At 54.8% G+C, this 69,333-nt stretch overlaps 2 protein-coding genes across 3 annotated transcripts; one reads left to right on the top strand and one right to left on the bottom strand.

Annotated features, from left to right (window-relative positions):
- Positions 1-12,543: 12,543 nt before the first annotated feature.
- SV2A (synaptic vesicle glycoprotein 2A) lies at positions 12,544-57,134 on the top strand. 2 transcript variants are annotated; one of them, XM_054010306.1, is made up of 13 exons: positions 12,544-14,636; positions 29,721-29,901; positions 32,212-32,363; positions 35,105-35,238; positions 36,035-36,124; positions 37,559-37,669; positions 38,949-39,037; positions 44,066-44,230; positions 44,909-45,042; positions 46,900-47,103; positions 48,192-48,351; positions 51,398-51,577; positions 54,509-57,134. In XM_054010306.1, the coding sequence occupies exons 1-13, from the start codon at positions 14,048-14,050 to the stop codon at positions 54,669-54,671; spliced, it is 2,352 nt and encodes a 783-aa protein (XP_053866281.1). In that variant the 5' UTR covers positions 12,544-14,047; the 3' UTR covers positions 54,672-57,134. The 2 variants fall into 2 exon arrangements, with proteins under 2 accessions (XP_053866281.1, XP_053866282.1); XM_054010307.1 differs by lacking the exon at positions 54,509-57,134 and having other exon boundaries at positions 51,398-51,655.
- A 6,282-nt stretch (positions 57,135-63,416) lies between these two features.
- Positions 63,417-65,104, bottom strand: BOLA1 (bolA family member 1). Its single transcript, XM_054011215.1, has 2 exons — positions 65,020-65,104; positions 63,417-64,384 (listed from the first exon to the last, which is right to left on the bottom strand). Exon 2 carries the CDS (start codon positions 64,357-64,359, stop codon positions 63,925-63,927), a length of 435 nt encoding a protein of 144 aa, XP_053867190.1. The 5' UTR covers positions 64,360-64,384; positions 65,020-65,104; the 3' UTR covers positions 63,417-63,924.
- Positions 65,105-69,333: the final 4,229 nt, after the last annotated feature.

Genomic DNA, 69,333 nt, shown 5'->3' with positions numbered 1-69,333 from the left:
TGGGGTTAATAGCACAGCTGTAACTCACAGGAGTGTAGTGAGGATAAATTAATCAAAGATTGTGAGGTGCTCAGATACCACGGTAATGGGAGACAGGTGTGTGTGGCTATTCAAAGGCCCCACTCCTTGCTCAGCTCTTTCGGTGAGGTTGGTCAGAGTTTGGTTGGTGGAAGTTTGTACAGAGGCTGGCGGAAGCATCCTTTGTCTGCCATTGGCTCGGGGCGTTCGTTGTTGTTTGATAATCTTGGCGGGAGAGGCGTGTGACCCACTGAGTAGGACACCGCCCAGTGGCTCAGCAAACCTGGGTGCTAGTCCCAGCTCTGGCACTGATCAGCTGGGTGACCTTGGGCAAGTCCCCTTCCCCTCTTGTCAATGTGCAGCATCCGGCACAATGAGACCCTGATCTTGGAGTGGAGTGGGTGGGAGGGGCATGCTTTGAGTGCTACCATAATACAAGCAAATATATGTATTTGAAGGAAACTTGATGACTGTTTTATAAATCTACCTAAACAAGGTGTGACTGCTTAGAAAGATCCTCCAAGTACATGGCTCTTAAAAGGATTTTGAGTAAAGAGTGTTTCTTTTAAGCCTGTACAAAGGAGTCAGCCTGGACAGAGGGCGAGGGAAGGTTCTAGGCAGGAGCGGAGTAAGAGATACATGGGAGCTACAGGGATGATACAGTTTTACTTATTAAAGTTCCTTGTTCGGTGTTGCAAGAAAGCGCATCTCCCTCTGATGCTTTGTCACCTGAGGCTCAGGATCCAAATAAGATAATTTAAAGAGCTGGCTACTGCCTGCACCACTGCCCTCCCCTGAACATAATTGGAACGGCTTAGCTGTGTGTCATAGGCCCTATACTGCATACAACTAATGGTGATTCTCCTTTAGCTCAAGTGGCAAGGTCTTACACATTTGGCACAGGAGGATCTGAGTTCTATCTTTGCTGTTTCTGTGAAGTCCTGAACAGTATCATGGCAGTAACAGTGAAGTCCTCTGTAACTACAGGTTTGTTACAATATTATTTCACTTGACTCTTTGTTGTAAACTTTCCCCCACTTAAAAAACCAACCAACCAAAAAAAAAAAAAAAACAACCCAAACCCAACCCACTTCCTGCTCTCCAAGGGCAATGAAACGCCATAACAAAGAAACATTGGTGGCTGATTGAAAGGTAAGCCCCACTAACGCACTGGAAGTTGGAAGGTTGTCTCATTGTTGCAGACAGCAGTTGATCTTCCAAGCCCACTGTGCACTCTGCATTACTCAGGGTTTGTCTATGCGGTGGGACCTCCAGTGGCAGAGATACGGTGCCGTAATCCCCATAGTGTCGACTATCCTGTAGCAGCTGAAGGGTTTTTTTCCATCTCTGTAGGAACTGCCCCTCCCCCAGCGGTGGTACCGAGGTCAACGGAAGTATTATTCCATTGCAGCTGCATCTATGCCAGTGGTTAGGTTGGTGTAGCTACAGCACTCAGGTGTGCATTTTTTAGCACCATAGAGCGATGTAGCTATGTCAATCTAAATGTTTAGTGTGGACCAGGCCTTAGGCTGTGGCTGTGTGCAGCTCATGAACAGAGGAAGGATAATCCTGCGGTTAGGATGCTAACCTAGGATCTGCAGGACTTAGCTTCAATTCCCTGCTCCGCTACAGACTCTCTGAGTGACCTTGGGCAAGTCCATTAGTCTTCTCGTGCCTCAGTTCCCCGTCCCACCTCACTGGGGCATGGAGAGGATAAATAACTCCAAGGCTGAGCCACTCGAATCCCCCAGTGACGGGGGCCAGATAATCTAGATAGTTTAACTCTGCTGTATTGAGATGTGAAATTCAAATGGCTAACATCAAGGATTTGGGTTTGTTTTGGGTTTTTTTCTCCCCCAAAAGCCTTTGATTCCTGTTTGAAAAGGCACATTTAAATGCAGTGTGCTGTGTCTCTGCGGGTGTGATGGGGGCAAAAAATTGCAATCGATGACGGCGAGCATCTCGGAGCAAAAGAGAAAAAAAAAGTATCTTTCTGCTGCCGCCAAGCCTTTCAGCAAAGCTGTGCCGGAGCATTTATCAGCTGAAACTGACTAATAATACACCATTAGTCAGTCTCACCTCCTTCAGTGCATTTCAGTGAAGCAGGTTAAACTGAAATCTCGTCCCTGACGCAGGCAACCTGATCTTGCAGAAGATTCCCACATGCCTGGGTAACCGGCTGGGGGAGGCATTCTCTTTTTTTTTTCTGGTTCATTAAAAAAAAAAAAAAATCCCTCCTCCTCTTCTGTTTTGTTTTCTATAGCAGCCAGTCCTGCCACCACCCTTCCCTGGGCTGCTACAATGGACTCTCCCAATGTTCAGTGTGTGTGTAGAAGGCTGCGATGCTAATGCTCATTCTGGTACCCATGAGCTATTTTCTTCCTGTATCCCTGCTGGAGCATCCTTCATAATATCACGCGAGACAGATCCTTAAAGGAGGGCTGTGGCAGATCGGAGTATAGACCAGGTAAGGAGGAAAACAAATGTCTTTGTAAAAACAAGATGCTTTAATTAGTGTAATTGGATTCATAGTTGTTGATGTAGAAAGGTTTTTTGGGGGTATTTTCCCCCTCCCCCTTTGGTGTGGCCATTTTGTCCTGAAAAACCTTGCCTCTAGGTTTTGTCTGTCTTTTTATTTGTGTATGAGTGTTAATAGCGTCCGGTCATCTCACTTGCCCTGTTTATTCCAGATATCCTGCAGCTTGGAATCTATGCAGATAGATCTTTTGTAGGTTGGGTGATGGGCATCTCATGGGAGGGATGGTTCTTTATACCGATGAAACCAACGCGTCTTGAACAGGGGAAGAAATCTGCACCGGGTTTGGGAGAGGGTGTATGTGTTGGAAAATGACCTTGGGGACTGTAGATTTAAAAACTCTCATTATCTATTGTCGCCATGTTTCTTGTTGCGCCTATGAGGAGGTCTCTAAAAGAACGGGGGTTTCAAATGAAGCAAAATCACTTGTTAACCCAAGCCCCAACCCTTTTCAATCCAACCAAACAAATCATCTCTGGCACATTTGGGTTTTATAAGTGTGTGTTTAACTAAACCACTATTTTAAACCCAGAAGTACTGTATTGATCAACAGCTCTGATCAAAGAATTAGCAAAAGGAAATGGATTCAAAAATAAATAACCTTGGCTGGAAACTGCTGACCGTGTTTATTTGCTGAGATGCTCAACTTAAATCTTGGTACAGATTTTAAATAGCAGCAATGCATTTATACGCGTAGGAGGGTATTTTGGGGGATTCCAACTTTGATGATGAAATGTCTGCTTGTAGATGCTCTTCAAATCAAAACTAGCTCTGGGTTTAAACAGTTTCAATCCTTGATAAACTGCCTTCATACAGCTGCTAAGATTCTCGCTTTAGAAACCATCCTTTCTACCATGGAGGGAGAGCCTATGACCTTGTTCCGATAGATCTAATTACATCTGTATTTCCCCTTCTCGAGTCCCTAAGCATATAGCTACGTCGCAGTAAATATAACTGCCTTGACATGGCTTTATTGAATATCGAAAGGCACAAAGAGACTGATGAGGAGACCTGAGCTGGTGTTGGCTGGATGAGAATGACCTTGTCTTAAAGAAGCGGGTCACATTGTTTTCTTCAAGGATGCTTATTTGTTTATTTAAAACTTAGCATTTTTCATCCCTTCTCATGTTATTTGATCCTGCATAAAGGAACTTGGATGGGGTTGTTCAGAGAGGGGAATGGGCGTAGGAGGTCATTTGCGTTGGTTAAAAGTACATCGTGTCGTTCATTCAGAAATCAGCTGTCGCCAGCTCCTACGTTTTTAATAGCTCTTTTGAGTCGGTGTGTGTGAACGTGATCTACCTGGGGTGGGCATGGCTACATAGGATGTGTGTGGATGTGACTGGGGCTCGCACACAGAGAATGCAGAGTTAGCAGTATCTATTTTAGACTCCCCAGTTTGCATTTAAATCATGCCCTCTCTCTCTCTCTCTCTCTCTCACACACACACACACACACACACACACACACACACACACACACACAATATCTCTCAGAAGATGCATTATCACAGCTGTCTGCTTCTTAAGTGCCTGATCCACACCCACACTGGTCCCGCTCTGCAAAATTCCACTGGCCTAGGGCAAGTAACAATTCCTCCCCGGCCCTTTAGATGAGTGAATGACCTTTGGTTTCTCCGTCCTCCTTGGAAGGGCGGGCGAGTAGATTGCATGGCTGGACATGCAGGTGATGTTGCAAGGCTGTGCTGCTTGTGCCCACATCCAGGGCTAATTTTAGAAGGGCTAATTTTAACTTGAAATCATATTTCCCCCCCGACACACAGTCAGGTCTGTTTCATCCTGCTTGTCTTACACTTTTATTCATGCATTTTTTTTCTCTCCCCTTTCCTCTCACCCCATCTCTCTCTCTCTCTCTCTCTCACACACACACACTGCTCTCAGGCATGTTTGTGCTGCCAAAGCTTAAAAATAGACTTGCTGGGGGAAGTGGCTGGCTGGCTGGGGGAAGTGGCTGGCTGGTTGAGGGATGGGTTCCTGAATGTATGTTCCCGATTCCCTCCTGAGATCTCACCTTCAAACACATCCCGCGTCCCCCCACTCCGCCCCGAGGATCTCTGCTTTCTGAGCTGGGGCTGGAATGACCTGCCTTTGCACCACAGCTGGTACCCAGGCTAAATCCCGGAAACGACTGCAGATCCATGAATGTCGGTGGAGCTGCCCCCGTTCATGCCAAGCGGCCCAGGCTGGTTTGATCATCTGGCCTGGCTCCCGTTGGCATTAGCAAGAGGTAGGCATGTGTATTGGGCTGGAGTGTTGGATCACTGCTGTGACAGAGGTTTGGTCAGGCCCTGAAGGGAAAGGAGAGTGGGGCAGTGGTCAGAACAGGGTCCTGGGAGTCAGGACTCCTGGGTCCTCTCTCTAGCTTTGCCATGATGCTGGACAAGTTGCACCCTTCTGTGCCTCAGTTTCCCCTTCTGTCAAATGTGGATAGGGACCCCACCCTCACATTTCTGTAGCATGTCCTCTCCCACTGCCACCGGGTCCTTGCTATCACTCTGGTCCCGGCTTTGTCACTGGGGGTGATCTAAGCCTTTCCTTGGCTGCAGGGGGGCTCCTCCATTTGTACTTGTCTCCCAGTCAGACACATCTCTGCCTAGCAACCCTCTGTAGGGGACATTCTGCACCCCTCGTTTTCCAGCAGCCTCTGCCAGCCGGCCCTGCAGATCCAGTTACAGGCCCGCTCAGTTGTAGGAGGCAAGCAGGCCTGCCTGTGAGACCTGGGGGAGGAGCTCTGTTTAGTCCTGTTCTCTGCAGCCCCTCACTAGCCTGACCTGCCTGCACTGCCCCAAGGGGCATATGGGGAGCATCATTTGCAATGAATGAGCTGAAGCATGTGAAGATCTGGGCATTTGCTCCTCTTCCAACCTGCCCCGCACCCGCCTTCCAGCCATTCGAGGCGCAAACGCTCCAGTCTCTCTAGCTGCCAGCCTGGATTCTGCTGATTATTCATTGCTCCTTCAAACCTTTCTGGAAAGATCTCCCTGAAAGTGACCGTGAATTAGTACCTCACACACCCGGCCACTGGCATATCTGTCATCTCCGCAGGGGTTTCAGCACAGCAGGGCAGGATCCGGTTTTCCCACCCCGCAAACATTTTTGGAGAGGTGGATAAAAAGGTCCCCTTCTGAATCGGGATGAAAAGTCCATCCTGAAAACTTGCGCAAACTGACAGCTTGCAAAAAAAAAATCTGGCTTGGGTCAGCTGAAACGTTTCATTTTGGTTTTGACCATTTTTAACCCCCTCTAATTCGCTTTCATTTCAAGACAAAAAAGTTGGTTGTCCAGAAAACTGGAATTTTTCATTTAGAAAAGGTTTAACCCCCCCCCCCCACCTCTCCCACCCGCACACACAGACAATTGTTTGAGTTGTAAATTCATCCAAACTGACCCTTTCCAAACCCAACCTTTTCCGCAGGATAAACTGGCATTTTGCTCACAACAACAACAACAACAAAAAAAACGTTTCATGGAAAAAATCCCAACCTGCTCCAGTGTTCTTGGGCCTGGCAATGGAGTGGGTGCCCGGCTGCATTTCAGAGCCCGGGTCAGGGTCGAGGCCTGGGTCACCAGGCAGGATGCTCTGCTACAAGAACCAGAAGGTGCTGCTACCCCTTTAGTAAAGGCTCTTTGCCAACACAGCTTCCCCACTGCCTGTCTTACCCACCTGGTAAATGGCCTGTATTTTTATTGCCAACCAGGGCAAAAGGCAGGAGGGCCAGAAGCCGGGCTGGGATGCTTTTGGGAGGGATAGCTCAGTGGTTTGAGCATTGGCCTGCTAAACCCAGGGTTGTGAGTTCAATCCTTGAGGGGGCCACTTGGGGATCTGGGGCAAAATCAGTACTTGGTCCTGCTAGTGAAGGCAGGGGGCTGGACTCGATGAGCTTTCAAGATACCATAAGGCCACAGACTCTCTGTCCGGTAGGACTAGGCAAGTCCCCTAAAGCAGCTGTTGGCCGCGCAATGCGGAAAAGCCCAGTATGTGAAGGGTTAATGCAGCCGCAGGGTTCGGATTAGCTCTGTGACAAGCAGCCCTTCTTGTAAGCCCAGGGACTCAATAACTCCAAGGTGGCAAAAGCACCATTAAGTCGTTCTGTGATCTGCGTTTGCACCAGCCCCTCCGCTGGGGCTGAGCGGCCATGGCAAAATGCCAGGCTTCCTCTGCTCCGGCCGGTCTCCTGCTCCGGCCTCCTTCTCCCGGAGACTTGGGTTTGTAACTGGGGAGCAGTTTACGAGTTTGTTGGCCTTTGTTCCCCTCCTTGTGGATGTCTGTTTCCTGCCCCTAATTGGCAGCTTCCTTTAGGACAGGGGTTCTCAAACTGGGGGTCGGGATGGGGTCGCAAGGTTATTACATGGGGGGGGGTCGCGAGCTGTCAGCCTCCACCCCAAACCCCGCTTTGCCTCCAGCATTTATAATGGTGTTATTCATTAAAACCACTTTTTAATATATTGAAGGGGGGGGGTCGCACTCAGAGGCATGCTATGTGAAAGGGGTCACCAGTACAAAAGTTTGAGAATCACTGCTTTAGGAAAAGTGGTGGAGTGGCGGGGCAGGCCCTGCAGGGCAAGTATTGGGGTGAACTGGCACAGCTGGGTGGGTGGACAGGCCTGCAGGTTGGGATTGAGGGGAGCGGCAGAGCTGGTTATAGGGGGAGCCCAGGGCGGGGGTAGCTGGTGGGAGCCAGGGGCCAGGACCACAGTGCCTTAGCAGAGATGGGTGTGTGGGGAGCCCCACGGTGGGGATAGCAGCGGGGATGGCAAGTTAAGATTGAGGGGGCAGCAATAGAGCTGGGGAGCAGGAGGGGGCCCAGAGCTGGCCTAGCTGAGGGTTTATGGGTTAGGATTGGAGGGGGGGGGGGAGTCCATGTTGGGATTGAGGAGCATTGCAGGCCTCTGCTACTGGGGAGAGGCCCCTGTGATCCCCAGTATCCTTTAAGAAGCGTAGGAAATGAATACCCAGAAACGTGCTTTTAAATGAGGTTCAGCTTGTGAAACAAAGCCAGGCCGGCCTCTTCTCTCCCCCCCCCCCCCCCGCCCCACTCTGTGCCAGGCTGCAGCTGGGCCTGCAACCCTGCAGAGCGCTTCCTGCCATGCCGGGAGCTGCTGCAAAGCCGGGCCCAGCTGGGTGCACGTGGGGAGAGCTAAAGACAATCCCCCATGCCGCGTGAGTGAGATCAGTGTCCCCCCGGAGTAGCGCTCTGAGCTGCAGATGTCCTGCCTCGCAAAGATGGTTGCCACCACCCATCCTGCCTGCCTGTGTGTGGGTCCGGCGGGGCTGTTCTCCCCCCCCCCGCAGAGCCCAGATCTGGCCCCCCGCGGAGGAACGGACCAGAACTGAGCCGAGCCCTGGGGGAAGCTCCCTGCTAGGGAGAGCTGTTTGGCTGTGAATTCGCGCCACCAGGCAGGTGGCCCGGCCTCCGGGGTAGCGGTGCATGAGTCAGTGGGGAACACAAGCATTGCCAGACTGGCTCCGACCCCAGATCCGCCTGGCCCAGTGTCCAACAGAGGAAGGGGTAAATACCCCGCAGTACCAGAGGTGGGATAATCTACCCTCCCAGCCCATGGGTCTCACCCTCATCTTGAATAGGTAGCAGTGGGCTCCAGCCCTGAAGCACGGGTCTCACGACACGTCTGTGCAGCACCCAATAGGGCACTGATCTCAGGTGGCGGGGACCTCCAGGTGCTGCCGGAACACCCCTGATAATCCTCCTCTCTCTCGACAGTATCTAGGGCACTTGCAGCTTGTATGAAAGATGTTCCTCCAGGGGAGTTTGGGGGCAGGGGCTGGTTCTGGTTGGCCTGGCGCTCAGTCTCGGAGACAGGGGCCCTCTCTGTGTTACTGGCTTTTTGGCCAGTGGTATAGGTGTGTGGGGCGGGCTGCGCGCTGGCCAGGGCTTGGGAAGATGATCCCCTGCGCAGGGAGCTTTCCTAGAACCAGAGGGTTGGTAGGGCCTGCAAGGATTTGAAGACCGGTACCACGTCCCCCTCCTTCATCTCCTCTTTTCCAAACGAAACATACCCAGTTCCTTCAGCCTTTGCTCCTATGGTGCTGGCATTCCATCCCTTGGACCACCTTGCTCGCTCGCCTCGGGATCCTTCCCAGTTTCTCTACATCCTTTCTGTACAGCGATGACCAGAATTGGACGCAGCCCTCCAGGACTTTCTCTGGTGACCTCTAGGGCTGAGCAGGCTGCCCCCCTTCCCCACAGCGCCCCCTTCGTGGTGACGAGAGAGGGCGGCCGCGCATCCTTCAGGGCGCTGAAGGTGTCCCCTAGCAACCAGGCTGGGACCAAGGAGCCGCTGGGACCAATGACCCACTGCTCCCTCGCCAGCCATGGTCTCGTGCCAGCGACAAGCGGCCGCCTGGCGCTGCAGGGACGCGCAGCGAGAGCCAGGCTCATGGTGTAAATAGACACTGGGTGGGGTGGAAAACTGCCCCGCGGAGAAGGGACGTGGCTTGGCCAAGGTCAAACAGCAGGCCAGTGGCAGAGCTGCGGATGCAGCCCAGGACTGCTGAATCCAACGTGCTGCCCGCTAGGGTATCCTTCCTTCCCCATTAGCCATCCCTGCTGTCCGTAGCTGGGTCCTTCCCCCACCAGCTGTCCCCTCCTCTCCCTAGGGTGCTCTGTTGATGCTGCCTGCACAGCTTTCCCCCTCCTGTAGACATCCTGCTCTGAGGTGACGGCTCTCCAGCGGCAGTTTACTGGCCTGGACAGCACCCAAGCCCCACTCTGCCAGGCCTCTGGGCTGGCGTGACGCTGCGGGGGAGCGGGGGGCCGGCTGCCGAGCCCCTGCTTGGAGTCTACAAGCAGGAAACGGGTCACCTCACAAAATCCCTGAAGCTCTTGCCCAGAAGCCATTGACAGCCTTGTTATCTGGTGCTCATCAGGGCTTATCTCCCCGCCGTGGCCAGGTCCCCGATCCCAATCGCGCGTCGGCCTCCCTTGTCGCCGTTTTCCCTCCGATGTAATCCTTGAAGGACAGCAGGGAGTGCGGCCGGCCTGGCGGCTAAAGCCCGGGCTCGAGAGGCGGGAAATCCGGGTTCAAGAAAAGGTTCTGCCCCTGCCTGCCTGCGTGACGCGGGGCAAGTTTCTTCATCTCGGCTCCCTCTCTGTACGATTCCTCCTCTGCTCTGTGCGTGGGAGGCAGCAGAGCTGTGACTAGAACCCAGGAGTCCGGGGTCCCTGGACCCCGCTATTTCAGTCGTGGGCAAGGTGCGGTGAATGGGTCATTTTCCTCTGGAGGTGTTTCAGAATGCGCCAGCCTCAGCTTGCTAGGGGTTTCCTGCAGGGGGGCACGTGTTGCAAATTGATTTGCATTCACCTCTTGGCCCTTCATGAGCTATCCCAACCCCCTTCCCCTAGGGCTGCTGGGAAAGGAGGGTCTTCAGACCAGCCTAGAAATGAGTAAGTTTTGCTCTCTGACGGATCATTTATAATCGGCGTATTAAAGTATACAGTGGCGGGTTTATTTCCCACTAGCTTCGGCCGGCACAGAGTTGTTGGCATCTCTTTATTATGGCCAATTGGTCTGTGATTTGTGTGTAATAGGGTCTTTGCGCCTCGCTGGGATGCTACAGTCCTTTGCCTAAGCAAAATCCGCTTCTTAGTACAATGCAGGGAATCTTCTTCAAGAGGCATCTGCTGGTCTCAGGAGAATGTCCCGAAGCATCCCCCAAATGTATTGGCCAAGATTCTCACAAGCAGGTAGGGTGGGCTTGAGAGTCAGAGACTTGTGCGCCTAAGTCACCTCTTCAAAGGAAATCAATGGGAATGAGGCGTCTAAAGACCGTTGAGGATCCGGGCCCTGGTTGTTTTTTTGTAAATCCCATCCTTAAATCCTTATTGAAGTTGCTAAATAAGTCTCCTGGTTTTTCAAGTATGGAGCCAGCCAGCAGCTCCGATCTGAGGTCAAATGGGGGCTCTTGGGTCCTCAGCACTTCTTAAAATCGGGATCCTTATTTAGAGACTTAACTGGAGATCTGAGAGCCCAATTTTAGCCACCTCTTTTTGAAAAGTCTGCTCCCCCTTAATTAGAAGGCTCAGCCCTGTGAAGCTCTGTCTCGTGACCCCGGGAATGGCTGCTTAAGGGCAATTTCACTGTAACATATTGATACGAGCCAGGGATATTGTTTGGGGGTAACCTTGTTTATTTATTTACAAAAAAAAAAAATGTCCTCAGAGTCCTGGTTGCCTGAACACGGGAGCAACAAACAGCAGGCAATTTCCTTGTTCAGAAATTCCCATGTCTGCCACTCCAGCGAGCACTGTGCCCGAGCAGCTCTCTCTCTCACTGCTTCCTCCCAGGATCATGCTCACAACTGCTTCTCCTGTCTCTCTGCCTCCAACACACAGGACCTTCAAAACTGATAGCTTAGCCCTTGCATTTGCAGCTAGGGAATGCTCCCCTTTGCTCCCAAGCCCGCTCAGCTCAGCTCTGACCTGCCTTGGGCAATCCCTCCATTGTTTGCAGCTGTCTCGACTACATAAAGGGGCTTAATTGCTCCTTCCATTGATTCTGAAAGGGAGTGCTTGGAACAGCCATTGACTAGGTCTGTGATTGTCTTTGCCAAAGAGTCAGCTGATGGCACCTTTGAGAATAACTATATATAAATACGGAGATCTCTCATCTGAATATCAACCTGTCTGAACCGTACTTGGCTTGGGAGAGTTTGGGCATGACCAGAGCTAGATACGGGATTCTTATATATACAATATTAATAATCTATTTCCATGTTACCACAGGTCATCCCCAGCTATGGCTTGGCTTTCCCAAGCTAAGCATGGTTGGGCTACACTGATCTTTGGATGGTAGATCTCCAAGCAGGACCCTGGTGGCACAGGCAGTGACACTGGTGAGTCAGTAGGGGGCGCTCTTCCTTTTCGTATGGAGTCAGTGGTTCAGCAGGGTGCTAGGGTGCTAAGGTGCTGTGCAGCTGGAATGCAGTGGGAGACCAAGGTCCTGAGCTGTTGTGGGTGGTCAAAGACCTGGTGATACATTCGTGTTTATGAAGCTGACTTTTGGGGCCGGGATGCCAGGGCCTTTTGCATTCTGCTGTCCTACATCTCCACTTGCAGTGGGGATCACATAGCATTCTTCAATTGCTTTCTCAAACGTGTGCTGTGCGGCTGTTAAACGGCCCCTGCGTCCCACCCCAGGGGCGGCTGCATTTCCACAGCAGATGGTTTAGAGGCCAAGGCCATTTCATAGCGAAGCAATGGGGCTGAGTTAGTATTGGCCGAGCTCCTCCAGTAACTTGAGACAACTAAGGGGGGCCTTGTTTTCAGAGGACGGGACTCAGCACTGTCTGGAAATCAGTCTCTTCCATGGTGTCATAAACTGGACCTCCAAAATGACTAATGACTTGGAATCCTGGCTTGGAGAACATGGGGATCTCTTTTAAGTTATTTATCTGTAATACAGTAACACCTAGGAGTCCCAGCCATGGGCCAGGACCCCATGGTGCTAGGCGCTGTACATGTTCATTGCTATTAGGTGTATTATAGTAGCACCTAAAGCCCCAGTCCTGGATCAGGTCCCTGTTATGTTCAGGCATACGCACAGAGAAGTTAGATAAAAACCATGAATACTCTTGCTGGAAGGTTGCCCTGGAACATGACTTTATTACATAAACTCCAGAATGGTAACACCCAAGGACCCAAAACCAGTGAGAGACAAAGCAGGCTGCTCCCTAAAGTGGAGCGGCACAACTCACCTCACCTTATTCTAAGCTGGCTCCCTGCAGCGCTGACTGTGATTGGACACTCCTGGCTGAGCCCTCTAGCTTGCAAGCAGGACTGGGAAACTGCAAATTCAAGTGATAGTCTGTGATTTTAACAGTTTCAATCTTCCCATGGCGTTAGGCTCTGTAAGGTGGGAAACTGAGGCATGAGTCCAACTAATTTAGGCTTAATCAATTTTTGCCTTTATTTATACATTTTCAGACAATTGTCACTTATGTTTATGCCAGACAGTAAAGAGATAAAAGGGAATAGGTGGGGACCCAAGTTCTGGGAAGCTCTCCTACCCTTCCTGATGGTTGTCTCACACTCTGGCCTCCGGGCTCCTCCTTCAGTCTCATTCCTTCAGTTTCCGGTCTGGAATTTCTCCGATTTGGGCCCTCGTTCACTTGGTTCTTCCACATTTCCACGTTAGAGTCGTTCGCTTTCCTGCAGCCATCGTTATTTAACATCACACATACCCAGTTCTCCATCGATCCACGTTTTCATGATTTGCTTTTCCATCCTCCCGTCTATGCTGTTTGTAGCAGTGTGGCTGCTTACTGTGCCCGGGGGGTAGTTTGAAAGGGTTTTACCCTGCCCTCCTTAGCCCCCTCTTGCAGACCCCGGAAGTACTCCACATCGCCTAGGCTTGACTGGCCAATAAAGTTCACGCAAACCTCAGAGTCCTTAACTGCAAAATAATCCAAAACAGTCTTCAAGGAAGCCCCCAGTCATGAGTGCCACTTGCTTCCGTCAGCTCTCTCTGGCTGGAGCCCAGCCCTTTGGCCCTAATTCCAAGTTTGTGTGCGTGCGTTCCTTCCTTTCCTTTCTCTCTCTCAACCAGATACACCTCTGCATCTTCCTCCTGCCTTTTATATTAGACCACCTGGTTCCCCTCAGGTGGGCGCCATCCTGTAATCAGGATTGGTTTAGCCCCAAGCTCTCCAGCCTATGGGCAAGGCACCCTGTTAGTTATCAAACTAACGCACCGTCCTCCTTCTTTGCCATTCAGCAATTGGCCTCGTGTTTTGGTATCATCGTCCGCTCCGCATGGGTCATCCTCAGTTATTTGTTGTCACCTTGATTTTAGCTACTGCTTCTCACTGAGGTGCCAACGGGAGAGCTCTCGCCCGTCAGCTTAGAGCATCTCCTCAAAGTGCTACCCTGCCCTGTCAGCATATTTTAAGCTTTTCCAAATGTGGGTTTTCAGGGGACCTTTGCCAACATCTAGCATCCTGCTTGGCAAACCATTGAAAAGCCTTGTCTGTAATTTTGCCTGTTGCGTTTTGGAGGTACTTCATTTGGCGTTAGGGCCTAGATACTGAATTGTTCCCCAGCCACGCGGTACGTACAGCAGGCTCCTCCACCGGGAAGTGGCTTTTGAGAGAGGGAGCATGGATGCCCTTTCCTACCTGATAATGCCCCCCTCTGTGTTTGTTCCCCCTCCCAGGACCGTCTCCATCTGCTGCCGCTCAAGGGAGACTCGCCCAATCGACCCGCCTGGCCACTCCGGCGTCTCAAGCCTGGATTAAGCGAATGGGTCGCGGTTCAGTGCCCTCGATCGGCCGCCGTTGGAAAGCTTGTGTGCGTGCCGAAGATTCCCACCGCTGCCCCCTGGCCTGAGGAGACGGGGAGGGGCCCTGCGTGCTCATCCAGGAAGACCCGCCCTCCCCGCCCCCATCAAAGGCGGTTCCCATCCTCTTCTTCCTCACGCCAGTGAGATCTGAAGGCGGGGCGTCAGCAAGGGCAGAGCCATGGATGAGGGGTTCAGGGACCGCACGGCCTTCATCCGGGGGGCGAAGGACATTGCCAAGGAGGTGAAGAAGCATGCCACTAAGAAGGTGGGCAAGGGCGTGGACCGCGTGCAGGACGAATACACCAAGCGCTCCTACTCCCGTTTCGAGGAGGACGACGACGAGGAGGATTACCAGCCCCAGGACGGCTACTACCGTGGCGAGTCGGCCAACGACGAGGAAGGGGCCTCCAGCGATGCCACCGAAGGGCACGACGAGGACGACGAGATCTACGAGGGCGAGTACCAGGGCATCCCCCGCAATGACTCCCTGAAGGCCGGGGACCAGCTGGCCGACAACCAGCAGGTGGTGAGCGAGTTCAGAGACTTCGAGGACCTGGAAGGGGACAAGAAGAAGGACAAGGAGGAGCTGGCCCAGCAGTACGAGCTAATCCTGCAGGAGTGCGGCCACGGGCGCTTCCAGTGGACGCTGTACTTTGTGCTGGGGCTGGCCCTCATGGCCGACGGCGTGGAGGTCTTCGTGGTGGGCTTTGTCCTCCCCAGCGCCGAGAAGGACATGTGCTTGTCAGACTCCAACAAAGGCATGCTGGGTAAGTCCTTGGGATGCCAGGAGGGAAGGGGGTGGGACGCTGACCCTCGAAGGGGAAAGAGGCATTCTGGGGGATGGTGTTCCCGGAGGGAGCCTAGCAACCATAGGCCCGAAGCAGTGCATGCTGGGAAGGGGGGTAGGGAGATATGGGCACTCCCTTTGGCTCGGGGTGGAGTGAGGTCCTCGTGAGCTGAAAGTTCGTTTGGCAACCCCACCCCTCTTGGTGTCCTGCTCCCAAATGCACGTGGGAGTGCTCTGCTGTGGGTGACAGTCATTTTGAGTGCCTAGCACTCTCATGGTTAGCGCATTGCCGGGTTCAAGCCTTTTTTGGGGAGGGGGGAACCCCCCTTGCTACAAAGCCTTTCAGTTGGGTCCGTCCACCCCCACTCCACCTGCAAGGCTCAGGATTTAGTGTGCAGAGAGCCCCCTCCCTGCCCCCAAGCTCCTATGAGATTAGAGTAATTGGTGTGTGCGGTGGGATAGCGGATGGGGTTTTGCAGAAACCCTGAGTTGCACTCCTGCCAAGGCCACAGTAAAAGGGGGAGGACACTGGCCCTGAGTGGGAGTTCAGATTCTGGTCTCCCAGCTGGTGTGACGCAGCTCCGTACCATGCTGGTGGGAGCAAAAGTAGTAAAAGTGGCTCCCAGCCCCAGGCAGACCCCTGTTGGTTTAGGAGCACAGGTTGAACCCACCCTGGGTTGTACCATTGCAGGGGGCACACGGGGCGTGGCCGGAATGGGATCCGGGCCCCAATCAGCCAGGCGTGTCTGCGATTTTGTTTTTCTTTTGGCCCATGGCTGCAGGCCACCTTTGAAAGCTGGGAGAGGGTTAGTCAGCTTTCGCTCCCACTCCCCTAGCACATGGCAACTGGGGTTTCTGCCCTGGCTGTGCTGTGTGAACAGAGGGTAGTCTTGCTCCACAGGGAGTCGGGCAATTTGCTTTCCCAGTGGGTGCACTCTGCCCTCCTCCCGCCCCTCCAATGGGGGTTTTTGGTTTTGGCTCATGTTATTTCTGCAGCAGCTCCTGTGTGCGTGCCTGAGGCATGCCACTGCTCCCTGGTGGATGGAATCGGATCTCCCAAGCTCTGTGTCATAGCCCCTGTACTGCTAACAGCTGATGGGGATTCTAAAGCAGCAGGGACCTGGCTTTTCGGGGTGGGAGGTTGAGTTCTATCTGCCCTGCGCCGTATTGAAATCCATCAAGTCCTTGGTAGTCCTGGATTTGGTTTGTCAGGGCTCTTCACCTCTTTGTAGGAGAATCTCAAAGTGTCTTACAGGTCAGACCCCATGATCCATCCCCTAAGGCTGGTCAATATCCTCCCCCTGGGAAGCAGCGAAGTGAAATGACTTGGGTCTTGCACACAGTTAGTCAGAGAGCTGGGAATAGGACCTAGGGGTCCTGACTCCCACAGGCTGCTGCTCTAACCACTAGACCTCGCCCTCCTCCCAAAACCGGGATTGGAACCCAGGAGTCCGGACTCTCAGCCCCTCCCCCGGCTTTGAGACGTGCACGCTCTGTCCTGAGTCCGTTGCGTGTCCCTGACTGTCTGGTCCCGGTGGCTAAAGGCCAGCAGCTCTCGGGGGTCTCCTCCCAACCCCTGCACAGCCATGAAGACGGGCTCTCGGGAACTAGCCAGCTGGCGCCTGGCTCTCTCCTGAGTGGGTCCCTGCGGCTTTGATTCCTGCTGAGTCAGTGCCGGCGTCCGCGTGACGGGAGCCCGGTGGGAAAGGCCGCTGCACCTGGGAGACGCAGGCCCAAGGAAGCTTGGGGCAGGGGGGGGCGGCCTGGGACCAATATTGGTAGCTTGTGGATTTGATCCAGCTTGGGACAAACCGGAACCCACCCCCCCGCCAGCTACTGTGTCTGCTGCTTAAGCTGGGAGAGCCTCCATGACCCATGTGCCTTCCTCACCATGAACGTCCCAGACAGAGCCAACGGTGGGCCTGGGGAGCCCTGAGGGGTGGGGGGTACCTGTGCCCTGTGCCGCATCTCTGGCTAACTAGAGCATTGGAGTCTGGAGGGGCTTTCGGTCCAGAGCTGAATCCACTGCAAGATCCTCGGCTACCAGGCCCCGGCTCCAAGACCAGAGTGCACGGGCCAGGGAGGATGCGCTGGCCTCCCCTTGGAGGCAGTGCCCCCTAGCGGGTAGAGACAGTGTGCCCCAGCTGTGTGGGGGAAGGGGGTGCAGCTCCTGAGTCCCCCCACCCCGAGAGGCTGTTTCAGGGGACGCCCCTCCCTCTCAGCTGGGTATGGCAGCATCCTCGCCTGGACCAGGCCTTCGCGTTTGGGTTGCACGGAAGTGGCTAGCGGCTCTTCTGGGCCGTTGCTTTTTTCTTCAGCCCAGACTGAGATCCCAGATCTCCCTCCGTGTCCATCCCTTTGGAGGGGGTGAGCGGGCTCCGTCCCCGGTTAGCACAGCCACCCTTGCTGCAGTCAGAGCTGCACCCGGGTTGCCACCTCCTCTGGGGGATGGGGTGTTGCCTTCCCACCGCAGGCAGGCAGGGATCCGCTCCGGGCAGCGCGGCTGTAACCTAGGAGCTAGGAGAGGAAGCCCCGTGACCCCTAGGGAAGGGTTCTGCGTAGGTCCCTGGGGGACTAAGGCTGTGCCGTGCCAGTGGCTGATGCTATCCCTCCAGAATGTCAAATGCCGAGTCAATGAACTGAGCCTCCCCAGGAAATGGGCCTGCAGCGTTATCCCTGCTTTACACATGGGGAAACCGAGGCAGATACTGGGGCGGTGACTTGCCCTAGGTCACCCAGCAAATTGGTGAAGGAGCTGGGAGTAGAAGCCAGGAATCCTGACACCCAGTCCTCTGCGGTAACCACTTGCCCCTACTCCCCTCCGAGAGCTTGGAACAGAACCCCAGAGCCAACTGTCTACGGCGAAGGAGCAGTGGGAACTGTGCGGGCAGGGCCCTGTCTGACCCTAATCACCATAGTGTATCAGTACCTGAGTCATGAAAGGACTGGGCCTCCCAACCCCCTGTGAGCTAGGGCAGTGCTGTTAAGCCCCACAGTTACAGGTGGGGAAACTGAGGCACAGAGCAGCAAGTGACTTGCCCAAGGTCACGCAGCAAGTTCCTGGCAGAGCCGGGACTTGAATGCGGGTCTCCTGAGCCCCCGGCTGGTGCTCTAACCAGTAGGCAAGCTGTCCCCTTGAGCTGCCCGATATGCTGTCCTTTGCTGCCTCCCAGCTTCCTATGCTGGCCCTGGCTGGCTTGGGAGGCGGGGGGCAGCCTGGGGTGGGGGATCCTGTTCCATACAGGCCCGGTCAGTAGCCGCCTCTCCCTAGTGAGTGGCAGAGCACTGGCCGCGGGAGGAAGCGCTGTTGGGTGGGGGGTGATGGCCGGGGTGTAGTCAGACAGCAGAGCTTTAAATAAAGTGCTGCTTCCCCTCCAGAGTGTTACAGCCAGCGAAGCAGAGCGTGGGCTGGAGCCCGGGGTGCGCTGGGCGAGGGAGTTCTCTTTCCTTCAAGTCTAGGTTCAATAACTGGGGAAGGATTCATCCCTCTCGCTTCCTATGAGAGCGGGCTGCGAGAGGGAGCGTGGTCTAGTGGGGAGAGCAGGAAGGGACCAGGAACCCCAGGACTCTGGGTTCTAGTCTCTGCTCTGGGCGGGCAGTGGTGTCTAGTGGTTAGAGTCAGGGGGCCTAGTGGTAGAGTGAGGGGCTTGGGTGCCCCATAGTCTCTCCCAACCTGCAGCCCCCTGCTATCCCAGCCCCGGGCTTCCCCCAGCTCTGCCCGTGCCTTTCCATCCCAACCCATGTAGGAGAAATCCCAGGTGGACTGTGAGGTGCGCCCATATTGATATCCTGATGCCCCAGCCTTGTCCTGCGAGGGATGAGAGTGGACGTCAGTCTTTATGGCCGGTTTTTCGTTTTTCTTTTCTGGTGCCCGTAGCTGGGATTTGTAGCCAGGTCTCTGGAGGCTGCGGCCCTCACCCAGGGCACCTGTCGGCTCCTGCCCCCTCTTTCATTTTTAAGTTCTGTTTGACTCCAGTAGTCGAGCCAGGCCAATGACCAGGCGAGTAGCTGGTGAGATGAGGCGCTGCTCTGTGGAGCGTCAGGAGGACTCTTGTAAATCAAACTGCAGTTAGAACCTGGGTCTGGATGGTAGGATTGCCGGCTTGTATTCTGCAAGGGGAATGGGATCTAGGGGGGAGAGCAGGGTTATTTGGGGAGTCAGGACTCCTGGGTTCTGTTCCTGGCTGCGCTATTTCTCCTAAAAGATCGGCTCTCGGAATGATTTTGGAGCAGCTCCCAGGCTTGTGATACGGGAGATCAGAGTAGAGGGGGAAACTGAGGCACAGAGAGGCCAAGCTCTGTAGGATTTGCTCAGTGGTTGGGACGTAGACCAGACCTCTCGTGTCCCCCAACAGGCCTGTAGCCCAGGTGGGATTCGCACCCGGATTGCTTGAATTGCAGGCGAATGATTTCTCCATCAGGCCACACTGCTTTCCTCACCTGACTCTGTCTCCCGGATGGATAATTGTGAGGCTAATGACAGCGAAGGGCTCAGGCAAGCGCCTCGCTTGGTAGAAGCCAGCCGGAAATGGGGGGCGGGGGGCTGGATTTGTAGTCAGGGGTGGCTCGTGCTCTGAAATCCCTTTGGAGGCTGCGGCGGGCGAGAGCTCCCGGCCAGCAGTGACAGTCGGTGACTCACCCCCTGCATCGTCCTCCTCCTCCCTCTGCCGTCCTCAAACACCGGCATAATTTAGCCAATGTGAATGGCCCCCCAGCTTATCTCCCTGCACCACTGACAGCCCCTCCAGACCTCGGCACTGCCGCAAAGGGCTTAGTGGGAATTAATTCCATATGAAAGCAAGCAGGAGGAAATCTTGCCTGAGCGGCTGCAGAGAAGAGGAGTGAAGGGGTGGGGCTGCTATAATTGGGGAGGGGGGGGCAGGAGTCTGGGAACCCGGGGAAGGCCCAGAGCAGCCTGGATTTCAAGCGAGTTTTGTGCTAGAGGAAGGCACCGGATTGACGCCCCCAGCACGCGGCGATTTGAGCAGGTGCAGGCCGCACTGCGGCAAAGCTCGCTCTCCCGCCCACCTCCAGCACTGCCCGTCACAGCCCTGAGCGGGAGCTACCCCCCCTTGAAAGAGCCGTGGAGATGGGGAAGGGAGTCCCCCCTCCCACTTGTGGGGCGCTCAGTCTCCACGACCCTTTCAATCCTTGGCCTGTCTGCGGAGTCCGTCCGCCCAGGGGCTGTGAGCGGGGCACCTCCCTGTCCTGCTAGGAACTAGACTGAGCCCCAGCAAACTCGTCGCATGCAGGCGTCGCCAGACGACAGCCACGCCCGGGCCTGAGCGTGAAAAGCACCTTCGCCCCATCCCCCTGGCCCAGCCCCCAGGAGCTGCTTGGTCGCTGCTTGGTGTGGCCCTCTGGAGATCTCCAGCTGCGAGAGCTGTTGTTGGCCCCGTGCATAGGGCAGGGCAGGAGTGCGCGTGCATGGGGATGCGTGCAAGACGAGACACGGGCAGGGGGTGGGGTGTGCAGGATGAGCACAGGTGGAGGGATAAGCAGGGGGAGGGCGTGTGTGCGTGTGCCAGGGGCCTCGTGTGTGCAGGGGAAACATGCGTGTGTCTGTGTGGAACCACGAGGCAGCGCCCAGCTGTGCGGGAGGCTGGTTCCCGTTCGCGTTTGCTTAGCGGCCGGCCCGGCCCCTTGCGTTGCCCCTTCCAGCGCTTTAGGGAGATAGTCACTTGCACTGACGGGATCTGGGCTGTGGAGCGGTTCGTCGGGGAAGCTCCTCGTCCTGCCCTGTGCTCCCCATCCCCAGAGGACTCCGGCCCTTTCAGTGAACTCCCACTGGCGGGGCCCGGCATGAACTCTGGAAGCAGTTGCCAGGAATGTCTAGCTGCTAATTCAGTGCTTGGATTTGCTTGGGCCTCTCTCCGTGGTCCCCCTCCCAGAGCTGGGAATAGAACCCAGGAGTCCTGACTCCCAGCCCCCCTGCTTTAGCCACTAGACCCAACTCCCCTCCCACCACTGGACTAAAAAACCCAGGAGTCCTGACTCCCAGCCCCCCTGCTTTAGCCACTAGACCCAACTCCCCTCCCACCACTGGACTAAAAAACCCAGGAGTTCTGACTCCCAGCCCCCCTGCTTTAGCCCCTCCCAGAGCTGGGAATAGAACCCAGGAGTCCAGTTTACCCCCTGCCTCTCGGTGTAGCTCACCCCAGGACTAATAACTACAGTTCCCTCCCCACCCATGGTTCCCAGGACACGTGTTCTGAATTGGCTGATGACAGCCCCGGTCCTGGCCCGTGCCTGGCTGTCTGCGGATCTTGAGGACTAATTCCTTAGGCTTCAGAGTCTCTCCCTTTGATAAGCCACCGTCTGTAACCCTGAGTCTGCCAGTCACTGGCATGTCCCCTCATCAGCTCCTCTCTCCCCCAGCACCCTTAGCAGCAGCCGGAGCATTTCCTTCCCGTGCTTCGCACTGCGCTGCACATCTCATTACGGGGGAGGCTGGCTTTATTCTCTGCCTCCCTCGCTGGCCCTGCAGGCTTCCCGGAAAAGGCCCATCTCTCATGCCCCCCCAGTCCAGCCACCTTTCCGAAGCATGTGCCTTGTGCTCGGATGAAAGGGCCTGTGGCAGGGGCGCGGTCAGGACTCTGCCTGTCTTCTGAGCATGGGGGGAGGCGGGGAGCTGTTTCTGCAAAGGGTCAGATCAACTCCACTTCCACCATCGCTCTTGGAGCCGGTGCGCAGGGGGATATAGGGCTCTGGCTGAACATGCTCGGGGGGCGCTGCAAACACTCTGCTCGGAAACGTTTTCCCTGTGTGTCTCCCTCCTCTCCTCGCTTTACTTGATGTACCCCAGTAGTCTGCAGGAACGGTTACCCCGTAGCCCCAAGTGCGGCCGAGGTGGCTGGGGGCTCTTACTGGAGAACAGTGTAGTGTTTGTCTTTAGGGAGGCTGTGCCCAAAAAGAACCATGAGTGGTTTGTTCCTCCCCCGCCATGGCTGAGCCCCCAATTCTGGTGGGCTTTGGGGCGCACCTCTGTCGGTGTCGAAGAGCTCCTCCGTGCCAGCTGCAGGGCAGAGCGGTGTTGGGATGTCACGCTGCGGCGCTTGACAGTGCCGAATTCAAACGTAAACGTGACCGATAAAGCCATTGGGTTTGTTACCATGCTGCGCTTCCGGGGCGCGGAGGACAGGGCCTCCTGCAGACCAGCGATCTTTCTTGTAAGCCCCGCAGAGCTGGCTGGGTCTGTGCCTGGGTCCCACCTGGGGCCGTGCTCTTGGCAGCTGTTGTGAGCTCAGCCGGATTAAGTGGCATCGGAATCTGGTTGGGAGACTTCCAACGGGGCGACTTGACCCTGGTGCCCTTCCCTTTGAAGCCACGGCCTGGGCAAGGTGGTGCCAGGGGCCCTATGGTCACACGAGGCTTTACCCCAGTGCAAGTAGGAGAGCCAGGACTCTGAACAGCTGCCGTGCACTTAAAGGCTCCAAGCATTGGAAGGGAAGGTTCAGAGGAAACGGAGCTGGAGAGAGGGGAGCCCCCTGCAATACACAGCAGGAATCCAGGATGGGTGGGAGTTTGGAGCTGGGTTGGTGGAGGAGCCAGGGGGCGAGAAGGACGAATCAGCCCTTGGCTGCTCCTGGTTCGGATCCTCCAGGAGGCGCGAGGCGGCTGTTGGAAACCAGAGTGGGGGCTTGCGTCCCCTGCCAGTGCTCAGTGCAGCACGCAGGGCGATGGGGATCCAGCGGCAGGTCAAACTACTGAGCACGGGTGCTGCGAAGGACTGAGCCCCGGGGGAACCTGTGACGCGAGGGGGCAGTCAGGGGGCACCTTGCACCTTGGGCGGGGCGTGTGGCCGCGTTGCAAGCTTATTGGAGGCTATGCAGGGCAATGCAGCTGGGTTTCCCTGGCATGAAGGGGGAGATGGGCCTCACGCGCCCGGCTCTGGTTGGCATGTGGATTCTGCTGTGGGAGCTGGGCCCCATCAGCCTGGGGACTTCCAGGTGGATCTGGCCGCTGGGTGCGATACGCTGCTTCCAATCAGCAGGTGGGGTGGGGGGAGGACAGACCCCAGGGCCGGTGGTGGAGGAGCCAGATGGGGTATAAGCGGGATGCAGCAACGGGGAGTGGAGAGAAGCCATTTCTGGATCCCTGGTGCTGGAGGGAAAGGGTGGCTGAGAGGGGACAGTCCCCGTGTCCCATTCCCGTCCCCTGTGCCAGCCGTTTGATTATTTACCATTGTGGTAGCATCTAGCAGCCACAAGCATGGATCCCTATTGTGTGGGGTGCTGTACGGGCCGTGGGCTGGGACCCCCCTCCAGTGCGGGGTGCTGTACGGGCCATGGGCTGGGACCCCCCTCCAGTGCAGGGTGCTGTACGGGCCATGGGCTGGGACCCCCCTCCAGTGCACGGTGCTGTACGGGCTGTGGCCTGCACATCCCCCCACCCCCCCGTGCAGGGTGCTGTACGGGCCATGGGCTGGGACACTCCACTCCCCCGACTTCCGGGGCACTGTACAGGCACATAACCAAGAGCTGGGCCCTACCCCAAAGAGCTACCAATCTAAGATGGGAGATTTGCTCCTGGGGCGCAGACCCGAGACCTGGCAGCATGGGCACTGAAGGCTGCTCCCGAAGGAAACAAATCATGCCCGGGCGGACGAGCACAACCTCTTCCTTTAGGGTTGAATTGAGGGGCAATCTCTGCTCTCCCTGTGTGTCCCCCCCAGCCCTGGATTCAATGGGATGGAGCCTGGGTGGAGGACAGTTTCTGGCTGGATTAAGTGGGAGGAGACTGGACAACCTGCTGGAAAATGCCCCCTACGGGAACAATCCTGCACCAGCCTCGAGGTTCCGCCAGGTCGTTCCATCTCAAACGTCTCTGGCCCTGATTCGCAGGGTACGCCTGTGCTGCCGTCATGGGGTGTGGTCTGCGCCAGCTTCCCTCTAGCCAGCCTGAGTATCCATCGCTGTGCAACCACAGCAGCGTGGCCTTCAGTTCCAGCCCGCCCCTGTACCCTGGCTCCCTCCTCGGAGGGCTAGCCTAGGCTGCAGCCTGCTGGTGCAGCTTCACTGCTAGTGGTACCCGAGCCAGCTAGATCAAAGCTCCCGCCTCTGCTGTGTGGACGTACCGCTAGTCACACTCCGGCAGCACAAAGGGGGTGGAAACAGCCCTCTGAGAATCCTACCCCCATGCAAAGGCCTTCCCAGCTGGTGCAGAGCTGGCATACGGGCCTTGCACCCGCCCTGTTCCCAGCCCCCGGCGTGGGGGTGGATTAGGGGCGTGGCTAGAGAGCACTGCACTATGGGGAGCCTTTTGATTCCTATGGGAAACAGAATGTGAGTTAGAGCAGCCCCGAGGCTGCTGTAATTTACACCAGGGTTGGACAGAATGACCCCAGAATATGTGGGGTGGGTAAAGGGGCTTAGGAGCTCTCTTACCTCCCTGCCCCAAGTGTAGGAAGGGCAGGACCATTAATCAGGCACCCTGGTTCCAAAGCCGTATGGCTCCTGCCAGCTGTAGGCTCGATCGCTTGAGGAATGGGGTTCTTCCTGGCTCCATTTGGAAATGTAGATGCCCCCTTGCCACATGTTCCTCCTTCCCTGAATCCCCCCCCAATCTCTCCAGAAGAAAATGGTTGTGGCTTTTTGCTCTTCCATGAGGCCTGTCACCTTGTATCACGCTGACGCATGGCCCTGTGACTGCAGCTCAAATCGAAATGAAAGGCAGGATAAAAATAGTTGCTTCTCCTCTGCGTGTGCTCTGCCTCCCGGCAGTCCGCTGCTTTGCTGTGGTGGCAGGCTTCCCACCCCGCCAATAAGCCAGTTCTTCCGGCCCAGGAGCCCATCTGGACTTTGTCTCTTAGTTTTGCTAGTCAGGGCTGGTTTATGATTTCTCATTGGGCAATTTCTCCCCTGTGTTTTAAGTGGATTCAGCACTGGCGAAAGGGCTGGTTTGACCGCCCCGCAGACCAGCGCCTCCTATGCACGCAACTAGGATAGGCGTCGGGGTGAGCTTCCCCTAAATACGGCCCGTCGCGGTCATGCCCCAACCCTGCCCTGCAGGATTCACTTTCTGGGCCTGTGCAGTCCCGGTGGGGACCCAGTCTTCCAGCTGGAGCCACCAGCAGCTGCGTGGACTGGAGAAGGATCAAGGCATCACAGACCCTGTTTCAAGGCGCGATCTTTAGGGCAGGGCATGGGCGCCTGTGCTGAAGTTGGCAGGCTTTGTACAGGTTTCCCATTGATTCTCACGAGCAGGATTAGTGTGGCGGGACGTGGGGTGTGGACAGCTCAAGCTTGTACTTATCCCGCTGGTGTTTGCAGACATCGAGAGCGCCTGCATGATGTCCCGGCACCGGTTTGGTCCGACGAGCAGCAACCTCATTCTTCCCATGAATACACTGGTGTAAAACGGGAGTCGGGAGGGGGGTGCAGGAGTCTTTCCCTCATCGCTCTGTTGACTGGTCCTGCAATCCAATCCTTGAGCCCAGACAGACCCTTCCTCGGACCTGCCTGCGTGGATCGATTGCAGGGTTGGGGCCATAGCTTTGGGTTCCCTTTTGGGATGAAAGCCCCTCTGGAAACGTCAGGGAGTCCAGACTGGGTCAGTTCTGTTGGACGTGTCGATTTTCAGGCGAGAAGGGACCGTTCTGATCATCTCGTCTGCCCTCCGGCACAGCCCAGCCTGGAGAACCTCCCCTGGCGATTCCTGCATGGAACCCGTAACTTCTGGTTGAGCTCGGATGTGTCTCTGAGAAAGAGGTGGCCAATCTGGAAGGATGTTGGGAGCTCGGAAAGGGTTCAGAGAAGAGCCACAAAGGTGATTAAAGGATTAGAAAACCTGCTGGAAGCTAAAGCTAGACTGGAAATAAGGTGTAAGTTTTTAACAGGCAGAGTAATTAACTCACCCAGGGTTGCGGTGGATTCTCCATCACGGGCAATTTTAAAATCCAGATGGGATGTTTTTCTACAAGACCTGCTCTAGGAATTATTTTGAAGCAATTCTCTGGCCTGGGTTATCCAGGAGGTCAGGTTAGATGATCAACAATGGTCCCTTCTGGCCTTACATCTATGAATGTAAAGACTCAAGTGATCGAGAATCCCCTATGTCCCTAGGTGCGGTATTCCCGGGGTTCAGACCCCCTCACTGTTGCAAAATGTGTACCTTATTTCTAGTCTGAATTTATCTAGCTTCAGGCCATGTCTACACTATGGGGACTATCCTGGCACAGCTACGGTGCCCTACTATGTTGGCATAACCCCACAGAGTAGACCCAGCCTGAAGCAATGAAAGGGGTTTTTCCATTGGTGTAGGAACACCACCTCCTTGACCAATGGCAGCTAAGTCAATGGAAGAATGCATCCGTTGCTCTAGCTGCATCTACACTGGGGATTAGCAGATTTATTTGGGCATAAGTTTTTTACCCATGACAACTTATGCCCAAATAAATCTGTTAGTCTTTAAGGTGCCACCGGACTCCTCGTTGTTTTTGTGGATACAGACTAACACGGCTACCCCCGATACTGGGGATTAGGTCAATATAGCTACAGTGGTGTGATTCTCTTGCTGAGACGCAGGTTTTCCAGGCCTCAGATCATTCTTGTAGCTCTCTTCTGAACCCTTTCCAATTTGCCAACAGCCTTGTTGAAGTGCAGACCCCAGGACTGGATCCGGCATCCAGCAGCTCCGTGCAAAGCACTGATCTGCAGGGTCTGAAACTGAAAAGAGTGAATGACAATTCTTCAGATTATTTTTTGGAATGAAACGATTCGTTTAACTCATTTTGGGTTGGTTTTCGGTTCTTTCACCTTTTTTTTTTAAAACTAACATTGAAGTAAAATTTGAAATGGAAAATGGTTTTGAATTGAAAAATTGAAAAGTTTTGCTTAAAAAAATGTGGAAATGAAACATTTCAAAATTTGAGCGGGGGGGTTGGGGGGGGCAGGGTTGATTGAAACAATTTAACGAATTTGATACAAATTCGCAAAATGTTTTGGTCAACAAAAAATCTGCATTTTTTTTCATCCTGAAACGATTTCAGATGGAAAATGTTGCCCAGGGCTAGTATCCGTTGACGGTCTCACCAAGGCCTTATACAACGGTGATAACACATCTCTGCTTTTGCTGAGTGTTCTCCACCTTATCCATCCAAGGACTGCATTTCCCCGCCTGCCACCAGCCTTGAGTTTTTCCTGTTTCGTGGGTGGGTTTATGACTATAGCCCGGAATTCAGACATTGTAAAGTTGTTACACCAGCTTGAGTGATTTATTGCTAATATTAGTCCAGTGTTACCTCATTGTTTTGCCTCCAGCTGGTGTATCTTGCCTTATACTTAGAGTGCGAGCTCCTTGGGGGCAGGGACTGGCTCTTTGTTCTGGGTTTGTACAGCACCTTGCACCTGAGGGGCCTGGCCCACGGCTGGGGCTCACGGGCGCAGCCATGATACAAGACAATTAACGCTGACTGTCCCGCGGGGCTTGGAGAGTCCATTTTGCGGCTGGAAAATTGGTTTTGCCCTTGTGCCCTTTGGTCAGGGAATTGACTTGGCGAAAGTCACCCAGCGGGTCAGCAGCAGAGCTAGGAATAGGACGCAGGCCAGCGCCCTCCCCAGGAGCCCACGCAGGCTCCGTAGTTGCCTTCAGCCAGCTGTCTGGGCACTGCGTTGGTGATAGGTGGCTCGTTCTACAGGAGTAGCCAGTGCTTAATTTGGGCCAGGGCCGGCACCTCTGGGCTTGGCAGTTCCTAGCCCCGGCGCCTCTGGGCCCAGGGTCGGTGCTTCCATTTAGGTGACCTAGGCGGTCGCCTAGGGCAACAGGATTTGGGGGGGCGGCATTTTGCCGCCCTTGGCGTCAATTCTGCGGCGGGGGGCCCTTCCGCGCTCCGGGTCTTCGGCGGCAATTCTGCGGCGGGTCCTTCACTCGCTCCGGGACCCGCCGCCGAAGTGCCTCGAGGACCGGGAGCGCGGAAGGACCCCCCGCCTAGGGTGACCAGATGTTCCAATTTTATAGGGACAGTCCCGATTTTGGGATCTTTTTCTTATATAGGCTCCTGTTACCCCCCACCCCCTGTCCCGATTTTTCACACTTGCTGTCTGGTCATCCTACCCCCGCCTAAGGACGGCAAAAACCCTGGCGCTGCTCCTGTCTGGGCCTGCTGCATCAGTTAGGAATGTAAAAAAAATGGCTTGATTTTCATTATAAGTTAAGGCCTGGGAGCAGATGCCTGGCCCCGGTGGGGGTGTGAGTGATTCCAGGCCGTGAGAACTGAGGGGCACGTCACTGGCGGGAGAATCTGGTCTCTGGCTGGCCACGGGCAGCGACCGGGCAAGCGGCAGCCATGAGCGATTGCCATGTGTCCGCCTTGGAGAGCCGTCCCCTGGATTGAACGGGCAGGATTTGGCGAGAACTCCCCTACCATGGTGCAGCCGCGGCATCTCCTGAAAGTGACGTGAAGGGCACGGGGGCCGGGAGAGCCCGCCAGCCTCCAGGGAGGAGTGACTCAGCATGTCTTCTGTGTGTGTGTGTGTGGGGGGGGGGGTTCGTCCTTGTCTCAGACCGCTCACGGGGAGAGGAGCTGGGCACGACGCAGATGAGGGTCTGGCCTGCGTAGGCGGGAGGATGTTTCTCTCCCCCGGGCTAGGCTGACAAGCCCGGGCGGCTGCGGGGGCCGAGTTAGCCCTTTTGGCTTTAGCTGCCTGGTGGGCCGTGAAATCCCCGGGACAAGGGATCAGGATTGTGCTAATCACGCAGGTCGACAGCTGCCGTCGCCGGGGTGCGAACGTGCCGCTTTGGAGCCCCCCCCCACCCACGCTCTGCCACGTCAGGATCGGAGGCTGGGGGTGAAGGGATTCGTTTCCCCTCCGTACTGATGCGATCGGTGGCTCAGAGCTGCACTGCGACACAACTGGCCCCCCCCTGCGCCCCCATCTCCCCCTGTGCTCACCCTACGTTGCAACATTACAGGGACACCCCACTGCACCCCTGTGCTCTGCCCCCTAACTCAACCCTGCAGCATCCCAGGAACCTGCCCACATCTCCATCTGCGCTCAACCCCGTCCCCCCTGCTCATCTCAGCCCTGAAGTGTGACATTGTGTCCTCTGCTCCTCCACTGCCCCTTGGGCCCAGCCCCCCCAGCTCAGTTCTGCAGCATGAAACAGTCCCCTCTGCACCCCCTGTTTCCCCCTGTGCTCTGCCCCCCAGCTCAGCTGTACCCCATAGCACATTTCCCCATTTCCCCCTTCCCATCCCCCGCCATGCCCTGCTCCCAGCTACGGCTGCCCGCCTGGCTGACAGTGCCCCGTGCGGCACAGGGCTGCCCCTCGTACCAGTCCCGTTAGCCAGGGCTCCCCTCGCGCCCCCATCCCCCAGTGGAAGAGAAGTGCAGCAAGAAATTAGCCACGGGTTGCTGGGACAACTTGGGGGATCACAGCCCTTGCTGGCAGGGCAGGCGGGGCGGGGGTGGGTGGGATGGGGGCGCTGGGAGCTGCACAGAGCCACCAGCCAGAAGAGTGATGGGTTGCCCGCTATGGGAGAGAGGGATCTTCATCTCCTATGAGCTCCTAATTCGTTGGGTTTGGGGTTCAGACACAGCATGGGTGGCAGGACTGCTGGGTTCTCTCCCCAGCTCTGGGAGGGGAGTGGGGTCTAGTGGTTAGAGCAGGGAGGCTGGCAGCCAGGACTCCTGGGTTCTCTCCCCAGCTCTGGGAGGGGAGTGGGGTCTAGTGGTTAGAGCAGGGAGACTGGCAGCCAGGACTCCTGGGTTCTTTCCCCTGCTCTGGGAGGGGAGTGGGGTCTAGTGGTTAGAGAAGCAGGCTGGCAACCAGGACTCCTGGGTTCTCTCCCCAGCTCTGGGAGAAGCATGGGGTCTTGTGCATAGAGCACGGGGTTGAGTGTGGAACCCAGGAGTCCTGACTCTTCTTCCCCCTGTTCTAACTGCCTGCCTCCTAGAAGTTGTTGTGCTACCCGCCTGCCGCGCTCCACCCCAGCACCTGCTGCTTGGCGTTGGTGGCCGCATGGCCCCTGCATGGACATGCTCTGCTGAGCCCAGAGGCGAGGGAGCTCCAGGGCTGTGCGTTACTGCTGACAGGTGCCGCTCTGTTTGCTGTGTCCCTCCAGGCCTCATCGTCTACCTGGGCATGATGGTGGGAGCGTTCCTGTGGGGCGGCCTGGCGGATCGGATCGGCCGGAAGCAGTGCCTCCTTATCTCCCTCTCGGTCAACAGTGTCTTCGCCTTCTTCTCCTCTTTCGTGCAAGGTTACGGCACCTTCCTCTTCTGCAGGCTGCTCTCCGGAGTGGGGTAAGGGAGGCCCGCCAGGAGCCAGCCCGTTGGATGCTCTGCTGGGAGGGTGGTGTGTTCACGCCCTCGGATGGGATCCGGTCCCCGAGGGGGCCAAGGGGAAGGTCCACCTCTGGCCGTGTCATGGCTGGTGGATCGAAACGGAACCTGAGCCGTTTGTAGGTGGGGTGGAAAACCCGTTCCCCGGAGCTTTTAGAGCCACTGAGGTCTGCTCTGGGCCAGGTCAGAACTGGGATGGTCTAGTCTGGGATGCTGGGTGAGCGGTGGTATCCGAAGAAAAGGAGCTAGGTAGACCTGTGGTCGGAGCTGCTACATGAGAGGCGATCGGGAGGCCATAGCAGATGGGCCAGAGGCTGGATACGTTATGGCAGAAGGTGGGAAACTGGCAGAGATGGGCCAGTGGTCAAATGGGTGGCAGCTGGTGGGATGCCAGTAAGGTCTGATCTGAAATGGCAGGAGGTGGGGTTACTGGACCATATGGACCAGTGGGTTTGATCCAAAATGGCAGGAGGTGGGGATACCAGACTGTGGGGGCGAGTGGTTTGATCCGAGATGACAGGAGGTGGGGATACCAGAATGTATGGACCAGTGGTTTGACCTGAGGTGGCAGGAGGTGGGGATACCAGAATGTATGGACCAGTGGTTTGATCTGAGATGGCAGGAGGTGGGGATACCAGACTGTATGGACTGAGATGGCAGGAGGTGGGGATACCAGACTGTATGGAACAGTGGTTTGATCTGAGATGGTAGGCGGTGGGGATACCAGACTGTATGGACCAGTGGTTTGATCTGAGGTAGCAGGAGGTGGGGATACCAGACTGTATGGACCGGTGGTTGATCTGAGATGGTAGGCGGTGGGGATACCAGACTGTATGGACCAGTGGTTTGATCTGAGATGGTAGGCGGTGGGGATACCAGACTGTATGGACCAGTGGTTTGATCTGAGGTAGCAGGAGGTGGGGATACCAGAATGTATGGACCAGTGGTTTGATCCGAGGTGGCAGGAGTTGGGGATACCAGACTGTATTGACCGGTGGTTGATCTGAGATGGCAGGAGGTGGGGATACCAGAATGTATGGACCAGTGTTTGATCTGAGATGGCAGGAGGTGGGGATACCAGACTGTATGGACTGAGGTGGCAGGAGGTGGGGATACCAGACTGTATGGACCGGTGGTTTGATCTGAGATGGCAGGAGGTGGGGATACCAGACTATATGGACCAGTGGTTTGATCTGAGATGGCAGGAGGTGGGGATACCAGACTGTATGGACCGGTGGTTTGATCTGAGATGGCAGGAGGAGGGGATACCAGACTGTATGGACCAGTGGTTTGATCTGGAATGGAAATGTCCCGGGAAATTCTGTAATATTTTTCCATCTGCTCCCTTCCCCCTTGGACATCCTGCCCAGATTCTCCCTCCCTCCCCTCTGATAATCTCAACGCAGCAAGTACCAGCTCATCCAGGGGGCTCCATCCCCGGTTAGGGTCCCACCCTCGAATCCCCGCTGCTCCTGCTACTGGAGGAGCCCGGCTGGGAGATCAAGGGTGGCCACTGATATGGAAGGTGCAACTTGAAGTGACTTGTCCGAGGTCACCCAGCAAATCAGTAGCTAGTGCAGAAATAGGACCCAGGAAGCCTGTCTCCCTCCCCTGTCCTCTAACCCCTAAACTCTCTTCTCCCAGTGGGTTTATAAGCCAAGTTGCCATTTTGCCTGCTCAAGCTAGCTCCCACATCTGGGCAGGAAAGCAGGTGCCGTAATGAATTGAGATGCTAATGCCGCATGCACCTCTGAATTCCCCTTCTCTGGGGAGCACCGCCTGGAATCTGCCAGCAGAAATCTGCTGGTAATTAAGGTAATTAAGAGCAGGCTTCCCCGAGAAAACCAACACTGTGGAAAGGAACGTCCAGACCCAGTGCCGGAATCCGGCCAGGCTGGTGTCTCTGCAATGGATGTGGAACAAGAGGCAGTCTGGGATCTCTTTCTCCCCCCCACCCTGCCCTAAGCAAACACGTAATTCATCTAGCCCAGGTATATGACCTGCTCCACCTGCTGCCTATCTAACTTGGTATCCTCCACTACCTGCTGCTATATTTGATCAGGCGGATGGTGCATCAGGTCTGCTTTCCTGGCTTCAGAGGACAGTGTTAAAACCTCAGCACCTTGCAGTAGGGCGCGGACGAGTCCTTCCTGACCCCCCATTCCCATTTGGCAATGAGCTTATGCCCTGAAGCATGAGGATCGCCAGCCCTTGCAGGCTCTCTCCTACTGGAAGCTGTTCTGATCCATGTTTTCTTCCTCCCTTTCCCAGCATCGGGGGCTCAATCCCCATTGTCTTCTCCTACTTCTCGGAGTTCCTAGCTCAGGAGAAGCGAGGTGAGCACCTGAGCTGGCTCTGCATGTTCTGGATGATCGGGGGCATCTACGCATCAGCCATGGCTTGGGCCATCATCCCTCACTACGGTAAGAGAAGATGGGGCTAGCTGGTGCTCCCGTCCCCCTTGTGCTGGGAAAGCCACCGTGGTCTCTCCCCTCTTGCTCCAGCAAAGACTGTGTCAAAGAATGGGTGGGTCAGGGGTTGGTAGTAATGGACTATGGAGAGGAGTGGCTGAAAATTTTCCATCCAAACTGTTTTCTGATAAAAAATTGGATTTTTTTACTGAATTTTTTTTTTTGCAAGAAGTGTCTGCTTCCCTCAGCAAATCCTGTAGTACCTCAAAGTGGAAACGTTTTGATTCAGAAATACCACCATGGTGCATCATGGGAGTTGTAGTTTGGGTGCCTCCTGTCCCCCATTTTCCTCTATGGGCTGGACTCCTGGGCCGGACTCCATCTCCCATGATGCACCATGGCTAGGGCTTCTGAAGATGTACCACCTCCCCTTTCCAAGTGGGGGGGAGACTGTGGTGCATCATGGGACATGGAGTCCAGCCAGGCAGCCTGGCCTATAGAGAACGAGGCACCCGAACTACAGCTCCCATGAGGCACCAGAGTGGCATTTCCGAATTGAAATCTTTAGGTATTCAAAATTTTCCAGGGAGGGAACCCCACATTTTTTGGACCAACTTTAGCTCTGTAGCTCCTACCTCTCCAGTTCACACCAGTTGTCACAGTCTAGCTGTCTGCGTGGATTGTGTTTTGCCATCCCAGCCATTCACACCCCCAGGCTGGCAGCCTCAGCAGAGACATCTGGTGGGCCTGAACTCCCCTCTTGCGCCTGCCCTGGGCCAGGCCACACTGGTAGTGTAGGAGCAGAGGGCATGTGTGTAGTGGGATGCTGGCCCCGAAGCTGACTCTGAGACGTGCCCCGGCTGGGATGTGGATGCTAACAACATCCAGGGCTCCTGTGCGTCAGACCAGGGGCTTTGTTATGTGCACTAGGCTGAACTGATTGCAAGAGAAGGAGTTAGGAAAGAAATTCCCTTGCCAAGGGGGCGTGTTGGGGCGGCCGGCAGTCTGGGATGGCATTTAAACCCTGAGTGCCAGGTTCTGGACTGCTCCAAGGGTGTCAGTCACGCCAGCAAGGCTGCCTGCCGGCCACTGGGAGCCGGGCTCCTGCTTTGCTCCTCCCACACTCTTCCAGTTCCCGACCACACCCTTGGGATGGGAGCTGGCTTGGTTGGGGGAATCGGGCTCATGCTGGGGAGGGTGCTGTGCAGAAAGGGGGAAGCTGATGCTTAATGGGGGTAGGCAGGAAAGCCCTAAGGAGGTAGAGGAAGGAGGAAGGGGGCAGGAATGGAGACGAAGACGCAGCTGCTCCTGGTGGGGTGGAAATCTCCCCCCACGCTCCTCCACTTAAGAACCTAAGAACTTAAGAATGGTCACCTTGGGCCAGACCAGTGGTCCATCTAGCCCAGTATCCTGTCTCTGACTATGGCCAGGTTTAGGGACACCCTGAGCATGGGGTTGCGTCCCTGACCATCTTGGCTAACAGCCATTGCTGGACTTATCCTCCAGGAACTGATCTCGTTCTTTTTTGAACCCGGTTGTGCTTTTGGCCTTCACAACATCCCCTGGCAACAAGTTCCACAGGCTGACGGTGTGTTGGGTGAAGTCGTACTTCCTTATGTTGGTTTTTAACCTGCTGTCTATTAATTTCGTCTGGTGACCCTAGTTCTTGTGTCAGGTGAAGGGGTAAATAACACTTCCCAAGCCACTTTCTCCCATTCATGATTTTATAGACCTCCCTCATATCCCCCTCCTTAGTTGTCTCTTTTCTAAGATGAACAGACCCAGGCTTTATAATCTCTCCTCGTATGGAAAACATTCTATCCCCCTAATCATTTTTGTTGCCTTTCTCTGCACCTTTTCCAATTCTAATCTATCTTTTTGAGATGGGGTGACTAGAACTGCCCGCAGTATTCGAGTTGTGGGCACACCATGGCATTATATAGCGGCACAATGATCCTTTCTGTCTTATTATCTATCCCTTTCCTGATGGTTCCTAATATTCTGTTCGCTTTATTGTCGGCCACCGCACATTGAGTGGAGGTTTTCAGAGAACTATCCACAATGACTCCAAGAGGTCTCTCATGAGAGAGAGGTGGTGTTGTTTATTACTTCTCATAATACAAGAACTAGGGGTCACCAAATGAAATGAATAGGCAGCAGGTTTAAAACAAATAAAAGGAAGTATTTCTTCACACAACGCACAGTCAACCTGTGGAACTCCTTGCCAGAGGATGTTGTGAAGGCCAAGACCATAACATGGTTCAAAAAAGAACTAGATAAGTTCATGGAGGATAGGTCCATCAATGGCTACTAGCCAGGATGGGCAGAGATGGTGTCCCTAGCCTCTGTTTGCCAGAAGCTGAGAATGAGTGACAGGGGATGGATCACTTAATGATCACCTGTTCTGTTCATTCCCTCCGGGGCACCTGGCACTGGCCACTGTCAGAAGACAGAATACTGGGCTAGATGGACCTTTGGCCTGACCCAATAGGGCCAGTCTTATGTTCTTATGTGAATGGTAACAGCTAATTTGGACCCCGTTGTTTTGTTTGTATAGTTGGGATTAGTTTTTCCAATGTGCTTTACTTTGCACGTATCCACACTGAATTTCATCTGCCCTTTTGTTGCTCAGTCACCCCATTTAAGGAGATCCCTTTGTGACTCTCGGCAGTCAGCTTTAGATGTAACTGTCTTGAGTTCTACCACTTCTCACTCCTCCTCCTCCTGTTTTTTGCTCCTCTCCTGTTCCCCAGGCTGGAGTTTCCAGATGGGCTCCGCGTACCAGTTCCACAGCTGGAGGGTCTTTGTCCTGGTCTGCGCCTTCCCCTCTGTCTTTGCCATCGGCGCTCTCACCACCATGCCCGAGAGCCCACGCTTCTTCCTGGAGGTAAAGGCCGTGTGGCTCGATGCGGGGAGGGAGTCAGAAAGGACTAATCTGTGCGTGTCCGCGTTTGGGGCCCTGGGCTGGGCTGCAGCAGGATCTAAGGCAGAAAGGGGGCACTGGCTGGCTCTGGGGTATGGGGATCGGATCCTGAACTGGCCCCCAGCTCTGCTCCAACCTCCTGCAGTAGAAACTAGAGAGAGGCCAGGAGCAACGTCAGATGGGACTATCTGAGACGGGGCTTTGGGGTCACCGCCCCAGGCCTAGCAACAAACCCATCATCCTCAATAGTGAACAGCTGCCCCAGGACTGAATTCCACCCTTGCCCCAAAGGGGGGCAATGCAGAAAGCTGGGGCTTCCGTACGAGCTCTGGGGATGGAGAGGTGGCTCCTGTACCCAGGACCTGTCAACCCAGCAGTACCTGTTACCAAATCAGCAGCTAGGAGCAGGGATGGTGCTTTGAGCCCGCTGGCAGCATGGGGCGTCCCATGGCTCTACCGTTTGCTTGGGTGACTCGTGGCCATGCCCCCGTGCACAGGTGGGGCATGATACCTGGAGAGCGGCGACACCTGGCTCGGGGCCTGGTCTGAGAGGGTTTGAGAACAGCTGGCCTAGGTGACCCTAATTCTTAGGGGCATTTCCTGCATGGCTGACCTGCCTTCAAGCCAGGAAGCATGGGGCAGTGGGGTGCCCCTTGTAGGCTGAGTTGCAGTACCCAGGTGCCTAGCACTGGGGGCTCTGGAAGCGCTGGCAGTGGGGGGCAGCCTGCCCCACGCTGCCCCCTTGGATTTTCTCTTGCAGAACGGGAAGCACGACGAGGCCTGGATGGTGCTGAAGCAGGTTCACGACACCAACATGCGAGCCAAGGGCCACCCCGAGAGGGTGTTTTCGGTAAGCGCTGCTCGGTCGCTCCCCCCGGCTGCTCTGGTCCCCCGGGGCAGAGGAGAGACCTTTAGGCTAGAGGAGAGAGGGGCGAGCCAAGGAAAACGCTTGTCGGTGGTGACGGAGGAGGGTGTCGTGAGTAGGGCACTGGGCTGGGAGTCAGGAGACCTGGACCTTATTCCCGGCTCTGCTGCTGAGTTTGGACAAATCGCTCCCTCCTTGTGCCTGGGTTACCCGCCTGTAAATAACGACGACGACGACCCCTAGCTCTTTCCATCAGCAGAGCAGTATCGTTGTCCCCATTTCACAGCTGGGGAAACTGAGGCACAGAGCGGGGCAGCGACGTGCCCAAAGTCACCCAGCAAGCCGGGAATAGAACGTGCGTCTTCTGAGTCCCAGCCCAGTGCTCTATCCACTAGTCCATTTCCCTACCTCTTGGGCGGGGGGGGGGAGGAGGGGTTGAGAGTCTAAAACCCGCTTGTGGGTTATGAGGGGAATAGGGTGCCAGCTGCCTGTATTGGGCCATTGGTGGGATAGGGACCCCCCCGTGCAGGGATTGCTAATGCTATTTTTGTTCAAAATAATTTCTATCACCCCAGAAATATAACAGGCCCTGCACCATGGAACCTGGCATCTTCCACACCAAAGCACAGACCCGGCCTCCAACCCCCTGAGCTAAAGGAGTAACTCCGTTAGCTGGTAGCAGTAATAGGCTATTATCCTCTATATGGGCCAGTTGCTAGAGGGTAATGTGGCACGCCGGGCCAGCATCCGACATCTAGGCCAGGATTGGCTCGAGTGGGGAGAATCTGAGCCCTAGGACGAGGGGTGCTCCCTGCTGCTAGGAGCAAGGGGGGCGCTGGACTGCGGCATCAAGGCAGAGGGGGGTGGTCAGAGGGAACTGAGGGAGAATGTGAGAGGGGGAGATTCATTCCCAGCACGAGGCACAAAGCCGAGCGGGGTGGGGGGGAAGGAGCGGGGCTAGGGAGGAGAAGACCTGAGGGGCTCCGCTTGGATTCGGTGTGATTAGTTTTTCCAGTGAGCCAGTGAAAGGTGGGTGGGGAGCCGTGGGGACTGTCGGGCAGCAGGGGAGGGGGCAGAGGGTTGAGACGGGGTGTTTGGGGACGGGAGAAGTACTCCGGGGCAGCCCGGTTCCCAACCTGGGAGAGGTCACCTCCCTGCAGGGGTGAGGCCCCGGCTGCAGCATCGTGGACAAACCTGCCGCCAGGGGCAGAGATCGGGGTGTAAGCTGGCACTGGTTTCCCTGGCACAGGGCGATGGGTCTTCGGCTGGTCTGCAGCCACAGGCTGGAGGGGCCGGACCGGCTGACATCTCCGCCCTCTGAGCGTCCTGCTGCCCGTGCTTTCTCCCCGCCCCATGCCGGGGGACGTCCCCCTTCTGCCCCATGCCACCGGTAACCTCGTCCTCCCTCCCGCCTGGCAGGTCACCCACATCAAAACCATCAAGCAGGAGGACGAGCTGATCGAGATCCAGCTGGACACCGGTACCTGGTACCGGCGCTGGATGGTTCGGATCCTGAACCTGTTGCATCAGGTAGGGCCGGCCCCTGGGGACCTTATCGTAAACCCAGGAGAGCAGGGGCCAATTCCACCCTGGTCTGGGCTACACCGGGGCTGGATTCAGGCTGGAGGACGGCTCCACACAGCCAGAATCCTCCCCCAGCGTGGCCGAGAGCTGGCAGGACGCCCCCCGTGAGGCACTTGGCCCTATGTGCTGGGCCCTGGGGGGAAGCGGGGTCCTCCCTCCATCCCCCCAGATGACCAGCTTTATCAGGACATGCCAGGCAACCTCATAGCCTGGCAGGGATTGTGGGGCAACTCTTCGGGGGTCAGAGGTCAAAGCTGAGTGACCCCTTGCAAAACGAAGGGGATTTACCTATCCAGCAACGCCGGCCTCCTTTGCCTCTGGCTGGCCTGTCCCTTGGCCGGGGCACTGCGCCCAGCGCGGGGGCGGGGGGCTTCCCCAGCTCCGCTGCTCCTCGGCTCCTCTGCCGAGAATCCGAGAGCCCTGGTCCCACAGTGACCCGGACTGGGTCCCAGTCCCCTCAGGGGATCATTCGGGCTGGATTTGAACCCGCAGCCGAGCGTGGCCACGACCGCAAGGGCACTCTCCCAGCCCGAAGAGGGCAGGTCGTCCCCGCCCCCTTGTGGCAAGTGTGGGTTCCTGGGCGAGGGGGTTATTTGGGTGGTGCTGCAGCCGGGACTCCTGTAACACACAGACCAGCATGGCAATGTCCGGGCTCTCCCCCCTGCTCCCTGCCTGCGCCCTTCCCCTGCATTGCCGCGACCGAGCAGGGAGGGGGATGTGGACGAGCCCAGCCGGGTCTCCAGGGCTGGCCACCTGCCTCGTGCGGTAGGGAGTCCCTTCCCAGCCAACCCCGGGCCTTGGGACTTGGTGAGGGGGGTCCAATGGCCACTCAGCGTCCTGTGTGTCCTAGCGCCCCCCCGGGCCCTGCTCTGCTGAAATCAATGGGGATTCCTGGGGGTGTGGGGTCTGCACCCCAGCCCTCTCTGTGCCCATCCCAACCCCCCTGTTGGCCCCTGTTCCTGCCCATGCATCAGCTCGCCCTATCTGCTGCTGTATTTCTCTCCATCTCTGTCTTCTTCCTCCATCGTGCCCCATCTCCCCGCTCATCCCCCCTGCCTCCATCTTCCCTCTACCTGTCTCTCTTCTTGGGTCTTTCCCCCATAGCCCCCCAGTCCCCAGCTGTCCCTGCTGGGAGCTGGGTGTGTCCCTGGCTGTGCCCGCCCCCCAGCAGAGCTGGCGTGGCGGTGAGTGGTCCCTTCATGCTCCCCGTCTCTCCCTCCTTCAGGTCTGGAGCAACTTCCTGCAGTGCTTTGCCCCCGAGTACCGGCGCGTCACGCTCATGATGATGGCTGTGTGGTTCACCATGTCCTTCAGGTGGGATGGGCGCGGGGACCCCAGGGGGAGGGGCCGGAGAGGTGATTTTGGCCCCGGTGTTGTTTGCTCTGTGTGACTTACTGGGTCAGTTTCTTCCTGGCTCTACTCCCAGTGCCGGAGGGGATTGTCCAGGGTCTCCTCTGAGCCACAAATTATCCCGGGCTCAGTGATGCTTCCCTGTTGCACGGCGCGAAGGCCACAACATGCTTTGCAAAAGGTGGAAGAATCTTGTTATGCCCATGCTACAGCCCTGGAAACTGAGGCACGGGGTGGGGGAAGTGACTCGCCAAAGGTCAGGGAGGGTGTCAGTGGTAGAGACAAGAGTGCAACCCAGGAGTCCTGACTCCCAGCCCCAACCCTGCTCTAATCTCTAGGCCCCACTCCACACACACAGCTGGGAACAAAACCCTGGAGTCCTGAGTCCCTGTCCCCTGCTCTAACCGCTACACGTACTGTCTCTGTTAGGGAGAGGTGGTCACACCCGTGTAGATCTTATGAGGGATGCGAGTATAATCCATGCAGTCTGAAGGAGGGGGACATAAGATATTGCTGCTGGGAAGGGGAATGGGGCGTGCCCAGGGAGGGATTAATACCATGTGGTTGACAGGGATTTTCCAGCAGCTGGGTATGTTCCCCTGAGCCACTTTGGTGCCTTATCAGACCCCCGCCCCACCCGCTGTAGGGTTGGTGCCCAGGGTCAGAGGACAGCTCTGCAATCCAGAGGGGGCACGCGCCCCCTGCTCATGCCGCATGAGGTCCTCCACGCGCTTCCCTTCTCCGGAGCTCCTTCTGCAGCAGTCAGTCGACGCCGTGCTGTGGTCGGCAACGGGTTGGCATGAGCCGCGGCTCTGGTTAGGCCCAGCAGGAGAACAGCTTTGTTTGTGGTGGAACCGAAAATGAAACTTTTCTAACTTTTCGGCAAATCGAAAACTTGAAAAAAAAAACCCAACAGAACATTTCAATCTGGGTTGGATCCTGCGTTGAATGGGGGGCGGTGGGGGAGCATGAGCGTTGGGGCGGGGACGGCTGGGCTTGGGGGTTGCGGGGGAGATGGCGGGAACAGCATTCTGTCCTTGCTGGGGTCTGGAGCGTTGCCGCGGAGCTGAGAAAGGAGCTGTGATAGTCAAGGAGAAGAAGGGGATGATGAAGATTTCAGCACCGCTCAGGCTGAAGCAATGTTTTCAGGGCCTAAACTCCTCGGGCCGTACATCGGTGCAGACCCAGTGGAACGAGGCCGATATACCCTGGCTGGGGTTCTGGCCCAGCAACTCCAGTGGAGCTGTGACTAATTTACCCCAGCTGGGGATCTGAGTCCAGATCCTTAAAAGTATTTAGGCACCTCGCTCCCCTTGAGTTCAGTCTTGGCATCGCTGGGATTCAACATTCCATTGACTTTTAATGTAAATGGAGCAATTACCAGCAGCATACGCAGAATCAAAGGCCACCAATTTGCACAGTGGCCCTGCGAGGAGCAATCCGCCTCTTTGGCTTTTTGGGACAAAGGAGCTCAGCTGCCGATATTGGCCGAGGCCGCGGGGAGCTGGTGAGGGCTCCAATCAGGAACCGGGTCCCTGCAATTGATCTCTGCAAAGTCCTGGTAGTTGGGGCTGGCAGAGAGGTGAGTGTCGTGGCGTTCCTCTCGCGCAATCACGGTCCTGCTTGCGGGCGCAAAAGCGAGAGTGTCTTGCTCCTGTTCTAATTCAAGTGAACTGATTGCCAATTAACTTTAGCAAACTAATCTCTGGACTACTCCGCTAAAGCGTATTACAGGACAGGGGTGGGTCCATTATGAGGATGGTTGGATAATTGCTGAGGCTGCGTGTATTGTTTGCAGTGAGCAACACGCCAGGGAATTGGGTGCCGAGTGCTCGCAGCTCCCATGAAATCCACCCGCTGGGCATCTCTGCCAACTGCGCCCCAGGCTGGCCTATTCCTGCTGGTTGGGTGCTCACATGCCTTCGTGTCGCTTTGAAGCGACGGGTCAGTTGGGTCACATGGTATCACTTCTTTTCTTCGATTGGATGAGCGAGCGTATAGGCTCCCAGGGCAGACACGGGGGTCATCAATTATTTTTTGGTCAAGGTCCACATTTCTTGGTCAAGGTTCAGATGCCAGAGAAAATAACACAAAAGTAATAACAAGAATGGTGGTAATAAGTAAATAAGAAGATTTCGGTGCCTGTTTGCAAGCGCCTGGCAGTCTGGCTTTGGCCCGCGGCCCGCCTATTGCCTACCCCTAGGCAGGCGGGGTGAGAGAGAAGACGGGAGTCAGAGACCTTCCAGTCTCCTCTCAGGCGGAGAGTTTAGATACGTCTCCAGAACGCCACGTGCTGACCCAAACCGAAACTTTTCCCCACCCTATTGCTGCCAACAAAGGCTGCTCCCGATTCTCCTTGGCGATGTCCAGAGTGGCTTTGCGTGACAGTAGCTCCCCCACCCTCTGGCACACAGCACGCTCTGGCTCCAAACCTCCCTCGTGCTGGTTGGCTTCCAACAAACAATCTGACCCCCTCCCAATGAGCCAGGAGCCCCCTGGTGCCGTGCCACACCCACTGTGCTCCCCAGCTAACAGGGCCAGACGCCAAGCACATTCCCCCTGCCTCCCATCCAGCCTGTCGCCCCCACTCCCAGTGCACTGCTGAGCCTTTCCCCGCTACCCTGGCTTGGAGCTAATTAATGCTCCACTTCCTTGCCAGACGCTATTCGCTTGGTGTGGGATCCAGCTCGCTCCCAGAATCCGCCCCCCTCCTCCCCTGCCGGCTCCTATTCCCAGAACAGGATTTCACGCTAGGTTTAGCTGCTGTCAGAGAGGCTGGGGGGTGGCGGTGTGTTTCAGTATGAGGGAGTGGGGTGGCAGGGCTGTTTGCCGCACTCCTCGACTTTCCTGGCACAGGCCTGGCCCTGCCAAAGCTCTTACGCCCCACCTACAAGGGGCGCCCCCAGGAAGGAGCTGTGCAAAGGGAAATCTGGGAAAGCCAGGCTAACAATGAAGAGCCTTTTCTGCAGCAGTGAGACGTGCTAGGCTGTGGAATAGTCTCCGGCAGAGAGGCGGTGGCTTCCCCATCGCTTGGGGGAATCGCCACTCACGCCCACGCAGTCCCATTGAGTTTAGCAGCCAGAATTTGGCTCTGTGGCAGTTGTATTTAACTGGCTTCTCTGTTCTCGGCCACCTCAGCAATAGGGCCGTGTAACCAGGGCAGGGTGTCTTGTATCAGAGGGGGCTTGTATCCCAGCACACAGCCTACAGGGCTGGGTCATATCATGTAAAGCCCCACAGAAGTCAGCTTGCTTCTCCAGGGTTATCTATCTATCTATCTATCTATCTATCTATCTATCTATCTATCTATCTATCTATCCTCTTTTTGAACATTAAGAAGAAAGCCTATTCACTCCACATATCTCGGCAGAGGGCGGGAGCGTGATCCAGTGACTGGATTGGAGCCTGGGGATGGATCAGGACTCCTGGGTTCTGTGTCTGGGAGGGAATCTGCTCCCGTGACTGTAGTGTAGGGCTTGGAGTCAGGGCTCCTGGGTTCTATCCCCGGCAGTGTTCTATCCCCAGCAGTGTTATTGACCGCACCCTGGGAAGGACTTCAGGAAGACTTTGGACTCTAGTCGCTGTCCTTGGTGCTGAAGCATGGAGCTCAGTGCAGAGAATCTGCCACGAGAGTCGCTGCAGGAAAGGCCATTTCTTTCTCCCCTTCCCTCCCCCTTTTTCTCTGAACACCCCACAGGCCCCCAGCTATGCAGGGGTCAGTACATTTTCCTGCTGTCTTTAAGCCACCATTACAATCGGCTGGGGGCTCATCTGAATGGTTCAGGGGTCGGTGTGTGGAGCGGGCGGGGGGCCAAGCATGGCCAGTTGGTGCCCATGCTCTGGATACACACAAGATCCCAATCTACAGGGCTGCCCTCTTGATGAGCATCCCCCCCCACCACCACCACCACAACCCACCGAGCCCAGAGACCTCCTCCCAGCACTGGCCATCCCCCAGTGCAGGGGGAGCCAGGTGAACCCCATTCTATGGGGCAACTCTGGGGCCTTCAGGTGGCTGGTTCAAATCCACCATTGGATGGCAGAGAGCAACAAGTGTTTGGGGGAAAGGCTTGGTGGGTCCGAGCCCAGATTTAGGGGTGGGGATCCCCAGTCTCAGCCAGCCCCTTGTTGGCAGCCTCAGCACAGAGGCCAAAGACAAGATGGTCCCTGGAGAATGGATGCCCGCAGAGGGATGCTGTCAGGGCAGCGTACTGGGAAAGGATGCCCTGTTATTAGCTGAGATTTAAGTCCCAGATCCCGCACACATTGGAGACAGAGCCTGGACTGGGACTGAGAGACCTGGGACCCTTGTCTGATACTTAGATTGTAAGTCAAGCTGGTTGGGATTTTTCTGAGAAATGTTTTTATGCCAAAAAAAAAATTGCAGCTTCATGGAAACCGAATTGTTCTGCAGGAAAGGGGCGAGCTGATGAATTGCCCAGCTGGAAAAAGAAGTCAGAAGGATCAAAACGGGATGTTTCGACCTTTTTGAAACCAAACGTTTATTTTCCAGTCGGAAACGACTTTTTGTTTGGAAATTTAACTTAATTTCTACTTTTAAAAAACTTTCAACATAAAAGAAAAACAAACAGGTCAAAATGGAAATGAAGCATTTCAAAAGGATCAAAATGAAGCAGTTTGATTGACCGGAACTGCAGGGTTTTTTTTCAGTTTGTGAAAAAGTTTTGAGATTTCATCTTTTCATCCTGAGTCGAGACGGGAACATTTTTCAGACATCTCCCGGGAAACCATTTCCCACCCAGCGCTAACTGTGAGCTCCTTGGGGCAGAGCCTGAGTTTTGTTCCTTCTTTGTACAGCTCCTAGCACACTGGGCTCCTGCCCCATGACTTAGGGTGCTAGAGCTACTGTAATGCACCTAATAGCAATAACAATGTACAGCTCCTAGCACAACGGGGTCCTAGTTCATGACTCAGGTGCCTAAGCACGACAGACAATAAGTACTGATCTCTCTCTCTCTCTCTCTCTGATAGTTACTACGGCTTGACTGTCTGGTTCCCAGACATGATCAAGCATTTACAGAACATCGAATATGCCTCCCGCACCAAGCTCTTCACCCGCGAGAAGGTGGAGCACTTCACCTTCAACTTCACCCTGGAGAACCAGATCCACCGCAACGGTGAATACTACAATGACAAGTGAGTGGTGGGTTGTCCCGCCTCACCCCCAGGGCAATTAGCAAAAGCCCTCTTTGACCCTTGTGAGATGGGTCGAGGTGCTGCGGGGGCCGTGCTCACGGGAAAACAACCAGGTGTCCTGTACTGGGCAGAGCCTGCAAAGACACTGGGAGGTTGGTGGGGTCTAACATGGCTCCGTGGTTGCAGAGAATGGGCTGCATGTGCCTGCGCTGGGGGATCGCTAGTCTGGGCAGTGCCGGGAGGAGGTCTCTGGGCTCGAGGGGAGGAGGGCTGCATGAATAACTAGGTGCTGGAGGAAATGCAGCCAGAAACTCACCAGGAGTGCAGCTGGGGAGGTTGGGATCCTTTGTGTAACCAGAGCACGGGCATCAACAGGACAAGCTTGCCCCTCACCCCGCCACACACCGACCCCTGCCTTTACGGACCCCCACAGTCCATGCAAGCCTTGAGTTATCTGCTATGCCAATTGCAGATACTTAATTAACTCCCAATCGTAGATACTGAACTGAGACCCACCAAACTCATTGCACAGAAGGGGTCTCTGAACATCCAGTGTCTGGCTTAGCAAGATCCAGAAACCATTTTTGTTCCCCCGTGATGGAGGGAGACCCACACTTCCCACGCCCCCTATCCCAGTCACTCTTGGGTCGCTCAGTCCCCCGGGTTCGTGCCTGGCAGGTTCATCGGCCTCAAGTTGAAATCCGTCTCCTTTGAGGACTCCCTGTTTGAGGACTGCTACTTCGAAGACATCACCTCCAGCAACACCTTCTTCAAGAACTGCTCCTTCTTCTCCACTGTCTTCTACAACACAGGTAACTTCCTGCTGCCCTGTAACAAGTCAATGGGCCATCTAGACCGGTGGGTCTCAACCTGGCCCAATCAGCACAGAGCTGCAGCCCATGTGCCATCCTCAGGGCCATAATATTGGATACGGCCCACAATGATAAATAGGTTGAGACCCCTGAGACAGTACCAGATCCACTGGGCCACACTGAGTCTGGCTTTTAGCTTCTGTCTTTACTGCAAAGGTGTGTTCTGAACTTGGGTTCGCTGACTCAGGTTAACATAGCAGTACAGACCTGGCAGTTTGGGTCAGCTGCTCAAATTCAAGTTCATAAGGCAGCCAGGGACTGAACTTGAAATACTAAGCCCTGTTCAAAGCCAAGTTGCTGTGTCTTCACTTGTATTTGAACCCGAGTGAGCTAATGTGGGTTAGTTAACCCATGTTAAGAACACACCATATTTTGCAGTGTAGACATGCCCTTAGAGACAGGCTGAAATCTCCAACACTGGACCTTGCTGGCTAATAGTATACCTCACAGGGGAGGTTCCTTCCTGACCGGCCAGCTGGTGGTCAGCTTGTGCCATGGAGCATGAGGATTAATAGCCCTTGTGTTCACTAGCCTAACTAGCGCAGATGCTGCTTTTGGGGTCCCTGGAAGGGGAGGGCAAGCGACATGAACGTGATGTTTTGAGGGTGTGTGTCAGTGGAGGGCAGCGTCTCAACCAGCGTGACGGGGGAACAAACAGGGGGCCTGATTCTCCACTGCCCTGCCCCCCATCTGCAGCCATTTCCACACACCGATGCAAAAGGGGGTGTAAAAAGCTACCAGGCAGCATCCGGGAACCACTTTGCACCAGTGGAAATGGCTGGGCAAGGTGCCAAGTGGAGGAGGATTGGGCCAGGGCTGTTTTGTTTTAGGGCCTTAATTCCCCACCCGGCCCTCTGCGGGGCTTGAAATTGCTGCACTTGCTGTGAGGCTGCTGTTAAATATTCTCCGGGCCGTGCTAATCAGCCGCCTCGCGGTGACTCGGCACTGAATAGACCCTGATGGGCTTTGGGAGGGGAGCCCTAGACAAGGAGAGATCAGGCAGCTGGAGCCGCTAACCCACGTATTTTCTGAAAGGCATCAACAAACGCTGTGGAAGGGGGAGCAAATTTACCCCCCTCGTCTCCCCCCAAAAAGCCATCTTCACCTGGGACAGATGCCGCCCCAAGGCTGGCCCTGTGTGCGAGAACAAATGACCACTCGGGACCTCTGTGTCCCACCCTCCCTGTATTGCAATGCGGCACTGACTCATTCTGCCCTCTGGTGGGCTTGGATCTAGCCATTAAAACCCAGGCGCCCGGCTGTTCATGTTGATTCTCTGGGCCAGTCTGCAAAACAGAAAAGGGTTAGTCTTGGTTACTTGGTTAATTACACCCCGGTGGCTTACAAGTCTCCTGCATTTCTATCGCCACTTCCAGCACTGCTGTTGAACAGCAGCTGTGTTCCACTTCAGAGGTGGCTGCATTTCAGTGGTGGGTGAGCAATCCCTGTGAAGAGTTGCTGTGTAGCCAGTAAACAGCAGCCACGCTCTGTCCCAGAGGTGGCTGCTTTTCAGTGGTGGGTGGGTGACAGCTGCGCAGCGTTGCTGCGAGGCCGCTAAACAGCAGCCGTGTTGCACATGAGAAGTGGTTTGCTTTTCGGTGCTGGGTGCACAAACCCTGGGCAATGTTGCTGTCCATCCATTAAGCAGCTGCTGCGTTCCACCCCAGAGGTGGCTGCATCACAGCCCATCTGCCCCCTGCCACTCCCCATTGCTTGGTGGGAGGGGCAAACGGCCTGCTAATCGCTCTGCAGCTCAGTGCAAGGCCACGCCCACTGTCGTCTTCTCCCTCTCCACAGACCTGTTCGAGTACAAATTCATCAACTCCAAAATGGCCAACAGCAGCTTCCTGCACAACAAAGAGGGCTGCCAGCTGGACTTCAGCGATGAGAACAACGCCTACATGATCTACTTCGTTAGCTTCCTGGGCACCCTGGCCGTGCTGCCGGGGAACATTGTCTCGGCCCTGCTCATGGACAAGATCGGGCGCCTTCGGATGCTAGGTGAGGGGCGGGGATGCTGCCTTGGGACTGGCAGGGGAAGTGGTGGTGGCAGAATGGGGATAGGGATAGCCTGTTCCTTCTGCACTGATCCCCCTGTAGACCCTGGCTGCAGGAGCAAAAATTGACCCCTGCCCCTTTAATCCAGCTTCCCTGTGGCTTGAAGTTGCAGCTGCCCCCTCCTGGCCAGAGAGGGTCTCCCCCTTTAACAGAAATCCCCAGGCTGGCTGCATGCCTCCTTGGTAGAGCTGGGAAGGAAAGGTTTCCCTAGCCCGTGAGAATTTTTGAGATTTCAAAGTTTCCCCCCATCCAGATTCGGGACAACAAATTTGAAAATCTTAAACATGGTCCCGAACTGAAAACCGGAATGTTTCCTTTCCGAACCCGGCCGGTGACCCATTCCGTTTCGATCGTTTCAAAAGGTTTGGTTTTTAGTTCCACCTCTTCTCTTTTGAAAAGACGGGTGTTTATCAGACCCGAACAACGTTTCAAAATGAAAAGTCATTTTAAGCTGAACGACAGAACTCCTCAAATGGTTCGAAAGGGGAAATTCATCAGATTTGACCCTTTCCCACGAACAGGTTCAATGATTCCATTTTCCTACCCAAAAAAAAGAAATGTTGATTGAAAAATTCCCAACTGGCTCTATTCCTTGACTGATGCCTGAGCTAGATCCACTTGTACCATAGGCATCAGCTGTTCCCAGTGAACCTTCTCCGCCTTGACCTGCACCGAGGGGAAACTTCTCCTTGCGGAGCAGGGGCACGGCTAGGATTCAGGCCAGTTGCTTCAGCTGCCTCTTGTAGCTGGAGGGCCTGGCAGAATTGCAGAGTCTGTGGGTCTCGCACCGGCAGAACGAAGGAGCAAGAAGAGAGCTGGTGGGCAGGGCAGGGAGGCTGGAGAAGAGAAGGCTCTTGCACTGGGTTGTGTGGAGGGGACGGTCAGGAGGCCTTGCAGGACTGATGCATAGGAGAAGGTTCTTGCACCAGGCGGGTGATGCTGGCTTTGACCAGGTCCGATTCCAGCCAGGCCTGTACCTGCGGATACACCCTCCTCCCCAGCCTAACACGCCTCTCCTCGTCCTGCTGCAGCCGGCTCCAGCGTGATGTCGTGCGTCAGCTGCTTCTTCCTGTCGTTCGGGAACAGCGAGTCAGCCATGATCGCCCTGCTCTGCCTTTTCGGCGGGGTCAGCATCGCCTCCTGGAACGCCTTGGACGTGCTGACGGTGGAGCTCTACCCCTCAGACAAAAGGTACAAGTCTCCGCCTCCATTAGCCACCCAAGGCAGAGCAAGTCCTGATCCCGGGATGCCCAGTCCAGACATGGGCTGGTCCCGTGAAGCCACCTCGGGGTGGCTGAGAAGGAGGAATCCTGGGTTACCACCTCGACTGGTAGCTTTGGGAACACGATGCAGTAACGATAAATACCTGTTAGGGCCTGAAGGACGCTGCATGTTGGGGGGAGGGAAGGTGGACCAATGGCTAGAGCAGAATGACTGGGAGTCGAGACTCCTGGGTCCTATTCTCAGCCCCAGGAGGAGAGTCTAGTGGTTAGAGCAGAAGCAAGGAGCCAGTCAGAAACTTTCCAACTAAACTTAATTTTGCTGGAAAATGCCAGTTTGGCAGAGTGAAATCTTGAGCCAAATCAGGCAGAGATTTGACCAAACCTTTGCTGAATGCCAGCTCCAGGGGATGGAGAGGCAAAGACCAGGGTGCCCCTGCCTCCCCCTGCCCCAGCTCGGTGGGACGAGCAGCACCTCTCCGGTGCTCGGGTGACCAGATGTCCCGATTTTATAGGGACTGTCCTGATATTTGGGACTTCGTCTTCTATAGGTGCCTATTACTCCCCCACCCCCTGTCCTGATTTTTCTTGCTGTCTGGTCACCCTCTCGGGCACCCAGAGCTGGGGCGGTTCACAGGGAGGCAATGTGGTAGGGCTCTCTGCCTCTCCAGCACTGGGCAGGAAGGTACTTGTCAATTTCACAAGAAATTAACTAGAGCCTTCCCTGAGGGCAGCTGGAAAGCCAAAAAGTTCCATTTCAGTTCTTCCCAAATGGAATTTTTCCTTAATCTCGTTACCATGAAAATTTCCACAGTTTTGACATTTCAGCCTGCTGTGGGAGGGCACATTTTGATTAATAAGATTCAGACTTTTCAGCTTGGAAAAGAGACGACTAAGGCGGGATATGATAGAGGTCTATAAACTCATGACTGGTGTGGAGAAAGTAAATCAGGAAGTGTTATTTACTCCTCCTCATAACACAAGAACTAGGGGTCACCAAATGAAATGAATAGGCAGCAGGTTTAAAACAAACAAAAGGAAGTATTTCTTCACACAACGCACAGTCAACCTGTGGAACTCCTTGCCAGAGGATGTTGTGAAGGCCAAGACTGTAACAGGGTTCAAAAAAGAACTAGCTAAGTTCATGGAGGATAGGTCCATCAAGGGCTATTAGCCAGGATGGGCAGAGATGGTGTCCCTTGCCTCTATTTGCCAGAAGCTGGGAATGGGCGACAGGGGATGGATCACTTGATGATTCCCTGTTCTATTCATTCCCTCTGGGGCATTGGCCACTGTTGGTCTGTGTACTAGAATACTGGGCTAGATGGACCTTTGGTCTGCCCCAGTATGGCCGTTCTTATGTTCTTAAAACTGGACAAATTTTCACAGAAAGGAAGCCCCCCCCCCTTTTTCAACCAGTTCTAGTCCCAGCTCTGGGTGGGGAGTGGTGTCTACTGGGCAGAGTAGAGCACTGGGACACCGGACTCCTGGGGGTCCTCTTCCCACCTCTGCTGCTGCCTGGCTGCACAGACCTGTGACTTTCTCTTGCTGTACCCGTTTTCTCATCTGTGAATTGGGCAACTGACTGTAGAGTGAGCCCCGGCATGGGCGAATTTGACTCGGAGAGTGGGACCAGTGAGGAGATCTTATGCCACATTCCCAAGAGCCAGCAATCATGGTTTAGCTGGACCAGGCCTACGCTGGCACGCTGAGCCTGCCGGCTGGCATCCCCTGCATTTGCAATCGGTTCCCAACCCCTCTCCCTGGGCTGCCAATTTGTCCCGCCCCCCCCTCCTGAGATGCCAGGGGTTCCCCATAAACCTTTGTGCTTGGGGAAGGCCCACAAAGGATTCTGGGAGCACATCAACATTTGCATGGTGGGGGCGGGCGAGGCTGCAGGTTTGAGGCTGAACATGCGGAGGACAAGGCATTGTTAATGCAGAGCGGCTCAAGGGCGCCGCCTCCAGGCTAAGCCATGAATCACATCCCTTTCACCTGGGACTGAGTCACTGCGGCTGACCCCTGCTGACACCCCTGATGGCAGGGGAGAAATCACGCAGGCCCAACTGATGCACAGAGCTGCCGGTTTGGGCCTTGGCTGCCGGGAGGGCCCATCACTGAGAGCGAGGGGCATTGCTGCATGGGCACCAGGTGATGGTCTGGGCTCCCCTTGTGCCTGATGCATGTGTGCTCGGCTTTGTGCAGATCCCCTAGGAAAAGGGGATCTTTGACGGCAGCTTGCTGCAGGCTGGAAATAGACAGTAGGAAGGGAGAGGAGAGCAGGTGGCCTGAGTACAGGGACTGGGGAGCTGCTCCAGGCATTAAGCCATTAAATGGACCAGGCTTTGCTTTAGCAGGGGGCTTGGGGGCTCCTGGAAGGAGGATCCCTCTTCTCTAAGCGGGTGGGGCAGGGGGATGGAAGCTGGGCCCTTGTGCTGACTAGAGGCAGGCTGGAGAGTTTGCAGCTAAAGTTAGAACGCAGGGCCTGTCGTTGAAGAGTTTTACGGTAGCTTTGCCGTAATCGGTGTTAAATACACTGGGGTGACTGATTTCCTGATAGAAAAATACATGCGAACAGCAGAGCTTTAAACAGAGTGTGTGTGTGTGTGTGTGTCTACAATAAAAACCCTTTCCCCACTCCAGCATTGGGTGTTATGGATAGCATCTGCACCCCAGCTGAGCTCAGGGCCCCATTGTGCTGGGTGCTGTACATATACAGAGAGAGAGGCAGGCCCTGCCACAAAGCACTAACAGTTGAAATGGAGAAAGGGTGTGAGGGGAAGGGACTTGGCCGAGGTCATGCAGTAGATCAGTGGCAGAGCCAGGAATAGAACGCAGGTGTCCAGATTCCCAGGTCACGAGGCTGAAACGCTGGACCGCTGCTGCTATGACCCCACTTGTTCTCCATCTTTTAGGGAGAAACAGGACATTAACCCCATTCCCAGCCTACCAGCCTACTGCCCCCCCCAACCCCTTTAGCTCGCCCATAACCTCGTCCTCTCTCCCCGCTTCTCTAGGACGACAGCCTTCGGCTTCCTCAACGCCCTCTGCAAGCTGGCGGCCGTCCTGGGCATCAGCATCTTCACCTCCTTCGTCGGCGTCACGAAAGCCGTGCCCATCTTGCTGGCCTCGACAGCGCTGGCTGTGGGCAGCTCGCTAGCGTTGAGGCTGCCGGAGACGCGCGGGCAGGTGTTGCAGTGAGTGGGGCGTGCCCCCCCCCCCAGATTTCCTCCCCCACAGGAGATTCAAGTTGTTAGACACTGTGAAATGTCTTATTTTCTGATTTCGATGATTTTATTTTTTCGCTCCTCTTCCCCCAACCGCTCCTTCCTTCCCGGCCTCCCCCCTCTTTTTTCGGTGTCATTACGTGTGTGAGAATCGGCTCATTCGTTGTGGGAGTTGAGGAGGGGGGGAAGAAAACTTGACTGAGAAGGAGAAGGGGGAAAGAACCTCTTTGCACTAAATTCAGGCTGGAAACGGCCCAGCCGCGGCAGTGTGAACGGATTAACTGGGCAAGCGCCAATTGACCTAGCTCCTGATCAGAGCTAGGGGCTAGGGCCAGCTCCTCAAAGGGGACATCTAATGTCTAGGCGCCCTGCCACGCAGCAGTAACCCAAAATCCCTTGTTGGAGCTCGCCCTTGGGTGTGCGCTGGTGAACACGTGATCCATTTAATTTCACACATGTGGGTGTAAACTACTAGTACGTGCAACGTGTGCTCACGGATCTTGGCGGTGTAATATTCTCCAAATCCTCGTTTATTTTTTTCATCAGCCACCTGTGGTGTGTGGAGAGCAACGCAACCTCCCCTCCCCCCCACTGCTTTTTCGGGGCCCTTTGAGTTGTATGTAAAGTGGCGTCGATTTCAGGTGTTAACAAAGCATCCGTTTCAGGCTCCTAAGCCAGGTTTGCGGGAGCAAACCGGCAGAGCTCAGTTGTTCCTCTGTGTCACGTGAACCGAATTTGAAATCCTGATCTGCACGCGTCCTTGCATCGTGTCTCGCTGGTGTCACAAATCGCTGGTCAAGCCGCGCCAGACGCCGCTGGCATCCACCCCTGTAGACTCTAGTGGTATCAGACATTCATACATTTTGCAGGCAGCAGGTCTAGGATCTCATTGGCATGGCAGAGGCTGTATCAGAGCAGCGGTTCCATCCTTGGCTGGTCCTAATGTGCCGAGCGCCTCAGTTTCCCCATCTGTAAGACAGGGACCATGATACTTGCATCCTTCTGTTGAGTGCTTTAGAGGAAAGGTGCTGTATGTAAGGGCAAAGTAGCATTCTTTTTTCTCCTTTGGACCAACATCAGCTCAACTATCCCTCTGTAACTGGACCGAATTTCACGCACTAATCCAGGGCGATTCCCCTCTTCCAATTATCCATTGCAGCTGAACAATACAACGATGCTCGGTTTCTTGTATTATTGTTTATTCAGGGATTTTAAACATTGTTTCTTCTGTTTGGGGGGAGAACATTTGACTTTGAAGCTTAGGGATTGTGCTTTTGGTGGTTGTTTGTGCTTTTTTTTTTTTTTTAATTCTCCCCAAGTCCCTCCCCACAGAGGCCATCCAGAAACACAGCCTGGGGTGGGTGGGGGGCAGGGTGTGATAGTAGCACCTGTGAGCTCCAAACGGAGATCAGGGCTCCATTGCGCCAGGCCAGCAGCCCAGCTGGCCTGAAAGTGACGCTAACCTCTGTCTGGTCTGTGGGTTGCTGGTCATTCCAATTAGGCGTTTCGTGTATTTAACTCTGTAGCCCTCTGTCTCTCTGCCTTCCCCCAGCTCCTTGGTTGACCCTAAGGTCTGATCTACTCTTAGATCAACACAGCTATGTCGCTCTCAAAGGGGAAGTATGATCCTTGAAAAATCGATTGCCTGGGATGCTTGCCGGAGCGAACTCCCCAGGGGTTGAGGGCATGTAAGGCCCAATCGCTCCACACAAACGGGCTCTATTTTTGCAACACCCAAAGCACCGCGCCTTGCTCATTAGAGACGGGACAAACCCGAGCCCCGACTGGCTTTTCTTGCTGTCTCTTTCCTGCTGCAGATTTAACTGACGTAAGGCAGAGCTGGGCAGTGCCGCGTGCTGCCGGGGGCTTCGAGGCATCTTACGCCAAGAGTTTGCTCACCGCGTGTATCCAGGACAAGCTGGGCAAATGTATTGGAGCAGTGAGGTCAGAGGTCCTTAGGGGCAGCAGGGGGCTATTTTAAAGACACCCTAATGTGGGTTGCAAAGGGCCCACCCTGATAGGCAGCAGTGGATGTTGGATGGAGAACAGCGCCATCTACGGGCACAACGTGGACGCACACCCTGGCTTTCCTTCTCTCCTTAGGACCAATGCCCTTTTTTCATTCCAAGCTGGGTGTCACATGCTGGCCCTTTAATTCTCTGCGCTATAAAGCCAGCACTGTCCAGGAACCAAGAGGCTAAGAAGCTGTCTTGGGGGGCTCTCCTTTCTCAGAGCTGGTCGTAGCTTAGAATTTAAATGTTCTTTAAAACCCCAGCTAATGTGAGGCCGATGTCTCAGCATCTTCCCCATCTCGTGGCTTGGAAACCATGAGAGAAGGATCCCGGCCGTGTCCTTTCTGCTGTCAGCAAGGGGATGGAGGGACTCGATTCTGTTCTGACCTTGCGCTGGAAGAGACACAAGCGCATTGCCTTGCTGGATGGCAGGAGAGTGTTTATACACATTCACCCACTGAGGTCAACGGGATTTAAGCACGTGCTGGAGTGCCGGCCTAAAATCCGGATGGTGAGTGAGTTCCAACCCAGATCTTCAATTACTCTAACCCCCCCGCTGCCCCGCCACTTAATTCTAACAAGCAGCAGGACCCCAATGATGGTGCGAAAGGAAATAAGGTTTTTAAAATCAGATCTCTACCTTGCAGGGTGACAGAGCAATTCTTAATTTAAAAACAATAATAATAATGCACTGGGCTACGTCTTTATGCTGCTCTCTGTTATCCTGGGGGTAAATCTGGAGTAAATCCATGTCATACCAGTCTAACAGAGCAGAATCTGGACTTCAGGGCAACTTTGATTGGAGGAAAAGGGAGGGGGGAGTCATGGTTCTCTGGTCGTATTTTATAACCCATTTACATAACAAAGCCCCCTAATTGTCACATTGTAGGTTAATCGCTCAATGGGCCCATGTGTCATCATCTGAAGATCTGAACAGGCGTGTGGTCCCCGGTGCCCACTCATCTAATCATAGCAGCTGGACACACACCGAGCCAAAAATGTTATTTTCAACAAGGGATGAAATTGACAAGCACCTGTGTTGGTTTTGCTAGGGGTCTTTGGTGTAATGGGTGCCAGCCGAGCTCCAAAACAGGGAATTAAATATCTTGCCTTCGCTGCAGAGCTAAAAAGAGAAATGAACTGTATTGGGGGGGGGGTCAGTTTAAGGTCACCTAGGTCCACATTAGACAATAGAGCAAGGCTGCCAATTCTCTTCTGATGCGTAGAGAAGTGTGGCGTACCCCAAGGGGGGAAACGTACTGCTGTATCATTTTAAGCGAGAGTTGTATTTTTTTACATTTTAGGAGATATTTAAGAGTAGTATATTTTTCTTTATTTATAATTTTACACCAGATCTCAGTTTCCCCTCCTCTCGCAAGCTTGCGACCAAGCATAGCTGAAAGCAAGAGTTTTTGTCTGTCTCTCAGCTCCCCTGCTTCCCCCGCTGGGCTGTCTGAGCACATCCCAATGTCTAATGCTCACAGCCCTACTGTGCGGCAAGTTACAGGCAGGGAAACTGAGGCACAGAGAGACAAAGAGTCTGTCTATCCTGTGATCAGAGGAGGGAGTGCAGCACGAGTAGACATATCCAACCTAGCTGTGATCTCACTCGCTTGAATAACAATAGCAATAAAGTTGCAGCACCAGGGACTGTACAAACCCACTCAGCCCCCTGCCTGTGCTCTAGCCTTCACTGCTACCGGTGCGCCAGTTAGCAGGCTCGGGCCTGTCTATACATGCTGCAGTCACACCGCTGCAGGGAATGTAGACGCTCCCTAAGTGACTTGCCCATGGTCACACAGGCAATCTGTGGCAGAGGTAGGAATCGACCCTAGCTCAGGCTCCCTAGCCCAGCTATCATTCCTCTGCTTCTCTGGCAGAAAGAAAGGGCATAATGTTTCTTCCATTTACAAAACTTAGTTCAACAAAGGAGGATGACAAGCGAAGGATTTGCCCTGGAGAATTTGCTGGCCCAGGTGGAGGGTGGCGTCAGTTTGAGAGTGAGTTTCATCTCGTGCACAAGGCTGCGTGGCCACAGTTCACTTTAAACGAGGCTTATTTGGGTTTAGCTGAAGATGCTTGAGCACCGGGTTAACATAAACTGACCTAGCAGCAGCCACACAAGGGTTTGCAGCACTTTAAGACCCACCTTCCGTTAAGCCCACGTAGTTGCTTTGTAGGCGCTAGGTCTTGTTATCATCCCCTGGGCCCAATTCTTCAGTGCCTCAGGCCTTGCAGCGTCATGTACAGCTGGGTACAGTGAACGCATAGCGCCACTGCTCTGACGTGCCGGCACTGCACACCCATTCAGTCCCTTGCACAGCGGGTGCGCACCACTCCCTAGTGAGAAAAGCGGTGATTTGCACTGATCAGTGGCTGCACAAGGGGCAAGGCAAAGAGCGAATCGGCCCCTGGGCCTCCCACGATGGCTGATAGCTGGGGGATCAGAGAAAGGACATGCATCAAGCACCTGCATGTAATGTGACAGAGAATTTCCTTCCTGACCCATGCAACAATCATAGCTCCAGTCCTGAAGCATGACAGTTGATCGATGTTATTTTAGCAGCTAACCACAAGGTTATTGCTGGGTAGCCAGTCCCTTTAATAAAGGTACCAAAAGGCCAAGCGCTATAGTAGGACAAAGGTCCCACCTAGGAGAGGCTCAGCTCAATCGAAGAAGCTATATGTTGGTTTTTCCACCCCACTGTGCATGGGGCCAGACTGGATTACGACCACATTGTAACCTGAGCCAGAAGGGAGCTTGAGTGTTGTCCACACAAGCTCATTTTAGAAGGCCGGTGTAGATGGGAGATTAGAAAACCTGGTCCTGATGCTGCAGCCTAGTGGACCCCAATGCAACCTGCTCCAGTGAGGGAGGGCTGCACGACCCAGTTGAGCGTCAATGTTTCGCTATCCTAACCAGGCTGTTTGCGCCTCTCTCCTATCGGCTCGGCAGGCGCGCTTGCCTCCTGGCTGCCTGAGCGACGAAGGGGACTGATTTTTTAGAAAGATTTAACTCGAGACCCTGGACTCAGTTTAGAGTCCTGTGGCACCTTATAGACTAACAGACTAACACTAAGGACTAACACCCACTTCTTCGGATGTATTCATCCACGAAAGGCATGCTCCTACACGTCTGTTAGTCTATAAGGCGCCACAGGACTCTTTGCTGCTTTTACAGATCCAGACTAACACGGCTCCCCCTTTGATACTGGACTCAGCTTGTTCCTATCCTGGGTTACACATTTCTCACCGTAGAGACAAACCACTCTGGGCCAAAAGAGTGAGGCCGCGATCCGTGGGAATAGCACAGCTGGTGTGGATGGCCTTGTGCAGTAATTTACAACAGACGAACTGAACTCTGGCCAGAATCTTCAAAAGCACCCACGTCACGTGGGAGCATCCGTCCCATTTTCAAATGTGACATAGGAGCCTGAGTTTTATGGACTTTCAATAGGATTTGGGCTCTTAAATCACTCAGCTGCTTTTGAAAATGTTACCCTTAAGTCCCATTGCAAATAGGGCTCACGAGTCTGAGCATCTGAGTGTTGTGCACGTAGCTTGGTGCGCGTAAGAGATCTGATTTGCAGATGGCTCACCTTCTGGGCAGCGAGCTGCGTTAAGATGGCTCAACGTGGGTATGCAAAAAAAAAAGGGTGTGTGTGTCCAAAATCACTAGTCGCTTTTGACAATATGTCTCCTAAATCTCGTTGCAAGTCAAGAAGATTTAGGCTCCTAAGGGTTTAAGTCACTTTTGGAAGTGGGACTTAGGCATTTTGGAAAATATTACCCTGAGTCTCCATTTAAAAAAAACCAATCATCATTGTATCACGCTTTTCATTTAAAAATCTAGTTGCAAACTGGAGCCCAAGACGAGAGAGCAGTAGGAGAGCGACGTTCTAAGCAAGAGGGATTTTTATCTTACTGGAGCAAACTGGTCCGAGGGAGGGGAAGGTCTGCCCTACCCCCCGCCACCTTTTCAAGAATTATTTTGAAATGTAAAAGATTTAAAAGAGGGAACATTTTGGAAAATGTTCACCGGCTGCTTGAAAAGAAAAGGGGGGAAGGGGATAAATGTCACAAACATTTTGAAAATGGTCACTTGCCCTCCCCCCGCAAACATGGACCAAATGTAGGTCCCCCCCCAGCTTGGCCCCAAATCTTCTGCAGGGTCAGCCTGTTGGCCCGGGCTCCTTATAAGTAACCAGCACCCCAGTCTTCTGAGGTCAGCAGAAACTCTCTGCCTTCCCCACAACCCCTGCTGCGATGGCTCACACACAACCCTGCCTGTGGGGTGCCTTGCGGGTGTTTGGGAACAGGAGCGGCGGCATTCCTGGCAGGGCCGGCTCTACGATTTTTGCCACCCAAAGCAAACACAATTTTGGCCGCCCCCCCCCGTTCTTTAATTACCCCACCCCTGGCCCCGCCTCAACTCCGCCCCTTCCCCAAATCCCCAGCCCTGCCTCCTCCCCCCAGGCTCCTCCCCCCAAGCCTAGGAGGGAGGGAGGGGGAGAAGCGGTGCCCGCGCCGCGGCCACTCGGAGTCTCCCCCTCCCTCCCAGGCTCTCAAGCCTGGGAGGGAGGGCGAGTAGCGGCGCGCGAATCAGCTGTTTTGCGCACCGTGGCAGCAGCAGTGGAGGTGAGCTAAGGCGGCCAGGGCACATTTTTAGGGGCAGCATTCTGGCGCTGGCCATGCCACCCGTAAAAATGTGCCGCCCCAAGCACCAGCTTGTTTTGCTGGTGCCTAGAGCCGGCCCTGATTCCTGGGTGAGCACAGCGCCAGCCACACACGATGTAGGAAAAAGCACAAAGCCGGACAGATTCTCCCCTGCACCCTGCTGCCCCTCAGAGCTGCCGATTCCGCCCCTCGACCCCAGGTTCCTCGTTCCCAGCTAACCCCCAGAGCTACACCAAGGCAAAGCTGAAGTAACCCAGGGCAGAAGTGGGCCGATTAGGAGCCTGAGTCTCCTCTCCACTGAGGTTACCTTTGAGCATCAGGCCTGTAGCAGGAACAGCAGCTGCACTGCCCAGGCCTGGATTCTGATCTCACACCCATGGACATGTGACACGACTCCCGTGGACGTGCTCTGGGAGGAAGCGCACTGCGACAGCGACCAGCTACCAGCGACGCTCCTCCAAATGGACCCTGCTCCATTTGAGCCGCGCTGGTACAGTCACTAACGATGTGTTTTGAAAGGCGGAGGGAAGTGGTGGGTACATAGAACAGGCTAAACAGGACAGCTCTGAAATGCACCGATTGCCCAGGACAACCCTTACTTGACCCTTCCGTCAAGTTCGATGACACCGTTCTGTGGGTCAGATGCACACAGCCCTGACCGCCGCATGCCAAATATTTTTTGACTTTTTTTTTTTTAATTACTGTCGTTCATTTCTTCTCACTCAACTAAACAGATGCAGCAGTCCCAGCTGATGGGTAGCGGGAGGGTTAGGGCAGCACAGGTGTGTCGGGAGGAGGGGCATTTGGTCCAGGTGGAAGGGTTTGCAAGTGGTGCTTTAGGGGAAGGAAGGAGATTGTTTTCAGAGCCCCCTGCAGGTCGGGCTCCATGCACAATTGGATTTCCTGCCTTCCCTCTGTGGAGCAGATCGGGGGGTTCCCAGAGCACATTTTAAACAAGCAGCTAAAGTCTTAAAACCAGCAGCTGTTGGGCAAGCACAAAGGTACCTGCACCAACCTGGAACAAGACCAACCTAAAACCAGCTGGGCTTCCTCTTACCCTGGAGCCCAAATCCCCACCACCATCCCCCCAAGCATGAGCCACGAGGCGCTCGCACACCTTTGGGAACGCCTGGAAAGAAACAGCTGCTGCGTCTCAACCATGCCCCTCTCCCCCCTTGCCACCCGGCATCCTCACTTCATCCAGACTGATGCACCTTGGCAAAGGGACAAGACAAATAATGGGGGGGGGGGCCTCTAGCTAACGAGAGGCAAGCTAGAACTGGGTAAAAACCAGAATCATAGAATCGTGGGACTGGAAGGGACCTCAAGAGGTCATCTAGTCCAGTCCCCTGCAGTCTAGATCATCCCTGACAGGTGTTTGTCTCACCTGCTCTTAAAAATCTCCAATGATGGAGATGCCACAATGTCCCTGGGCAATTTATTCCAGTGCTTAACCACCCAGACAGTTAGGAAGTTTTTCCTAATGTCCAACCTAAACCGCCCATGCTGCAATTTAAGCCCATGACCATACGTCATCGCTTAACCCTGCTCGGGTGCAGCCTAGCCCCGTGGCTGGGCTAGCACCCAAGGGAGCCCTTAGAAGGACAAAAGCACGTGGGAAGCAAAGAACTACAGTCGCGACGTGCGTTCCCATAATGGGAGGGTCAGATTTTCAGCCCGTCCCCGCCTGGCTTGTTGCCCCTAGCAATGATCAGTCACAAGGGCAGATACAGCATTTCTTCCCTCCGACCGTCCCTTAGTTTAGGGCCTCTCCTGCCACACTTGGGCCACCACTGATTCAGCCGTTTAGCTACATGGAGAACGGTCTTCCTGCCCCGTGAACGTGGTCGAGCGTTTAAAGTTTTTGCCCCTCCGTCTCACTTGGGACAGAAGAGTTGAAATCGCAGCTATTCACACAGCCAAACCCTGATGCCGTTTGCCAGCTGAAATATTTTTGTTGTGCTACTTTCTGGCCATGGCCTTTCCCCTCGGACTGTTTTTCTTTTCTTTTTCAAACCTTTTTTTCGATTGAATGCGCTGAAATGGCCAACCCAAGAGACATGGCAAATGGGAACATGTTGCTTACGAAGTGTCGAGTGAAGCGTTTCAATGGTGTTTAAACGGTTCCCTCCACCCTGTTCCGAGTCGGGCGATTCGCCGAACCCAGCCCCCTTTCGGCTTCGATGAATCGACAGGCAGTGACGAAAAACAATTCGTCACAAACTTGCCTGCAGAAGGCGCTGCAAAGCTCTGCAGTCTCACATCTTAACGTGCATGACTGGGCCCAGGTCCGGGCCAGATTAACACCGCAGCAATTGGCCAAGACGTCCTCCCCCGCCCCATGCAGTTACACCATGCGCCCCGCAGTCTGGGAGGCTCCGAATGCTCTGGCCTCCAGGCTGTGGGGAGCATTTCGTGAGCACCATCTTCCGAAGTGCCATCACATGGAGTACACAGCACAAACCCCTTCAAAACCAAGCACTCTGGGTGATCCTAGCTTGCCACAGCCAGAAGGAACCGATTTGATCTCATCTGACTTCCTGCATAGCAGGGGGCAGAGAAACCCCTGCAGTCAGGGATTCTCCAGGCCTTGAGGCTGAGCTAGGTCAGATCTTTGGACAAGACATCCAGTGCTGATGTACTCTGCCATAACCCTAGCTAGATTTTTAAGGTCCATCCTTGTGGCATCTGGGTGCAGGTGAAACATCCACGGGAAGATTTGCCTGCACTGAGAGTGCAGGAGGGCGAGGGAGCCTTGCAGGTCTTGCCTTGCACCTCGCACAAGAGCATTCGGATGGGGTAGCGTTTTGACACCCAATCTGCCCTGTTGGACAGGCTGCCTTCGCTGCAAAAACTGCAGTGGTTTTACATCTCCAGGGGATGCCCTGGTGGCTAGAAGGCACAAGAAGTTTGTTTTACCCTGATGTAGCTAATCAAGGTCAGGGCTATATTCTCCACCAGGGAGATTTCCCTAGACTAGCTGCCTCATCTCCTCTTGGGTTTTGCATCAAGGTGCAAAAAAATTACACCTCTTTTTGGCCGTGAAGAGCGTGCGAGCCAGTGGAATGGGTCCCCACAATGTGCATCAGTGCTGGTTTGAACTCAGCAACTCCCCCCCACCCTCCCCCAAAAAATCCAACACCCCAAAATAGAAGCTCCCCCATCCGCTTTACACCCTGGGCTCTCGTAACTAATCCCGCGCAGAAAGGATCCGTCACTCATAGCAAGCGGGTCCAGAGCTGGTTCCACGCGACCTGCGCCAGCCCTAACCAATCAAACAGCACAACCCATCTTGTTTTTCTAAGTAACCGTCTCTCTCGCTCTTTCCATTCTTCGGTGTAGCTGGTCTTTTTAAGAAAACATGCGTAGTACTGTCCGTATGCAAAACTGTGCTGTGGTGTAGTTTTTAGATGTTTGTAAAGAACAACAAAAATGTACAAAACCCCCTCTCCCCCCCCCCCCAAAAATCAAGCAAACTAATAATTCAGCTGTGGTCTTTGGTTTGTCCATTTTGTATAAAACAGAGTGATTAGATATGACAGTTATTTTAAATGTCATGCTGGGAAAAAAAAAATCACATAAAAAATATAAGGTGCTGTGAATTAAATAAAAAAGACCGTGTCAGGTTCGTTTGGCTGGAAAAGGAAAGTGCGCCCCCTGCTGGCTCAGTGACCATTTTTTCCAGCGCTATGAACTAATATTCCACAAAAATCAATGTAAAAAAATAAAAAAAGATTAAAAGATTAAAAAAAAACAACAACAGCTGCCTCGGAGTCTGGTTTGGGCTGGGGGGTGGTCTTAGGGGTGCTGGGAAATAAATGGGTTTGTGCCCCTTTTCGTTTGCACACATTGCGTGTATGGAAGTGGGGGGAGCAGGACAGAGCTTATGAAAAAGGCCAGCAGAAAATATAATGCAAGATGATTTGCTCAGCCTGTGTTTCCACTCGTGGGACTGAGAGCAGAATCTCCCCTGTTCCTCAGGGCTGCACAATCACAGACAAATCATTTTGATTTCCTAATCGGATTCAGCAACCGCCCCGGCCAGGAAAAACATCCTCCAACAGTCCCAAAGGAGAAAGATAACGAGAGCTTCAAAACTTCCCAGGCCCTGTAACAGCCGGGAGCGTTCCAGCCACGCATCTGAGCCAATCGATGAAGACTGAACATTCCAAATCCCAAACACACAGGCCAGACCTCGGTCATTTCGTCACCACGTGTGCCCGCTTACGCTAATCCTTGCCCTGATAATTATGGGGAAAACCCAAATGGGCTGCTACAGATCTGTTTTCTGTCTGGCGTTTTGCTCCAAATTTAGTTTTTATTGGGGAGGGTGTAAAAAAAAAGACCCAAGATCAGGATAACTTTGAGATCAAACAAACATCCCCACGAAGTTTGCGGGCAGGTTCTGGCCCCAACAGTGTTTTGAATGTTTCCCTGTGTTGCTTTTAACCCCAACATCCCAGCCTTGTGCTAGCACAGGAGAAGCAGAGGGCACCTGGGGTGGGGGTGGGATGGACAGATGGACACACTCACGGTCACAAAACTGGCCAGTCTATTTTCCATTGCCCCAAGCTGAAGACATTGCAAAATAAAGCAGAAATGATGAAAAGTAACACTGAAACAAAGCAGAAACGAAGATTCTTTCAACCCCTAATTTCCGTTTTCCTCCGTGCAGGAAATGAGGAAAACGCACTGCTTGCTATATCCCCGGTAGGTATTCATTATTACCATTATTCATCTGCTGCTTGTTTGGATGCAGAGCTCATAGCTGATGGCAGAAATGACTTCATCTCTCATTGGCCTTACCTATATTTTTAGTAGCCCTGCAGAGCCAGGACAAGCCAAAGGGCTTCTATGAGTCTTGCAGGGCCAGCCCGGGGACAGAGTTTATTCTGGCTCAAACATCCTCAACAGAACGATTAACTCTGTTCCAATGACAGGCCCAAATTGCATTCCCAGTCATCGGGGGCAGGGTCTGTTCTGCAGAATCCTTGTCGCTGTGGATGATGCGAACAGGGTAAAAACCAAACCAGCACGTCTCAGTTTCCCAAGTGAAATAAAGAAGATTTGGCAGCTGCAAACTCAACCTGAGTCAACCAAATCCAGAGACACGACATCAATGCTTTCCAGCGTGAACCCATTCTTTGCTCGGCTGAGAGCTTTATTAACAACACCAGGGCTCCCCACATACACTTTAAATGCACGACACTGAGCTTTTTAAAGCCGTTGGAGAGATTTCGGGCACCCAGTCTCCATTAAAAATCAGGCTTCGCAAATCTCACCCAGCTTTGCAGACACAATGATCATGAACACGTGCGTTAGCACCCATCGGGAGCCTGGTCTGGTAGCCGGGCCCTCCTGCTACCATGACAGCAGCGGAGCTAGGGATATTTCACACGACCGACCGAAAAACCAATAACCCGCGGCCAAGTGCAGGGGGCGGGCGGAGTCTGGGGCTGACCCTGGTGGACTCCTGGCATTGGTGGTGCAACCCCAGCCTGTGAATGTTTCCACTTCCAGCGCTAGGCGGCTTTGCAAGGCTCTGGATGTGGTCACAATGTGAGCGTCAGGGTCACCCCCGGGGAGTGAGCTAACCCAACCCTCCCCCCCCAGCGCCGTCCCGCAGGGTCACCCCTGGCTGCCCAGTTTGGTCGCCATATGCGGGTCGTGTTTGGATCCCCCGAGGCATCCCGGACTCTGGTTCACTCTCTGGTTCTCTTCCCACTGCTGGGGGGTCTTGGCTTGGATGGAGAGGGCATGGACGGGCCCGGCCAGCTCAGCCTGGAGGATCTCATTCACCAGCCGGTGGCGCTGGAGCAGGGGCAGGCCGGCGAAGCGCTGGCTGGCGATCACCACCTTGAAGTGGGTCTCGGAGCCCCGGGGCACGGCGTGCATGGAGCTCTCGTTGTGCACTTCCAGGTGCACCGGCTGCAGGGCCTGCAGGAGCTTGGCGCGAATGGACGACTCCACCGGCTTCTCCTCCATGGCGGGACCGGCTGTCGAGTACCCAAAGCTGGGGGCTGGCCGAGGGAGGGCTTGGCGAAGGAGGCGGGAGGGGAGCATCCGGAGGGGGGACAGCGCCCCAAGGCTGCAACACAGAGAGTGGGGAGGGACAGACTGAGACAACATCCCCTGGGACAGCATCGGCTGCCTGCAGATTTGGAGGGTAAGGGGCAGCTGTGCATGAGGAGGGCAGAGCCTGCTATCAGGAGGGGGAGCACGGGGCAAGAGAATGGGGGGGGGCGTATGAAGGGTGAGCATGACGACAGCCTGCGATTTGGATGTGGGGGGGGATATTTCATGCAGGGCAGGGGGAGAACCTGGGAGGGGAGGCTGGCTGTGGGGTGGGGGAGATCCCAGGTTTGCCTGGAGGGAGAGGGAGCCTGGGTTTGCAACTGGGGGTGATCTACATGCTGGAGAGGAGATCCCGGGTTTGCGCAGCTGGGGGGGGGGGGATCCCGGGTTTGCGCGGCTGGGGGGGGAGCAAGATCCTGGGTTTGGTGGCTGGGGGGGGGGGGGGAACAAGATCCCGGGTTTGCGCGACTGGGGGCGGGGGAGGATGCCGGGTTTGCATGGCGGGGGGGGGGATCCTGGGTTTGCATGGCGGGGGGGGGGATCCTGGATTTGCGCGGCTGGGGGGGGGAGATCCTGGGTTTACAATGGGGCGGGGCTACCCCAGCTCCCAGGCTTGGCTCATCCCCAGCGGACCCCGCCGGCCCCTACCTGTGCTTGCGACCCCCCCACAACCGTTCCTGTCCTCACGGCTCCAGCCCCCTTCCTGCGGCCGCAGCCCCCACGCACGTCCCGGCAGCGCTTTGCATCCTGGGAAATGTAGTTCCTTCCCCTCCAGAACCTGGGCTGGAGCGCGAGAGAGAACTACAGCTCCCAGGAGGCCTTTCACCAGCCCGCCTAGATGCCCCCCCACCTATTCCCCAGGTGCACTCTGGGGATTGTAGTTCTGTCAATCAACCTTCTGCTCCATTGACCCCACTGGGGCAGCATAGGAACAACCCATCCCAGGCTGGCCTGGCTCGCCCCCTGCACCCTGGGTGTCCCTGGGGAAAGGATGGAGCCATGCCTGGTTGTTGACCCCATAAGAACGGCCCTCCTGGGTCAGACCAAAGGGCCATCTAGCCCAGTATCCTGTTTTACGCCATCCAATGCCAGGTGCCCCAGAGGGAACGAACAGAACAGGTGATCATCAAGGGATCCCCCTTGGCATCAGCCTCCCCCAGGGCACCGTGTCAGGATGAATTGGACCCTCTGTCTAGAGTTGGGTTAAATTTTTCCTATAAAACTTTTTTTTTGGGGGGAAGGGGCAAAAAATACAGATTAGTCAACACCGGAACATTTCATCCATTAATGCCAGCTTTGCCGAATTGTTTATGATGGGGGGAATCTTCAAAAAAAATCCAGAAAAAATCAAAATGTTTAATTTTGGTGTTTTCTGAACAAAGCATTGTGAGGGCTTGGGGTTTTTTTCTGGTTGTTTTCTTTTTTCTATAACTTGTTGTCTCGAAATGTCCTTTAATTGTATTTTTAAACCATCCAGAAACAGTCAAACGTGCTCAAAATTGAAATTTTTCATTTTGGGTCAAAGGAAACATTTTGTTCGACCCCAAATGATTTTTTAAAAACTTTCTGATTCACTGAAAAATTTCAAAAAAATTCCGTTTGGTTTGATTTGTTTTTTTTTTGCCCATGATTTTTCAGAAATTGCCAGTGACCTGAAAAATGCATGATGCGCCCAGCTCTCCCTCGGATGCGGAGGGCAGAATGTAACAGACTACACATACTTTGCATGGCCTGGGCATAAAAAATAACCACGAGGGGTGATGGCCAAACAGGGCCTGAGAGGTGCCCTGGTCCTGCTATCCTGTCTGAGCTGTAGTCTAACATCTCCCCACTAGGAGGAGCCATAGCCCACACGTTTTACTTAAAGTCACAACTCGCCCAAGCTTTAGAGGTGCTCTCCAGGACCCGGGCCCACCTAAGAGTGATGGTGGGTTTAGCTAAATGGATCAGAACCAGGCGCCACGTTGCTGCTTTGCAGCCCTGCTCCCGGGCTAAACCGCGCGATGCAGCTGTCTGAAATTAAAAGCTATTTTAGTTTTTGCTGCTAAAGGATCTGCCGGGTTCTGCAAAGTTCAGACTAGCTCCACTGAAGGCATCAGAGCCAATGGCCCTGATTCCCATTTACCATCCAGTCCAGACCCTCAGAGGTATTTAGGCGCCTAGCTCCCATTGAAATCAATGGGCCTCTGGCCTCTTTAAACCTCTCGGAGAACGCAAAGGGAAAGGGCCTATGTGTAACTGAAGATGATGCTGTGTCTGACGTGTTGAGGATCTAGCCTAGGCAATCCAGATCCAGCAACCCACAAAGTCCAGGGAACTTCCAGTTCGGCTCCAAGTTCTGCAGCTCCACCTCGGTAAGAGGGTGAACCAGACAGCTCAGTTTCCCTGAAATCTGGATCCGAGCGCTGCATCGCAGGCCCATTTCAGGGCAAGGTCAGCGCCGGGTGCGTGGGGGCCAGATTCGGGGAGGGTGCTCGTTTGCAAGGAGCATCCCCCTGCCCAATACAGAGTTCCCTGCGCACGCTGACTGTCTTCGCTTGCCTACAAACCTCCAGCCACCACCAGCCCTTGACGCTCACTGGCTGGGTGGCAATTGACGAGGGCATCTGCCTCCTGGATCGGGTCCTCCTGATGGTTCTTGGCCAGGCGACGTTGGACTCAGTCCTAGGGGAACTGACTGCTGGGACGCAAAGACCAGGAATGCAACACCTCCCACCTCTCAGCCAAAGACTCTAATCTATGAGCTAGCTCAGGTCCAGGGCAGCTGGCGTCCTCTGGCATATCTCACAGGGCCTTGTGGGCAGGTCAGTCCCCTGACCCAGGGGCAGGAGGGGAAAGTAACACGAGTCTGATATCAGCCGTGTGCCAGAGGGGTGAGGACCAGTCCCATCGGCGCTCCCTCTCCCTCCCCTTGTTCATCATTACTTGTGATGAATTAATCAGCTCGCCCTCTGCCACCCACAGGTGAGTGCATGTCACAGGTCCCCCTCTGGGCCTAACCTGCAGCTGAGGTGCGCCTGTTACAGCCCCTGCTAGTGCCCTCTGGCCGTTTGGGCTTTTAGCTTTGGCGATTCCCCGGTTCACTCCCAGCTGTGCCACTGCAGGGACAAGACAAGGTGCGGACCGGTAGCGAATCGCAGAGCAGCGTCTGTTGCTGGCTTGCAGGCAGCCTTGCGATGACTGGTCTCTTTCACTGCCTGCAGCTCCCTGCCATTCCCCTACTTCACACCCCCCACACGTGGCTGGGCCATGTGGAAATCAGCTGTGTGCTGGCTGCAACTGTGGTCCAGGAATAAAAGGGCCTTGTTGGGCAAGGAAGAAATAGGCGGCTGTCACTGGGCCACGGGGCACTGACAGACTAGTGTAAAATCGGGCGTGCTCCTGGAGTCGTCTGAGTTAGGGTTGGATGTTCCTGTCACGGAGTGTGGGGGAGTCAGGGCCCAGCACCTCCTTTTTCCTGCGATTCACCGTGACTCTCAGCCAGCTAGTAAAACAGAAGGTTTATTAGACGACAGGAACACCGTCCAAAACAGAGCTTGTAGGTACAAACAGGACCCCTCAGTCAGGTCCCTCTGGGGAGCAGGGAGCTTAGACCCCAGCCTTAGGGCTCCCTCCGTTTCCCCATCCAGCTCCAAACTGAAACTCTCCAGCCCCTTCTCTGGCCTTTGTCTCTTTCCCGGGCCAGGAGGCCACCTGATCTCTTTGTTCTCCAACACCTTCAGTTGGCACCTTTGCAGGGGAGGGGCCCAGGCCATCAGTTGCCAGGAGACAGGGTGTCGGCCATTCTCTGTGCAGACAGCATCACACTGGCCCTTTCGGGCTCTGCCACAGTCACACACCCTTACCCCACCACCTAGATACTTAAGAAATGCATAGGGGAAACTGAGGCACCCATACGGTATTCAGAGAAAACATTAAGAACATTCCCACTTCGTCACAGTTCCATGTGATCCAATCTAGCTCATCCCTATCAGGTACCAGCCCCGGAGCCTTCCCCATACTCTATTCCACTAATGCATTTTTCAGTCTGATTTTAATTCCTTCCCACCCTCTGACCCCCTGTGTGGGGCCCACCTCTCTCTTTAATAGCGCTTTTCATCTGGAGATCTCAAAGGGATTTTCCAAGGAGGGCCGTGTCGTTATCCCTGTTTTACAAATAGGGAAACTGAGGTGCGGGGCGGTGACATGACTTGCCGAAGGTCGCCCAGCAGGCCAGTGTCAGAGCCAGGAAGAGCCCACAGGTCTCCTGGATTGCCGGCCAGTGTGCTATCCCCTAGGCCAGGTCTGAGCAGGTGGCAGGGTGGATTCTTCAGTCCTTCCCGCACAGAGTGAACTCCGGTGGGCAGTCAGGAGCAGCCTCGTTCAGCAAGGTGTTAATGATGCCCAGGAGGGCTGACCAATGGAGTTGCGCCCGGGGTGGGGGGTGGGGGGGAGAATGGGCTGATCAGCGGGCTTTGTCCTCCCCACTCCTGCAGGAGGGTCCAGGGCGCATTCACGGCTCTCCTCGGAAGCCCCTGTGTGAAGGAATGTGTCCACCTGACAGCCAGACCTCAGCCTTGCAGTCAGCGGATGACGGGCATTTTCTGGTCAAGGGAGTCAAGACAAGAAGGTGACAGAAGACGAGAAAAGGAAGAGGGAAGGGAGGATGTGTGCGCGTGGGGTTGCCAGTGTCTGTGCGTGAGTGTCTCTTGGCAGATCCTGGCACAAAGGGGTGTGCGCCCACCTCTGCCCTCTGTCCTGGATGAGTGTGTGCACAAGTATACACAGGCGTGTGCAAGTGTACCTGGGCGTGCACACAGCGTGGCCATCCTCGAGCACGCCAGTGTGCGAATGTGCCCTTTGCACATGCCTGTGCATTTGCACGTGCCTGTGCACTGAGCAGGGTGGTGAGGGTGCACACGTTGGCCCTCTGCCTGCAGGGGTGTGGGTTTATGGCTGCGCAGGTTACAGCATTGGTGTTTA

Source organism: Malaclemys terrapin, chromosome 21 (assembly GCF_027887155.1).
Source record: "Malaclemys terrapin pileata isolate rMalTer1 chromosome 21, rMalTer1.hap1, whole genome shotgun sequence".
NCBI lineage: Eukaryota > Metazoa > Chordata > Testudines > Emydidae > Malaclemys > Malaclemys terrapin.
Note: the sequence above shows the minus strand (reverse complement) of the source record. Positions and strands in the feature narration are given on the sequence as shown.

What these genes read in the sequence shown, in the direction of transcription:
- SV2A (XM_054010306.1), top strand. Translation starts at nt 14,048, where the DNA reads ATGGATGAGGGGTTCAGGGACCGCACGGCCTTCATCCGGGGGGCGAAG. An exon ending in GCCCACGCTTCTTCCTGGAG is followed by an intron (nt 35,239 to 36,034) that starts GTAAAGGCCGTG and finishes TTTCTCTTGCAG; the next exon opens with AACGGGAAGCACGACGAGGC. An exon ending in GGTGAATACTACAATGACAA is followed by an intron (nt 44,231 to 44,908) that starts GTGAGTGGTGGG and finishes CGTGCCTGGCAG; the next exon opens with GTTCATCGGCCTCAAGTTGA.
- BOLA1 (XM_054011215.1), bottom strand. Translation starts at nt 64,359, where the DNA reads ATGCTCCCCTCCCGCCTCCTTCGCCAAGCCCTCCCTCGGCCAGCCCCC.